This window comes from Xenopus laevis, chromosome 9_10S, assembly GCF_017654675.1.
Source record: "Xenopus laevis strain J_2021 chromosome 9_10S, Xenopus_laevis_v10.1, whole genome shotgun sequence".
Taxonomy (NCBI): domain Eukaryota; kingdom Metazoa; phylum Chordata; class Amphibia; order Anura; family Pipidae; genus Xenopus; species Xenopus laevis.
The window spans coordinates 3,595,965-3,668,053 of record NC_054388.1 but is presented as its reverse complement, the minus strand read 5'-3'; the positions used below and the strand labels follow the sequence as shown (position 1 = coordinate 3,668,053).

Sequence of the window (72,089 nt, the reverse complement as noted above, 5' to 3'; positions counted from 1 at the left end):
TGGGTCCCTGTTTGTATAATAGAGACCATCATAGTGTCCCCAAGGGTGATTGCTGGTCTTTCTAAGCAGATGCCAAACAACTAGGTGGCTTATTGCTAAGCTTCATAAATGAAGTATATAGCAGAAAATAGCCTTAAGTATATGTTGTAAAGCCGTATATATAGTGAAAAATGTTTATTAGGAACTTGAACCCTCTCAGTGGCAGAAAGTCTCCAGCCAGAAAAAGGTCATCTATTCCAGGGTCATTTATGATTTTTTCCCAAAATGCAGCATTTCCCTCTCTGCAATTTCACTAAATTGTGTCCACCACATTTGCACTCAATGCATCAAATCGAATACATGTAGCATTCTCAGACAGGGGTATGTGTCACTTATGGCGCACATGTTCAAATTTATGCGCCTATTGATACAACCCACTGTGGGAGCCCTGAAACTACGAAGGGTCCAAGGTGGCAGTTGCTCCAGGGTTCACAGCTGGGCATGTCCATGCAGAAGAAGAGGTATCATGAGCGAATCGGTGGCCATGTTGCCAATGTGCTCATGCAGGAGCATAACTAGATGCAAGTACCTTAATGAATAATATGCACTTTCCATTAAAGCTCCAGCGTTTGCAGGTGTATTTGTTGTTGGAGAAGTGTTGGGGATACTCTAGGTGCCCATGTACTTTACCAAGAACTCTTGTCTTGTTTCAGCCCAAATTCACTATGTTACTGATTTTTTTTTGTGTGTGTGTTTTGGATCGTTGCAGATTTGGAATGGCTTTGTTTCCCTGGATGTGCGCACTGGAGAAACACATGCTGTTCCCAGTAAGTGTTAAATCATGGATAAACTGTTCTCGGAGAACAAGAAAGGCTTAGGTGGCAGTCACACGTTGATCTCAAATATTACATGCAATATTTATTTGAAACTTTTAAATCATTTTGAACTAAAAGCCATAAGGTAGCAAAACATAAGGGCATTCTGATTGGCTGGCTTTAACGATACACCCCCTTCAACATTGCCAGATGAAGATGATCCATCTACAAACTAATGGGTTGCCAAAAGGTTGATCACATAATATTTTTTAAAGAAGTAGCCATTGAGTTGATACTTGCTTGTGAAACCCACCGCTGACTGGAGTGGCCCCAACTCTTCAGCATAGCTAGATGAAGATGACCCACCTACAAACTAATGGGTTGCCAAGAGGTTGATCACATTATATTTTTTAAAGAAGTAGCCATTGAGTTGATACTTGCTTGTGAAACCCACCTCTGACTGGAGTGGCCCCAACTCTTCAGCATAGCTAGATGAAGATGACCCATCTAGAAACGAATGGGTTGCCAAGAGGTTGATCACATAATATTTTTTAAAGAAGTAGCCATTGAGTTGATACTTGCTTGTGAAACCCACCTCTGACTGGAGTGGCCCCAACTCTTCAGCATAGCTAGATGAAGATGACCCACCTACAAACTAATGGGTTGCCAAGAGGTTGATCACATAATATTTTTTAAAGAAGTAGCCATTGAGTTGATACTTGCTTGTGAAACCCACCTCTGACTGGAGTGGCCCCAACTCTTCAGCATAGCTAGATGAAGATGACCCACCTACAAACTAATGGGTTGCCAAGAGGTTGATCACATTATATTTTTTAAAGAAGTAGCCATTGAGTTGATACTTGCTTGTGAAACCCACCTCTGACTGGAGTGGCCCCAACTCTTCAGCATAGCTAGATGGAGATGACCCACCTACAAACTAATGGGTTGCCAAGAGGTTGATCACATTATATTTTTTAAAGAAGTAGCCATTGAGTTGATACTTGTGACTGGAGTGGCCCCAACTCTTCTGAACACAATACTGGTTTGGCCCCATTGGCTTCTACCTCAATGACCTTAATATAATGCACATTCCGCTTCCTTGAGTCTACACTGGCAAGGAGGTACAAGATCTATACATTGTACTGCATATAGGTTGGGTTCTACCCAATAAAGATAATCCAGACCTGCTCTGTAGAATCCAAGCTCCGCTGGGTGTTTATAGTGTTAGAGGCCTTTAAGAAAATAATATTTATTACTTTTTATATCTTATTGCACCATCATCCATTTTCTCTGTATTGGTTTAATTTGGCCAATCTGACCTTTCCAATATTTTCTTTTCTTTCTTTCTTTCTTTTTTTTAATTTTTTTTTATTTTGATTTTGTAAAACAACAAAAGAGCCTTTCAGATAGAACGAGTGAAAGCTTGCTTTCATCTGGGAGAAATGTCAGGCAAGTGCCAGTGAATTCCTGGAAGAAATTCATCCCCGTTCTCGGGAAAGGAAAGCTCCGGTGGAAATGTTGGTTCTGTCACAGATATACTTGTCTAAGCCCCAGTCAGGCTGCTCACTTCACAATTGCTTCGTTTACTTACGTCATGAATCTGCCCTATTATTCCATTTCTATTTTGACTCATGCCATTCTCCCTATAGTTTTTTCCCCCCCTCAGTCAATAAGGGCAGTTGTTGCTGAGTGTATTTTATAGCCAGGGATTTACCCGAATGTTTGCTTTTTAGACCAAATTCCCAGATGACTACAAATGTTTGGAATCGTGTCAGAAAGTGCTACCAAAGACATTTGCAGAGCGGGGAATGCCAAGTATCACAGTCCTGCCTTCATTGACTGTGTTGTTTGCTGAGAAGGGCAATGTAGGGGCTTAGTTATTCTGAAATCTATCCCATCCAGTGCCACTCATACAATTTGCTCTCAGAAAGAATCACATTTCTTTTATCCGATTAACGTTCTGTATATCGACATAGAATTACCACCTGGGGTCCAATTTATCGACCTCTTGAGGTATTATATTCTTGAGAAGGAATAATGTAGGGGGTTACCATTTTTGTCTCATGGAGCACTAGGCTAGCTTTGGTATCTATGATTTGGTTTAGTAGTAGTGGGGTATCTCCTTTAATCATTGTTGTGTAGGCGGACTGTCACGTATGGCTCCCCTAAATTCAGAACAGGTGCTAGGCTCCCTGGTCACGGCTCAATCTTCCACCTATAGCAGCTGCCTTTGGCCTCTGGAGGAACACTCAGCTACTCGGATGCCACCAGATCTTACCTTGAGAGGAGCAAAGCAGATGTTCTGAACCAGCATAGAGGCACATGCGTTTCCAAAGTTTTGGACTGAAAGCAACAGTTTAGGGAATAGCTGAAAATCGTAGTCAGGCAGGCCAGGGGCCGGTACAGGCGGAGTTCAAGCAAGGTCAATCAGGCCAGGGTTGGTACAGGCATCATTCGAGTAATAGTCAGGCAGGCAAGGGTCAATACCGGTAGAGTTCAGAATAGTCAGGCAGGCAAGGGTCAGAACTGGAACCAAACAAGACTGAAATCGCACCCAGGATACTAACAAGTTAGACCTAACAACAGGCAATGAGTTTGGATTCTAATCACCTTTAAATTAGGGATGCACCGAATCCAGGATTCGGTTCGGGGTTCGGACAGGATTCATAAAACCTGGAAGTGCTTGCAGCGCGTGCCCTAGGATGAACCGGCACAAACCAAAGAAGAAGCACCATAGGACATATTGCTGTATTAAAAGAGAATCTGGTGACACACCTAAATGAAGCATAAAGATCCTTCCTGGCTCACCACCCATAGGTGACAAAATTCCCGGATTAATAGATATATTTGTAATCATGTCAGAAACTGTAGACTGTCTTTATTTACTGTGTTGTCTCCTAAGAAGTGCAATGTAGGAGCTTAGTTATTCTGAAATTTAGCCCAACCAAGGCCACTTAAACTCTAGGGCCTCTAACCTAGATGCTCCACCACCCCCAAGTGGTGAAGAGAAGATGAAGATGCTTATACTTGTAGTTGCCTGTCCATGGATCTATCCTTATCACCTGCACTGAAGCATCTACATTTCTTAAAGAGCTACTCAAAGCTCTTCTGCCACTTTCCTGCCAAGAGGTTCTACCCAGCATCTCTTAATCAGCAAAGTACAGAAGAAAATCTCCAGGAACTTCTTTAGTTTATTAGAACAGCTTTATATATCTCCCATAAAATACACCGAGCCTGCTGTTTTTAATTTGCTTTGGATTGGTCACAACGAAATCAATGTCTTTCGGCGAGTAGAATGAAGAACTTTGCAGAGCTCGACACTTTCACCAACGTGCCTCAATCTGTGAGCAGCAGACAGAAAAGAACCAGAGGAATTTTCCTTAACTGAATGCTTGTTGCTTTAGAGAATCTAAACATATTAGTGTTTTATTTAATGAGGAATGTTAAATATGGAAAACTGCACTAATAATAAATGATGGATGGCACAAGGTTTTGGCAGGAAAAACGTGAAGAAAGTATTAATTAATGATACAGTATTCAAGCCTTAAATTTAGCTCCCTGCACCATTGAAGCTCTACACTGTACATGACAAAACTGCTGGAAATACTGTTGGAGCTGGCATCATCTATATCAGTGATCCCCAACCACGAGTAACATGTTGTTCACCAACCCCTTGGATGTTGCTACTAGTGGCCCCAAAGCAGGTGCTTATTTCTATATTCCTGGCTTGGAGGCAAGTTTTAATTGCCAGGTTTATGGCCAAACAGAGCCTCTTGCAGGCTCCCAGTCCACATAAGGTCTACCTCGTGGCCAATTACAGCAATTATTTGCACCACCTAGGAACATTTTTCATGCTTGAGTTGCTCCCCAATTCTTTTTACATCATGTTGCTCACTGGTAACAACGGTGGAGGACCCCTGATCTATACGATATACCAGATATCACAATGAGCTCCTATATAAGTTGTAAAAGCTGCCCAAGAGAAGGTTTTCTACATGTGGCTACTGAGGGAAGACGAGAACATTGCCCTTTAAGAGCTAAGTAATACCAATCACCATAGTTGCTGGCTTTCTTGAAGGAACACTGTGTCTTAGATGGATCGTATGTCCTCCTTACCACACCTCTATGTTATTTCTTTGCCCTCTTGTCAGTATATCATTTGACATGCCAGAGGAAGTGTTCCAGGTAGCTACTGAGGCTAGACCTACATGATGAAGGCCTTTTTAATGTAGTGAATTGTGTTTACCAGTTAACATTATGTGGAATGTTGAGTCAAAATGTCCTGTCAACCTGTGATCCACCTGTAAGTCAACTCCCAGTTGGAGAAGAGATGATCCTGCTTATATTGGAAAATGCAGAAGAGTATAGCTTCTTGGAGATGTCTAGAAAGAAGGTATTGTGATCTTGTATCTTTGTAAACTGCTTGAAGTCCATTGTAAAGTACCGTATATACTCGAGTATAAACCGTCCCGAGTATAAGCCGAGGTACCTAATTTTACCTCCAAAAACCGGGAAAGCTTATTGACTCAAGTATAAGCCTAGGGTGAGAAATGCAGCAGCTTCTGGTAAGTTTCAATCAAAAAATTGAGAGTTTCTGCTCCCATTGGAGGTGCCGGCGTCTCGTTTTTGGATGCCGGCGACCGTTTTTGCGCTTGACCCGAGTATAAGCCGAGGTAGAGTTTTTCAGCATATTTTGGGGGCTGAAAAACTCGGCTTATACTCAACTATATACGGTAATTATATTTTAAAGAACTTCTAGAGTATCTAGTGAAGGCTACACTAACAAACAAGGAGTGTGTGTGGGTGATGGTGTTGCCGTGGAATGGACTGAGAATGTTCGGAGAAATAGTGAGCTACTAAAAGCCTTGTTTCTGTGGTTTGGGGAATTGAAGAGGTGTGCTAATGTGCTGCCAGGCCAATATGTATGTGTGTGATACTGTGTTGACTTGCTCAATACTGCACAACATAGAAATCCAGAAACACTTTTTTGTCCATGTCCGTTGCCCTATTTAGTGCTGACTCGGTTCGCCTCGACAAAGACTCACTTATAAGGAAATATCTGAATCAAACAACATCCACATCATTAGATGAACATGTCCAGCACTTGATACATATTTTTCCCTTTTGAGAGAACGTCAATTAGTAGCTCATTCTGTAATGGATATCATAAGTCCAATAGAAATGTGGGAAAATAATATTTAGTGCAAAAGAACCTTGTATCAAACAGTACTTATGGACCAATGAATGAAAAAAAAAGTTGCGGTACAATGGGAGGTTAAAATTACCACTAACCCCATGTTGAACAATACGTTTTGGGGCCACCTTAAACCCATGGGAAAATACACGGTGTTAGCAGAAACCGATTTAGACATGGGCATGAATTGATTGGTATTTATGAATAGAATAATTATGGATACATGCACAGGCAGATAAAGTCTGCCAATCTGAATTATTTTTTAAATTAAACGGGTCAAAATCTTAACGTTTCAACTCCTTGTAAAATGAATTCCTCTTTATCTGTAAATCTGAGCCATAGGCGAATATTGTTCCTTCAAGAAGAAAGTATAATATGTTTACTTTCTTGTAAAAGTAAAAAACCCAAATCATTTAGAGCTTTGTGAATTTGTAAATTTCCTGTTGTAGAAATCTTCAGGTGACTCTAGACATTTACACATACCTCCCATTGATCATGATTGCCATGGGACAATCCTGAATTGTGGCCCCCAAAAGAGTCAGGAAAGGTGGTTGGGTTTTGGGTAGATTGTGGGCATGCTTGAGGTGGATCAGGATTGGGGTCTAGACTGTCCCATTTTAATCAAGCCCAAATGTAGGGAGGTATGTTTTCCCAGAAGGGAGCTTGCCTATATTGTAAAGTATCCATCATGGAGGAACTCTTATGGAATGAGGTCAAAATGCATTTTTATTACATTTGATTTGATATCAACCTTGATGTGTTCCAAAAATATCTAGACAGCAAAGATAGATACCCCAAGGTGCTGTTCCATTCTGGGAGGTCAGACTTGCTTCTGAGACCTGAGTGGACACCAGTCTCATCTTCTGGAAATGATTTCTGAACCATGACCATTTGCTTAGAATGAGCTATACTCTATCTCATAACAACCAATCACATTTTTGCTTTCATCAGAAGACAAATACATTTTACTTGAAGATTGGTTGTTATGACTTACTTGATCTTGATCAGAACATGTATATTCGTCATTTCTCAATGAAACAAAGATTTGCTCATGGCTACCACCATTTAGTTTTCGAGGAACCAGCCTTTGATATTTCTTCATTCATTCCAGTTATTAAACAATGTAGTCTGGAAGAACACCCTGTTGTTATTTTGACAGTGTGCAGATTGGAGATGTCTGGAAAGAATGTACAAGGCTTGGCTCAGGTTACAGAAGGAGTTACAAATAGGTGAGGGCAGTAGGTAACTGTCAGATCAGCATCACTAGTCAAGCAGGAAGAATGAAACCAGAAGAACCCAGAAGAAAGAACCAAGTGTAAGTGTAAGGACAAGCTAAAGATAATGAACAATGAACAAGTATCTAGGCTGAGAATGGGCAGCACAGGTAACAAATGCAGATTGCAGAGTGTTAGATTCAACAGGTAAATATAAACCAGGGATTCTTATACGTATACAAAAGAAGGACCACTGGGCAAATTCTGGCACCAGTTCTGTCCAATTGCCTTTCTATTTAGGTGGACTTACAGGCCATTAGAGGAGCTCTTAACTAGGAAGGGCAAAGTGGTAGAAACTGTAGTAAATCACCATCTGTTTTTCCCCATAATGCATTGGTGGGGGTAGTGAATAGCTTTCTTTAGGGCACAAGTTGCACCAGGACATGGGGATCCTCTTATGCACCCCTCACTTGATTGCTATTCCTTAGGGTAAGTATGAGCACATATAGGTGCAACGCACTGTGGGAGTTCTACCCTTGAACATGAACACAATGCCTTGTTCCTGATGGATAAAATATCCTAGCTAAAAGAAATGCACTTCTCTAAGGGTTGTCTATGACCCCAACATCACCTGTTGTGACTCCAAATGAGGCCAGAAGATGTGATCTGTATGGAGCTGTATATATATATATATATATATATATATATATATATATATATATATATATATATATATATATATGTAAAGCCCCATTATTACTCTACAGCAGGGATCCCCAACCTTTTGAACCCGTGAGCAACATTCAGAAGTAAAAGGAGTTGGGGAGCAACACAAGCATGAAAAATGTTCTTGGGGTGCTAAATAAGGGCTCTGATTGGCCATTTAGTAGCTCCTATATGGATTATCAACCTACATTGAAGCTTTATTTGGCAGTGCACCTGGTTGTTATACAACTAAAACTTGCCTCCAAGCCTGGAATTCAAAAATAAACTCGTGCTTTGAGGCCACTGGGAGCAACATCCAAGGGGTTGGAGAGCAACATGTTACTCACGAGTTACTGGTTGGGGATCACTGCTCTACAGCAAAGCACAGGTAATATTGTACATGTATTTTTACTGCTGGATGAAATACGTGTGCCATTACCTTGGGTTATAATTTAAGCCTTCGCTCCATAATAATCAAATTGTACATTTTGATTTAAAGCAATACACTTCCATTCCACTTCCATTAAAAGAGTAGTTTTTCTCCCCAACTGTACTTGGGCAATTACTTCCCCTTTGATCTGTAAAGAAAATGCAAAACATCCCACCAGTGACCATTTTACTCATTTACAAGTTAATGAAGCCAAGAAGCCGCCATGAGTTCTCCGTTTCAGCGCAGCCTTTCCTCTTCCACGGGCTTCCTTATATACAATTTGCATTGCTCTGCGTTTAATCACAACTAATTGGATAAATATTATTCAATCGCTCCAGAGACGGCCTTGCTCTACATTAAACAGGGGCTTATGTCAATACACAACCTCCATACTGTACATTAGACTACAAATCCCAAGTGGAGTTCAACGGATTCATTAAGTCAAGCTGTTTTTTTACATATACAGTAAATTCAGATATTCCTTATGGTCCCTCTTTGTGCGTTTGATGGTCTAGACATGGGACCTGTTACCCAGAATGCTATGGAAAATGGACTTTCTATAATTTGGATCTCCATACATTAAGCCTACTAGAAAATCACGTAAACATTAATAAAACCTAACTTTGCCTCCAATAAGGATTAATTATACGAGGGAACAAGCACAGCAACCAAATATACAGTTCAACGCAGCAGAAGGTTACGTTCCCTAAATGAATCAAATGGAAGCCTAGGTCTCCTCGTGTGACAAATATAATAAGGACCTGTGACATGTGGGATCCATTTATCTATATTTCATCTCAAAGACACGGGCTGTCTGGATAAACTCCAATAAATGAAAATAGGATTGGTCCGTTAGGGAAATAACACAGAAGAAATAAACCCAAGAAATGAATTGAAACCACATTCCCCACAAGTAAATGTTTTACATAGCTGCGCTGGATTTGCTTGAGCTTACGGTAATATGAGAGCGGCGGGGATTTGCTCTGCCTTAATGGAATCATTAAAGGGGAAGGTCAACTTAAAGTGGCCATACACTCTAAGGTTCGCTCGTTTGGCAAAGTTGCCAAACTAGTTAATCTTTCCCCCCAACAGGCCCACCTTGGGTGGGGATAGTGTGATAATGAAGGGGATATGAAAAGAGTCAATGCTGTCCTCGATCCGGCAAAAAAATTCTGCCCCATGGAGATCTACCCAATTTTTGGCCCAATATCGGTCGGGGAGGCCAGTCCGATGGCCCCATACATGGGCAGATAAGCTGTCAAATTGGTCTAAAGGACCCGAATCGGCAGCGTAAATCTGCCCCAGTATAGCCACCTTTAGAATTGAATGTAGGCAGCGGCAACCCATTGTATTGTGCCATCGATCTTCTGTGGCTTTGTCATCTAGCTTGTAGGATCCCTGGCCTGAACATCCAGGCAATGCTTTCAGTTAATGGTCAACTGCCTGTTTGGCTCATATGTACAAGTTCTGAAATTATCAAGTTCCTCTTCACTCTACCTCTCTCAGCAATATGGGATCTATAGAAAAGTGACAGTGGACTAATGCAGCAGCAAAGTCATTATTCCGTACGTATAAAAATGAATATCAAACAATTACTAATTACTCAGAATTACGCCAAAGCCAATTCTATTCACAGTATTTTGGATATCGTTTGTTGAAACAGATTCTGGAATTTATGGAAAATTGACTTTGCTTAATAGATATTTACCATGTGGTACAAACATTCGTTGGCCACGAGACAGAGAGATGTTTATAAACCGCTGGATATTTCTGAGGCTGGATAACGCCCAAAGACTGTGGGTGGGCTCATTTCACATGGATGTTATGTGTTACCAACTCTAAACCAAGACTGAGCCCCTCACACATCAACGTTATGCTGCCACCATTAGCGCTTATTCTGTCACTGCTAGAAGTGGTAACACTGGGCATCAGTCTGTGGTACAGTCTATTGTATGGGTTCTGCTGGGGATGTACATATTAGGGAGCAGTGCTATGGGGTTAGGAAGTGAAAGAACACCAAAGAGAACCAAGACAACCACAGCCCTGGCTAAGTAGTAGCAGATGCCACCATGTAGCAGTAAGGCTTAGACTACATTAAGATTTGTGAGGACTACAAAAACCTGGTATGTGATAGCCGCAACAAGAGAAATATCATTCCAACAGGTTGTATTAGAAACCATCATCTGGGTATTCAGTTTTCAGTGGAGGCCTATAGCCAGCAATGCAGCAGTAGTGGACATTTCTCCACTCAACTCTAGTGTTGAGAAGGTGTTGGTGGAGAAATGTTCATAGCAATGTTCATAGCAGAGTTCGTGCAAATATCATCCTCAACCCTAGCAGGACTGAGGTCTCTTTACCATCCCTTCCTGTTCCATTCGGGGGTTTGAGAATAGGGGTGTTGCCTAGACACCAATTGTGTAGCAGATAGCAGGAACTTGGGGGTCACCATGGAGAAGGGAGAGGGGAAGTGGTGATGATAGCTACCAGTTAGATGCATAAATATATACCCGATATACCCAATATTTCAGACTGTTGAGACCAACCGTATTTCTTCCTGGGTGCTTGACCACCAGCCATACTGGCAACTTTCCATCCAGCGATGGACAGTATCATTGTTCCCATATAATTGTATTGCTAGACACAGGCATCTTAATCTTTACCTCCAGAAAAACATTCAGTAGTAAAGAGCCAACAGTTGGACTTTGTCTTATGTTGTTCTTAATGAATTCTTCTGGCATTCCATTAATTGTCTCCTAAAGACAATAACTTGTATTTCAAGATGGATGGATGGATGAATTACATAGTCCACTTGCTCTTTTACTCAAGTTGTCTTGCTGTGTCCAAGAATTCTCCATTGTCCTTCAAAGCAGAAACTCCTAGATCATCCCCAAATTCCCCAAATTCCTGCTGCCATAATTCACTGATGTGTCAGCAACTCCTGCTAGCTAGCATGGATATGCTATAAACAATACCTTCAGCCACAATCTACAAGTGTCTCACAAAAGTCAAGAATTGGGAGAAAGAGATCTTTCAAACCCTTCAAGATATAGCTTCTACTACTCACAGTAAGTCCATTTAAATATGGAACATACACTGAAAATCCCTGTCACATTCCTCACTGCCCAGTGTTTTAAGATCTGTATTTGTTTGTAAACACCAGCATCTTCATAGTATACTATAGTAAAGCCAAGATCAAAAAGGAACTGCAATTCTGTATTGGGAATCCACCCACACTGGAGTTACTACAGCTACCTTGCTTGGCCAGATATTGGCACCATTGGAAAGTTTTATGGGCCAGGGGTTCTGTTAGTCATTTATTTACCAATCACCAGCTTGCATGATTCACATAATTCCATCCTAACTGTGTCTGCAACAAGACACTTGAGGTCACACAAAATAGCAGAAGTCAAATGACTGGTTGTTCTTTTGTTCAAACAGCCAAGGGAAACCGTGGAGCTATCTCCACCACTGAAGGCCCTCACAGTTGTGTTTCCCTGATTTTACATTTTCCTGGATTTTACATAATTTTTTCCTGCTCCCCTGAAAAATGTAAAATGGGGGTTCTACTGTATATCCTTTTACTTACTACTCCTACTGAGGCCTCCTACCTCAGACTTTCCAGTAGGGTTGCCCCCTGTCCAGGGCTGTCTGGGTGAAAAGTGCCGTTCCGGAGTTCCAAATGAAAAGGTTGCAACCCTACTTTCCAGCACCCTCTCCAGCAAATGGGGCATTACGACGCCAAAAGATAAAGAAGCAGGGCTAACCGGCACTCAAACGGATCCACAAGACCAAAGATGCTCAGTTAAAAGATAAATTTATTGGTAGAAAAATTAAAAATAAAGCTTCATCTCCATCCACCCTACGCGTTTCACACCCTTCAGGGTGCTTAGTCATGGGCTCCTTATGACGCCAAACACATGGAGACATCTCCATTTAAAGATCTGGGTTACCGGACAACCGTGGACAATAAGGAGCTAACTTTATCCTTGAAAGGGAAACATCTGCCTCCTCCAAGATCTGTTCATACCCACCCCTTGGTGACTACTCAAAGTATAGGTGGGCACATTTATATTTGTAATTTCAAAAATATAGCATCCTCTATATTTCCAGTATAGGCAGTTCAAGGTCAATGGGTTTCAGCTTATGATTCAATCCATGGTATTTTGTATTGCCTTTGCACCTGCTTAATGATGTATATAAATGCCCTTAACTTTGTTAACTAAATTTCATTTTAAAAGTTCATTAAAAAATGTCATCAGGTTGACAGCTTCCATTTAAAACACATATAACTTGTAGTCTCTAAATCTTTTTACCAGAGTACCCTCTCTAAATAAACAGGGCATTTCTTCCAAACCAGTATATGAAGCAGTTACTGTTCCAGATGCCAAGGTCTTGAGAAACCAGGACCTTGGCTTCCCTCGCAAGGTATTAAGATTAAATGCACCTTAGGTGTAAATAGTTTGCTCAGAAGGAAGTCTCGAGAAATCTCCAGATTTTTTTTCTGTCCCTGTATATCTATATTATCCATATGCAAAAAAACAACAACTGTTATTTCCTAAACCAGGGGTCCCTAATCTTTTTTACCCACGAGCTACATTCAATTGTATAAAAAAAGTTGGGAGACCGACATAAGCATGCAAAAAGTTCCTGGGGGTGCCAAATATGGGCTCTTGGTAGCCCCTAATGGACTGGCTGCCTACAGGATGCTCTGTTTGGCAGTAAACCTGTTTTTTATGCAACTAAAATTTTTTTAAAATAAGCATCTGCTTTGAGGCCACTGAGAGCAACATCCAAGGAGTTGGAGAGCAACATGTTACTCATGAGCTACTGGTTGGGGATCATTGTCCTAAACTGTTCCCATTTTAAAGTTTATCCAGCACAATCAAAGGGGTTTACTGTCATTTCACTGACTGTGGTTTGTATCTCTAGCCATAGAGTTCAGCATGTGGTCAACCAAGTGAACAGATTCTTGGAGAGGGGCAAGGAATACTCATTGGTCATGGAGATGATGGCTAGAAGGTTGGGAGGAGATTTTAAATGAGATACTCTAGTAGATATATTAGATAGAAACCTGGGTTACTAGAGGGATATAGGAAAGGTGAAGTGGAAGAGGTTATCCCAAAGAACTAAACGTGCAGCCATCTTATAGGTTTGCAGCTGGGTCTTTTCCAGTGAGGAGAAACTTGTGGTCTCAGCATTTATAACACATTTATCATCAACAAATATCTACTCAAAACCAACTGGCAAGGCAACTGATAATATCAAGACTGATGATGATGATGACATTGGGCAATAAACGAGTCAATAATTAATTCAAGTGGTTTGAACATAGAGTTATTTTTTAGAAAATTCATGATCAGTTACAATAGGAATAAAGGAATTTCTGTTAAAAATCATACTTGACTGACAAATCATTTTTTTTGTATTCTCTGGGGGACTCGAAGTTTAACTTTGTAATATTTAAACACTCATGGCTTTTGGAAAGTAGAATATTAGGTTAAGGTTGAGTTCACTTGTCACATTTCATTGACTCAAGAAAGATTCCGTATATTTCCCGTGAGCCAACAAAGAAAGCTCCGACTGGCAGTATAGAGAGAACACTTGTTTCTTTATTGCTCAGGAAAGCTGATCTGAAAGTACGAGGAACAGAAAATATAATTATGCATTCAGCAGGATGTATAGTACAAATCCCACGACAGATCATTATTACAGATATGAATAGTGAGCGTTTTGTTTGCGTACGGGGCAATTAAATAATGTTGTACTACTAAAAAATAAATGAAAGGTGAAGATAGGGCTGCGTATTAGACTGGCTTAAATGGTATATCAATGTCAAGTCAAATTAACTCAAACGACATGTTTTGTCTTTGTCAACTGGAATGATGCCGATCTTCAAAATTCTGTGATTCGAAATATGAGCGAATCCACAGGAGAACAAAGATGTCCCTATTCTCTCTCTCTCTCTCGGTTTTGCATTCTTCTAAGGAAAATCGTGTGATGTTTAGGCTTAAAAAAAATGTTATACTATAAAAAATATGTATTGGAAGGATTTCTGTGCATGGAAATTGCTCAGAATAAGGGTTGGACTTGGCCAAAGGCTCCTGGAAAAAACCCAAATGGCCCCACTGACTCAATACCTGCCTAAGACCTGCTGGCCTCCTGACCTCCTCCCTGGACCAAGGAGAGAAGGTATGTGACAATCAGAGGGGGGTTGTGACAAGGGCCCCTGATACAGAAGCAGTCAGACACTGCTCAGAATATATTTTGGGGCCCATTTTTTGCCCCAAATAATTTGGGGAGAAAAATGTATAATTGGCCACATATAGGACATGCTGAATGTCAACTCAGAGATCCTGTTTAAAAATGGCAACTCATTTTAGATAATGAACCTTATTTCCTGGTATCCCAACATATTTAGGGCACCCAAAGAAGCATTGCTTGATTCCAGCTTCACAGTTCTGCCCAAATTTTGCCCCAAATAATTTGGAGAGAAAAATGTATAATTGGCCACATATAGGACATGCTGAATGTCAACTCAGAGACCCTGTTTAAAAATGGCAACTCAATTTAGATAATGAACCTCATTTGCTATTATCCCAACATATTTAGGGCACCCAAAGAAGCATTGCTTGATTCCAGCTTCACAGTTCCCCCGTATAAAGAATCAATTTAAATATTTCATAAGGATTAAGAACCATGTCATCAAGCACACAGCAAATATTATCCACATGGACCTTATAATTAGGCTGTTGAGGACTTTCAGCTCCAACAGAATGTTTAAGTGTGTGTTAAATCCTTAAAAGGAAGATAATCCTAGCATACACTCATCTGGTGTACGTGTTAATTTACACAATAGCTAGAAAGGTCCTTCGTGACATAGACAATATTTAAACTGATGCTACTTTCTAGTCAATCAATGTCAGCAGAATGACCAGGATGGAATTTTGCACAAGCAATCCAAAGAATGTGATGCCAGAGTCCGTATTTAGGGCACATTATTGTACTAAGTCAGGAAGTTTAAGGAACTCCCAGTATTTCTGTGAAGGAACAGCCTTTCATACCAAAGAATTTCAGTCTTTATTGTATGTTTAATCATTTTATCTGTATACCGTATATACTCGAGTATAAGCCGAGTTTTTCGGCCCCCAAAATATGCTTAAAAACTCTACCTCGGCTTATACTCGGGTCAAGCGCAAAAACATCAAGAATAGTCGCCGGCGTCCAAGAATAGTCTCCAAGATTATTCGCCGGCGTCCAAGAATGGTTGCCGGCATCCAAAAACGAGACGCCGGCACCTCCAATGGGTGCACAAACCCTCAATTTTTTGATTGAAACTTACCAGAAGCTGCTGCATTTCTCATCCTAGGCTTATACTCGAGTGAATAAGCTTTCCCGGTTTTTGTAGGTAAAATTAGGTACCTCGGCTTATACTCTGGACGGCTTATACTCGAGTATATACGGTACTCATTATATCTATACTCACTAACAAGGAAAGGCATTTGTAGTAAGAAGAACTTTGAATTAAACTCTATAACAATTGATCCGGAGAGTTATCCAGTTGACAGTCTGTCGTTGAGGAGAAAATGTTTCCCCTGTGATGTTAAATTAGCAACTGTCACGCTGAGTGGATTGTTTTCCTTCTTGGTTGTAACAGCCCAGAGAAGGTTTAGCAGTATTTGAACTTGAAGGGCTTATGTCTTCTTCAAACAGTACTGATTCGACAGTGTTACATAATTTTTACTCATAGCTACTCTTCACAGTCTGACTTTGGCCTATGACATCATAAGAAAAACATTCATTTGTCAAATTCTTGCCCTAGAATGTAATATTTGCGGTCACATATGCCATACTATGACTTGATTTATTGATCTGATGACATCTCATCAAGGAATGATCAGAAAATCTGTGGAAGTTCTTGACCGCTAGACCAAAGCTCTGGAAAGTATAGTCAAATAAAATAAAATGTTCTTATAATGGTGCTTCAAGGTTCCCTATAATGTCAATACTGTGAAGAGCGGTTTACATGTACCATGATATTTTTAAGAGTGTAGATATTCAACATTTATCTGTACTTTTTAACCTGCCATACTGTCCCATAAGAATGTGTTGGCTTTAGCAAATTTCTTTCCATAATTTATTACTTATAGCTTTTCAGCTTGTGCAGTTTTAAGCTTAAAGGGATACTGTCATAGGAAAAAAAAAATTTTTCAAAATGAATCAGTTAATAGTGCTGCTCCAGCAGAATTCTGCACGGAAATCCATTTCTCAAAAGAGCAAACAGATTTTTTTATATTCAATTTTGAAATCTGACATGGGGCTAGACATATTGTCAATTTCCCAGCTGCCCCAAGTCATGTGACTTGTGCTCTGATAAACTTCAGTCACTCTTTACTGCTGTACTGCAAGTTGGAGTGATATCACCCCCTCCCTTTTCCCCCCAGCAGCCTAAAAACAGAACAATGGGAAGGTAACCAGATAACAGCTCCCTAACACAAGATAACAGCTGCCTGGTAGATCTAAGAACAACACTCAATAGTAAAAACCCATGTCTCACTGAGACACATTCAGTTACATTGAGAAGGAAAAACAGCAGCCTGCCAGAAAGCATTTCTCTCCTAAAGTGCAGGCACAAGTCACATGACCAGGGGCAGCTGGGAAATTGACAAAATGTCTAGCCCCATGTCAGATTTCAAAATTGAATATAAAAAAATCTGTTTGCTCTTTTGAGAAATGGATTTCAGTGCAGAATTCTGCTGGAGCAGCACTATTAACTGATTCATTTAAAAAAAAAAAAAAAAATTCCCATGACAGTATCCCTTTAATTTCATTGAAACCTTAGAAATCACGAGTCAGGCATAACAGACTAGTGTGGGCACATTAGTCTGGACCAATTTTCACAAGTCTCAGGTTTTCTTGCAAGTTTGATCTCTGATTCGTCTTCATAGAACCTGTATAAAACAATAAAATCTTCCATTCCAACCATTCTATGTTTGATATATAATAGATTGATGAGACAGGCCTGGCCTCTAGACATAATAAATACAATAAATGTGCAGAAACTTAGGGCCATGTGGAAAGAGAGACAGTAGGGAGGAGGCCCCTGCCCAGTTGAGCTTACAGTCTAAGTGGGTGGATAACATACAAGCTCAAATTGGAGAGCAAAAGGAGGGATTGAATGGATTTGTTAGCAAAAATAACAGACAAGTATCAGTTAGAAAGGCAGAAGAGAACCAAAATGTAGCTTGATCACGGATACCAGTTCATAGAGATTTTGCAATGGAACAAAATGGTCAACAGTATCAAAAACAGAAGATAAGTCTAGTAGTATGAGAATAGAATGCTTTGGCCTTAGCAGTCTGGAGATCATTTGCAACTCTACACAAGGCAGTCTCAGTGGGTGCAAAGAAAGTTACCTATAACTATACAATGGAGACAATAAAATTACCTCCACTCATTTCCTATTTTGCTCAAATAGAATAACTGCAAGGGTTGGACCATTAAAATGTGTCTTTCCATATTTTCATGGGTCTGCTGTGTCATACTCACAGTGTATTTAATTTAATGCACATCATCTGAGTTGTATTAGGAAAAGGTTTGGTTGGTCAGTACAATCATCTTCTCATATTTCACCACAGAAGAACAGGAGGAAAACCAAGTAGCACTATCCATCTTCGCTAATTTGAGGGTATCACAAAAGCCTTCTCCCTTGGTGGTCCAGGAGGACAAACATTAGGAATCAAAGCTTGGAGAAGACATAACAATATTTCCTACTCTCTAGACAACTTCTTTGTCTTTGTCAGTTATCTGGACATATTTGTTTGGGCCAACCACATACATGAGACAAAGTCCATTGAGTAGTATAAAATAGGCTTCAAAGCAAAAGTTCATCTCTCCTCTTGATAGAGATACAACTGCATGGAAAGAATCCTTGGAATGATCTTTCCATTGTGGCCACAAAAATGTAGGCAGATAAGGAGACAATGAGAGTTCAGCAGCTGTGTTTAGAAGGTAAACAACCCATTGTGCCCAGCTTCTAAAATCATCTGTATGAATTATCTGCATATAGTTTCCCCGGCATTGCCTCCTAGAAATCAACCTTGTTGGGTCAGTTAAGCAAGTTCCGTTCATTCGGTGGATAACAAAACTTCCATCGTTGGGTACAAGAAGTTGCTCATTCCCCTGAGCTAAATGGCAGAATAAAATTCCAGCATTGAAGAATTAATTGTAGACTTCAAAGATTTCTGTTTACACAGAGATCATCCACTTTAATGAAAAAAAAACATTTAACATAGTTTCTTTTAATGTTTTATTGTTACTGCATTGCTTATTAAATTCACATATTATTCATTTCTACCATGGAAAAAATCACATTCAGTTTTTTACATGGAGCACAAGGAGCAAAAACAGACTAGGATTTACAGGAAACAAAAGAAAATAGTTTGTGCCCAAGAGCTTCCCTTCTAATTACAGGTATCCATAATGCTCGGGACCTGGATTTTGGAATTATTCTGAAATTTGGATTTCGTTTATTTAAACAATAATTAAACTCAACACGATTGTTCTTCCTTCAATACGGATGAATTATATTTTAGTTGGGATCAAGTACTGATTTATTATTATAGAGAAAGGAAATCATTTTTTAAAATGATTTGCTTAAAATGGGGTCTATCGGGAGACGGCCTTCCCATAATTCAGAATTTAATGGATAACGGGTTTCTGGATAATTGATTCCATACCTGTAATATGTTAGAAAAAGCTCAGGGCCATATTCCTGCCCTTATAGACCAGGGTCAGAAAATGATAAATTACATATTTATAAGGATGATATTTTGGGGCTGGGCAGCAAAGGAACCTAGTAGACTGGAGATGAGACTGCTGATATTTATTATAATTCATATAGTGATTATCTGGAATCTTCATCCCATGGTAGACTTTTAATTCCACTGGTTCCTGGAAATTCTCAAGTCTTTTTTTGGCCAAAAAGAACAATTGCAAATTATAACTGTTAGCAGCCTCTGGTCTTAACTTCTAAAGCTTGAATAATCAGTAACAATTTCCCCCCTACTAATATGCTTTTACATTGTCTGAAAAATGGGAGAATTCCTGCCAAGACAATGGAACATATTTCAGTAATTACAAGCTCATCCTGTCTTCTCCTTTTTAGAAATATGCCTACAATATAAACCTATTTATAAAAGGCTGTGACTCAATTGGTAAATCTATTTAGGGGGTGGGGGTTATTGGCTATTTATAGAGCACAGAAATTAAAAAGAGATAACTGAATTGAAATCAAACATATGGGTAACATCTAAATTGTGTGCTAATGAAATTTTATCTCAGCCTATTCCCATAAATAGGCTTCAAAAAGCCTACAGTGATGAAAATAATAAAAAATTAAGTGTAGGAGGGTAAAGGTTTCCTCATCTTTACGTTTAGCAGTCCCCATAATCGTTGGGACGGGGAACTGGTTCCCTTTCTACGTTAAAATGTTCTGCGGCAGTTCTACAATGGGCCAGGGGTGTCAGGTGTCCCCAGTGTGTTCGGTCTGTCTGGACTCCACTGCTGGATGAGGTGGTTGGTACTGGAGAGCCTGAGGTGGAGGTAGGCCTCAGTAGGTATAGATAGATAGGTCTAGGAGTGAGAGTTAGGCTAAGGGCAGTTAGTAAAGCAGCCTGAGGCTCCAGTGAAGAGGCAAGGAGGGTTAGTATCCCGAGGCATCACCCACCAGCATGTGCTGGAAATCTTTTGCCAATTTCTGTTCTGGGCCACCAATAATTCTGGGGCAACAAGAGTATGGTGGTGCAGTGCTGAGTAGAAAAGCACCCTGTATCTTGCAGCTTTGGAAGAAGAGACACTAGTGATGGGCGAATAAATTTGCCAGGCTTAAATTCACGCCGAATACATTTGCGAAACTGCTGTGAAAATTCGCCAGTGTCAAAAAAAAATCGTATGCGCGTCAAAATTGACGTATGTCAACATTTTTCAGAAGCCCATTGACTTTAATGCACCCATCAATACAGACGCAGGCCTCGAAATTCGTGTTTCTCGAATTTTTGACCGTTTCGCGAATTTCGCCGGAAACGTGACAAATTTACCCATCACTGAGAGACATTGGCCTGGGATCTTAAGTAATCGAGTAAAATCACTGTGGGGTGCCTAACAACTTCCACCGCCCTCTCTCGTGATTCTACCTTTCCTTGTCTCCTTGTCTTTTAAGGTACTTTGCCAGAGATTCATGAAAAACTAAAACCGATGATGTGTAAAGGGTGAATAACTGAGAAGCAGCATGGGGAATACAAAGAAAAGTATTGAAATAGGAACTCTAACAGTGTATAAGGGCAGAATATTTTGTGCAAAAAGGGTCTTTGCCAGTATCAGAACATAAAGACTGGTTTCTTCAGCGTTCCAGCTTGTCTTAGTCTCACCTTACCAAAAAATTACATTCATCTGCAGTTTATTTAAGAACACAAACTACAGCTAATGGGAACTGTTAGATAATCCTAGCAATGCCATGCAATGCCTGCTCCTCACACGTAAGTTGTTGCTGCTGGCCCACATCTCCATTCCAGCCTGCCATCGGGTCAGTCCAGTGGTAGAGCAATCCAATGAATTCAGTTGGGTTAAGAACTTGAGCCAAAAGTTGCAGGAGTACAAGTAGTTTTTATCATAAGTGGTTCATTTTTCAGAGGAAAGACGCAGTGTAATGTAAAGACTTAATGCTGCGTTATTGTTCAGTGATAGGTAATTGTGCGTCAGTCATACCTCATTAGAAGTCAAGTTACTCTACAAAAACAACAGCAGTCATTTAAATAAGTGTGTTAAGGACCATAAAATTGCATTTTAATGGAAGAAAGAAATACAGCACTTAGAACATTAAACCTAACACAATGTGCTGACTTCAAGATGACATTGGAGTAAAAAGTTTACAGATGTTAAGAATAATCCCAAGAATTAAACTTTGCATGTGCAAATCATGGACCAAGAGCTGAAGGCTGAACCAAGAATTAAGCTTTGCATGTGCCAACCATGGACCAAGAGCTCAAGGTTGAACCAAGAATTGAGCTTTGCATGTGCCAACCATGGACCAAGAGCTGAAGGCTGAACCAAGAATTAAGCTTTGCATGTGCCAACCATGGACCCAGAGCTGAAGGCTGAACCAAGAATTACGTTTTGCGTGGGCCAACCATAGACTAAGAACTGAAGGCTGAAACAGGTCATGGCTGGGGCACCACCAAGAGGCAGGAGTAGGCAAAGATTCTGATCATCCTACCAAGCAACCACAAAATCCCCTTCAAGTCAACAGCTTTGATTAATAGACACATCTCAACATGCTTCACAAATGTGCCAACCACACACAATGTATGGGCAACCTGTCATGACTACCTAACCTAAACAATCAGGAGAGTAAGTGAAAACAGGAAACCGATTGTTACCACCTCAAACATATATCACAAACCAGTCTGCTACATAGGCCGGTCATTAAACCAGTTGACCCAAACATTTCCCATGTTCCTATGTTCTTTTTAGAGGACAGTTGGAGGGATCCTTTGTGTAGCAGGTTTATAAAATGGTGCTAGACTACTTCACTTACAGCCAAACTTCTACTGTGGGTAATCCCTCCAATAGGTCATGGCCCAACCTCTCCATCCAAACTGCTTTCCTTCAAATATGTCGCACTATATTCCCAGTGTCCCTAGAAGGAAGAATCAATATCAAAAAGACACACAATCTTAGGTGCTACATCCATCAAGATCCAATATCGTAAAACAAATCTGACATTAGATCACATTGAGGAGTACAGGAACCCAAAGATAAAGTGTATACTGCCCTAGTATAGCCATATTGAAAAGATCATTAGATAGAGAGAAGAAGAAGAGGCAGAAACTTTTTCCTGGTTGCATAGTTTGCTTGAGTCCTACATCAACGGCGGGAACCAGATTGTAATCCAAGGCTTGTCATTGCATATGACTTTATGTCTAATTCATTGTGACATCATTTAGCCAATAAATGTTATTACATTAACGGAAACGTCTTATTTTCCGTTTTGAGCTACAACTACAAGGCGTTTCTATTGGAATGTAGTCCTGCCAAAAAAGGATTCAATAAGCAAAGGTACTAGAGCGGGAGAGTATGGCATAAGACCAAAAGTCAGGTGGTGACTTCCAAAAAGTTGCACAAACTTTGTGCCATAGCAAGACTGAGCCGTGGTCTTCAGGGGTGACTGTTATGATGAGTTCTGCTAGACCTTTAGAGTTTAGGGTCTCATTATCTACGTCATGAGCTCCACGATGTACGCCATTGCTTTATGGTGTTAATTCACCAGCGTTATTCCCCGTTACAACCGTATGGGGAACATAACCGCACAAAGACTTTACTCCATCAAAACGTCAGCACAATAGGCTCACAATAGCGTAATATGGGATGTTCCTGCCACTTATGAAACTTTGAGTTAGACAAAGAGAACATTTTTGGCTTGAAATATTTTCCACAGCTTTATAAATATGGCCCTAAGTATTTCCCTTTAATATTTCCATACATTTTATTTCTAGTTTTTTTTAACAAGGTCTCTTTAGACATCTGTCTTCAATACGTCATATATATATATATATATATATAAATATCATTTTTTTAAATCCTTCTCTTGATCTGATCAGTGTCAGGGGGTCGTTTCCCTTTATTAGGCTGCTTTAAACAATCAGCCACACACTCCCAGTTAACTTGCACAGAGTAAGCTTTGTAAACACGGCCTGGCAGGAGCTGCTTGCATGAATGGTAGAACAACGACCATGTACTTTACATGTGGGGGGGGAGGATGAATTTAGTTGGAAACCTATTGGAACTTTAGAAACGGGTCTTTGTTACAGATAGATATAGTCATATGTATATTATATATTTACATATATAAATGAGTGAAATTAAGGAAATCACAAAGCTCCATTATTGCAAAATTTTACCATCTCTTGAATTTTTCTGTGCGTTTGACAATTTTTAGAGAATGAGACAGTTTTGCTCATCACTACTATTAGAATACAGTGAGAAGTTTCATGAATATGGAACTGGACCATAAAAATGAGTAGGACAGAGAGTGCAGCTCCGTGTACTTGTAGTCCCCCACCCCTCCGCATACCTTCATTAGAAATCTATACATGATATAATAGATAAGGGAAGCAGCTTCAAGAGTATTTTCAAGAAGGGCAGAGGAGGAGAGTGAATTTTGTTTGGGTTCCAATAGAAGACTTTTTTGGTGTAGCAGTTGGTCTGTTTTTTGAAGAAACGAAGCCCGCTGGTTCTAAAGGAACTGCCCTACCCAACCTGGCTTCTATCTTCTCATTCTGCCCCATGAGGGACTAATTCTAGGTTTATGCAAGCATGGCCATACAACCATAACCTGGTACCCTCACCTTGACCTGATGCATTTTTGGAATTTAACCTAAACACCATCTTTGTCCCCATTGTTAATTGGACTTTATTTCTTTTTAATTAAAGGCTGAACTAAGAATAAGCTTTGCATGTGCAAATCATTGAAAGCTGAAGGCTAAACCAAGAATTAAGCATTACACATCACATAATATATTAATATTGGTGGTTTTTCTCATATCTATGGAATCAATTTATTGATACAACCTTTTTTTTATGTATTGATGCTAGATATTGTTCTTTCCAACGTGGTGGTGCAATACAAGCATTTTGTATGCTGTGTGCCATATCCTGGGGACCTGTTTCTTCTTGATATGGCAGTTTGATTCTGTTTTGCTGCTGGGCACACATCACAAGTGGGGGTTCCATAAAACTTGGTGCTAAGGTGAGAATTGGATTAGGTTTGACGTAGGAGGTGGCAAAGGTGCAGAAGAGCTGGCAGGCTAGAAGATGCTTTGGACTAGAAAGGGGGAGAGCTAGGGCAAAAGGCAATGTGGGTGCTTTGTCAGCTGACTTAATAATGGTGGTAAAGACTCATCTAAGGCTGCTTCCTTACCATAGTTTTGTGAAGATTAAACCTTCCTTTCACTCTTGCTACTTCCCCTCAACAGGAACCTCACCTTGAATCTTCTATTGTAAGCTTCTATTCTATATACATTGTAATAACCATGGCCACCATCAGGATGAGTCACAGTTGAGGTCCTGGATAAAGAGGACAACCTGATTTGTGTACCACAAAAAGGTCAGGGCTTGGAGAGGTGATGGGAAATGGGAAATTTTGGGCATAATTCGGCATTCTTGGAGCAGATCGAGGGCATGTTTAGACATGTCCTAGTTATTATGACTTATTCATTGTTCACAGAGTTATAGCTGCACCCTATATAAACCTGTAGAGTGTTTGACTTGAATGGTTCTTCTGCTAACCTACTAGCCGTTCTACAAAAATAAGTGAGTCTGTGCACTGGATGAAAATTTGGCCTCAGAGAAGTTCTGCAACTTCTGGGGAATGAACCAGTTTATTTGTAAATAATTATGGCCACGTCTGTCAACAAAATATGGAAATTCATTTTCACCTGAAAAAAAGCCCACATTGACCGATGATAGTCACTTCATTTATTAACAAAAATATCACTTTGAAAAGATAAATGGAAAAATTCACGTCCAGTTTATACAGCCATAAAATATATATTTGCTGTTCTCTGGAACATTGGTCAACTGGTGTGTCATCAATGAAACGTTATACCACTAGAAACAACACGGTGCCAACCTGGTGTCTGGATATTTCTAAAGAAGATGCTGAGGAGCAAATATGTCTGTCTAACAGGAAGCAGGGTACAACATGTTATCCGTGTAAGAAAAATGAGGTATTATAGTATAGTAAGGAGCAGCCACTCAACAGGCAGAATTTAACCTTAACTAGACACTTTGCATCATGAAAAAGTCATGGGTTACAACACTAGACATAATGGAGGTGTGAAGAAGCTGGTGGTTCGCTTGCCAGTAAGACAGTAGCTGCTTAGGCTAAAACTACAAGCTAAGCTAGTGACTTTTGAGTAAATAAGGTAACAATAAATATACTTCCACTTCTAAATGTTTCCATCAGAAGTAGAAGACCATCTGAGGAGAGGGTTTCCTTTTGTTTTTTGCTTTCTACCTTTACCAACTTTCAGGACAAGGAAATATTGTTACTTTGACTAACCTGAAATGCTCTCAGGTTGAAGACAAAGGCATACATTGTATTCTGTTTTACAAGGGAGAGAAAGAAGAAAATTATCCTATGTGACGCCATCTGGCCACCCAGCTGTCAGTACAGATTCTTATCCCACCTGGACAGTTTTCTAGCTGAAATGTCTGTCCTTACACAATTTCCAAGAGTAGCAAGAGCTCCAAAATGACTTTTCGTCTTCATCAAAAACCGGCCACAAACAGTCTCATTTTAACAGTTAACTCTGCCCCTCTAAACATAGTCTGAAGGTTCTTGTCCCATGAATGTGGACAAGGTTTGAAAATCCCATTGAACACATAGGTCAATCTATGCAGTCCTCTCCAAGCTAACTGGTCTTTATAGGCCCCTGTTATGATATGATTTTTGGACAAGGGGCCAAATGATCAGATCAGCCCTATTAGGTAGGGTTTTATGAGGTCATGCATGGCATGATGCAATGTTTGGATCAAGGGCCAAAGGACTGGATCAGCCATATTAGGCCGTGTTGGGTGAGTTTGTGTGTGTGTATGGCCTATATCCTAAAGCATTGCATATTAGTAGATGACACGGTCAATATCCTTTATTTAAAGCTGGTAAATAGCAAAGGAACATGAAGGCAGCGAGAAAGGAAAGAATGAAATCCAGGTGGAACTGATTATCTGTGGGTATAAGTTTAGAAAAACATTTCCTCACATGGGCTGTCTGCACACTAGATCTATGGAGATTTTCCAACCAAATCAAAATCTGCCGATTGAGCAGATTAATATAAATTCACCTTGTGTCTCAGTCTTTAATATTACATATATGCAAGGGAAAAGCCATATATCTAGGTTATGCGTATAAATAGAGAAATGGTTGTCAATGGTTGAACATCTATAGCTGCATATTATGTGTCAACCCAACAAAACAGTCATAAATTAATGTCAAATATTACTATATCTAAACTCATACAAGCATTTCTATTATTCGTATGCCCTTCTTCATTGTAGCATATAATGTACTACTGTATATTATTCAGTTGTAACATAGGGTGTCCCAAAACCCAGAACTAACACCAAGGTACTGGTCACGGCTCACACTTCTGCCTATAACAGCCGCCTTTGGCCCTCGGCTACTCGGATGCCACCAGGTCTTAAAGTGAGAGGACCAGGGGGAGAGTTTTGGGTAGACAAGGGGAAGGACGGGAAAAACAGGACTCGTAGGAACAGACTGAGGTCAATGCCAAACAGACAATATCAGGAACCAGAAATTTAGTCAGGATGAACAGGCCTTGGTCAAACCAATCAGTAACATGCTACAGAATCGAGATCCAGAAGAGTGGTCAATAACAGGCTAGGGTCAATACAGGCGATACATCAAGAGTCAGGGACAACCAGGCAAGGGTCAAGGACAAAGATGAGACTTGTGCAAACGCACCCAGGAACTATGAAAATAGACCTATATTGGGCAATGAGTGCTTGGTTGAGGCCTCTTTAAATATTTGAATTCCGTGACACCCGTCCGGTTTTCAGAAAGGCTGCACGGGTCTAAATAAGGAAAACCAGGCAGGATTACCATTGATTGACATGGTGATCAGCCAAACACTGATCACCACGTCATAGCCCGTCCCCATGACAACGTCACTGTAACGTCAATGTCCAGCCCCCTGCCTGGATCGTGGGCCACTGAAAGGTGGTAACCTTAACACTCGATGACATCACATCCAGCGGCAAGTTTATAAATGACGCACGTGTCAAAACCAAAGGAGGAAACTACGACTGCGGCCTCCCCACTAGACCTCCAGGTACCCCAACAGCAGTGCTGAAATCTGCCCATTAGATATATATCCTTTATTATTGTGTGTCTGTCTCTGATACAACTGCATTTTATAAATCCTCCATGTAAAATATATCTTTTACTGATCCTGCTCATCTCACAGCGACTGCCCTTATGTGCGCTGCTGACAGATATACACGGAGCTGCTGGCACGGCTCTGCCTTCGAGGAACATCATTTATTTTGGTAACATTTCATGCGTTGGCAGCGGAACATGTCCTTACTCTGTTTTACTTTCTTAAAATGATCCCATTATACCTGGTTTCGATTTATGTTAAAGGGAAAAGAACATAAGAAAATAAAGTTCTGCACAATACACGGCATGATATTGATATTTCATTGTTACTTTTATTTTATAGGTTTTTCCCATTTTGTTGAAGGGATTTCTTGGAGAAGAGAAAAGTACTGACACATTTACACAGAGCTTTATCAGTCCCTGCCCTGTGGAACTTACAATCTAAGGTCCCTATTAGAGTCAACACAACACACTAGTGTTAGATAAATGATAAAAGCTTCAAACTCTACCCTCCAGATTGATCCATGTATGGTGACTGCCAATGGGCCTGCAACTTCCACCCCCCTACACACACCTAAATGATGTTGTAGTTGGCCTGGGGGCCAAACAATTATATTAGTTGGATTTGGTGGATGGACAAATCAGGCAAAGATCCGCTTGCTGACCTTGCCAAATGAGTGAATCAGTCTAAAGGTGGCCATACTTGGTCGGATCATCTCAGCATGTAAGGCCAGTCATGGAGCCCCACATACCGATAATCCTGGTATTCTGGCGGACTGCTGTTTATGGGCATTAGTGAAAAAATTTCCATTGGCCAGGGGAAAAGAAGCGAGGGGGAGCCTCATCTCTGTGGTTCTTCTCACTTTTTGCTGTTAGCAGTTGATCCCATTGGATTGAACAATGGAGAGGTGGCCATGCACCTGTATAACCCAACATAGGGCAATAGGACCATGTGGATTGGGCCATTCATTTTAACTGTCTACAAATCTTGCTATGGCTCCAACATCTCCATTGTTGTCATTCCACCCTACGCCTACGTTCTGTCCAATGTTGTTTTTTCCTCACTGATGTCTATGGCCCCCTGTTGGTCTCTATCTGCCCCAGTCACTTCTTCAACTGCTCCCTCTTGTTTCTGTCATTTCTCTCTTCACCTTCCTCTATGTGCCCCTTACTCATGGTGTAAAAATGGAATTGAGTCACTGAAAACTCAAAACATCAACAGCCAGTAACCAAATCCAATCACACTTGCGTCATCAGTCAACCATGAGCACGAGTCATATACAGTATCTCTATTTCATTTTATGGTTCATTTTTATGTCGTTTTTAATTGTCCCCTTTATTATCTTGCTTTTAGCTTCCACCATAACTGGATTTCCATGGCCATTGAATACAATATAAACAAGAGAGATTCTATCATGAAGAATACATCAATACAGTAACAGATAATGTTTTTGTGTCTATCCTCATTAACACACAACAAATAACAGAGAATATTGCCTTTGAACCAAATACATTTGCAAAGGGATCTGCGTTGAATCTGTAGGCCACATGAAGCAAGACGCAAGTTTCTGTTGGATTTTGAACTGGTCATTTAATTGCATTAACCATGTTTATTTTGGATTTTCACGCTTTCAGGAAACCACATCAAACATGTTTAACATTCAGATGTGAAGTCCTCAAAAACCACATAGAGGAGCAAGACGAGTAGCTCAGTAGTCTCTTAGTGACAAGTACAGTAGATGGTTTAAAGGGAGATTGCAAAATATGATAGAGAAGTTGATTGCTGAACAAAATTCTCCCGGATTGAACTCTGTCATGCCGTGATGTTTAAGTGCAACCCTAGAGGCAACTGTCCAAAACACTGCAAATGCCTGAGGAAGTCAGGATACAATCAAATCCACTATTTACCAGGAACGTTGCAAAATCCTTGATTTTCATAGCACAAAGAAAGCTTTAAGCTGGTTCTGGCACATTCTTCTGAAACATATGGGGTCATGCAATAAAGGACACCACGTTTGCCCAGGCCTAGTAACCTGAAGCATCAGATGTTTGTTTTAAAGCAGATGACTAGTGGCTACCTGCATGCTATTGGTTATTAATCCAGAAGAACACTTATATCTTCCATAGGTCTATATGAAAACTGTTACTTTTAGTATTAGTGTTAGTAGGTCCTCAATGTCAGTTGGACTGGTGGGGCCTAGGAGGTCCAGTCCAAAACTTTCTATAGGGGCCTCTTCATGAGCACAGGGGCAGTTATATGGGCAATTCTCAGCAAGTGGAATTGTTATCTAAATGTACCAGATTTTCATAATTTGTTAGTTTTACACTGAGGAGGTCCCAAATTTGAGCAGAACAGGGCAATTGTTATAAGAGGCACATGGGAGCAGTGGTTAAGACTGGAACAATGAGTGGGAGAAGTCAAAAGTGCAGGAGGGAAACATTTTTTTGTTGAGGTGGGGTTGGCGATGAAAACCTATGATGGGCAGAAAAGTGTCCAAAGAATAAAATCCAATACATGGTTATAACGATACAGGTTTCAAGTAAGCTTGAGGAAAAGAACAAAAGTGAAAACGCCAAGCAGAACCATCACTGGTCTATCACATGTCCAGTCCTATTCAAGATGCCTCATCCTGAGGAAGTATCTCACCATCCAACATCCTTGAGTGGGTCCATTATCAAATCGTCCAAGCTAGATCTTCTCTATGTTCTCCTAAATAATCTGACCCTTCTTCTTTTTGGTCTCTCACATGTTTAACTTAGAGAGTCTGTGGAATCATTCCAACGCAATCCAATCCTGGTTGAACATCGCTCTTCATTTGACTGAGATATTCCCCTATTTACCTTGCAAATCTCCCTTACAAAGCAAATACAAGCTGTTTTTGACAGGTGCCTCATGAAGCCTCCAGGGAACTCGGAGGAGATTATATTTATACAAAAAAAATGTCATATAAACAGTAGTGATTGGCAGGTGTTTCTAATGAGACCAGTCTTGCTGCTTGACTTTTTTTCAAATGTACAGAGTCTATATTTATCCAGTTCCCTTCTGCATTTCTGTTTTTCTAGTATTTAAGCGAATTTAAAGTTTTTTTTGACTGTGAAGTTGAATCTGCATTCAGGGTTGCAAATTTACTGGGAAGCCTGAGGAGAAACAGAACTAAAAGTCAATATCAGTGTCAAATAAACACTGCACAACCACAGGCACGTGGCACGGAGGGTCATTATAAGCATGAAGACCTCAAAAAAATATATGCATTGGCCTTTAGTGTTTTATTTATTCCTATGGCTATGGACACCTTTATCTAGGATAGCTTCATCTGGCCCCAGTAAATGCTAGTATCACCATTTGTAGAAGAAAATCCCACAACTTTACCATTTTTACTGAGGCTTTAAAGTGGAAACCAAATCCAATCTCAAGGCATGCCTTGGAATAGTCTACCTAAACCTGATGTTCTGCATCTCTAGCCAAGCCCCATCATCCTTCAACCCCTTTCCATCCTCCTCTCACCCCATGGGGTTTTCATCAATGTGATCAATCTACTGCAAGAGCTGGAGCAGGCGACGTGACATAACACATGTGCAGTTTTCATTTTGCACCACCATATGTGACAAGTAAATAAAGCAGACATCATGGTCATTGTTTGGTTCATCAGAGTCTATAGTGCTATTAGCTATTCAGGGTCCAAGAGTCCTCTTATCCAGGCTGGCTATAAATTCTTATTTCAAGGTTGGGGACAGATATATTATTGCCCCAAAACAGTTCTTTCATTGAGATTTGTTGCGCCATCCTTTTTATTTGTGTCACATTCCAACTAGTGTTGGGTTGCAGATGGTCTCCAAGTCTCCAGTGGCTGTAAATCTTCTATAGGTCACTACACATTGTAGGAGTCTTGACCCTTTCTTCCTGAGGTCTATGTTGTCACATAAATCGAGGTGACCAGATGATCTGACACATCAGGAGACTATAAAATTGCCGTTTTGCTGGGCTCTGGGGATTCCACAATGATCTGTCACCTTATGTAAAAATAGCTGTCAACATTCAGGGCCATTGTTTGGGATGCTCAGTCTGGGTGGTTCTACAGGGAGCCATCTGGGAAAAATGGACAGACTGGTCATTATCTTTTTTTTTATAGAATACTTAAACTGCACAAATCATAGCAGCAATTATGTTTTTAATATAAACCTTTGTTTTGTTTTAGTAGAAAAGGAGAGTGTTGAGAGGTATCGGCTGCACTGATTTTCATATGGAATTATTTACCCAAAAACCAATCCTGGCAAGGCAAACTAGACCAATCCACATGTGTGGCCCCACTAAAACAAGGATATAACTCCCTTAACTACTAATTACTATTGTTTCAAATTCCACATTTTTGAAGATAGCAGATGAGGCATCTAAAACATTTTCAAAAGAAGAAAAGCCTAGCCCAAAGAATCAGAGGGTGAGGGACGTTTGCACAAATTTGCCTTTGAGCAAAATACCTTCATATATAGAGGAGACATTTCAGTCTTCCTCGTGGAGACAAAGACCTAATGAGCTGAGATGTTTTCAGTTGGGCTCCTTAATAAATGCACAACACAATCAGACATTAAAAAAACCACAATGAAGATGGAATAAAACCATGGACATGAGACACCAGTGTCCAACCAGAATAAATTCAATGGAAAATAGCCCCAAAGTGCAGCACAGTGTGATTGGCATTGTTTGCTGCATGCACCTAGAATGGAATGGGAATCCTAGAGCCAGAGCCTGGACCTACCAGGGCTGCCAAATTAGGGCCTGAACCCCGTCCCACCACCTCCATTGCCCCATGCTCCCAGGGAAGATCCTGGAGCGCAGTTGCCTTGAGGTGTAGGTCTGGGCTGGTGGCCCAGACTGACCCTGTCTAGAGCTGCAACCTCCGAATGTGGGGGTGGTGCCAGGATCCCCAGTGCCTAAAGAATCAGCGCACAAGTCATTGTGAGAACAAGAGCTGAAACTGATGCCAACTTCAACATTCTGTTCAATGACAATGGAATTAAAAACATGGCGACTGCATCCAAAATTGCACTTATTTCCCAACTAGTGGTGGAAAATAACCCCTAAAATCCTGGCGTCTCACAAAATCGACTAACAAATGAATGCAGGTTGTTGGAACTCTTCCAATTCTTCAAAGTGCAGGGAAGAGCTCAAAGTGCAAAAACATGGCGGGTTGCACCTCATTTTTCCTCACTTTGCACCTTGTCCTGCACTCCATAAATAAACGTGGATTATATAGCACCCTGTGAAAACGACTCCATTTTTACACCGACCATTTCATTGTCCAATTGGAAGAAATGTAACGTAAAAAACTCATCAAAACCAGCCTGAAATGATTAGATACATCTTAGCAATGAACGATATACTCTGTAATGTGGTTTGTACTTGTAATTATATATATATATATATATACACTTGTTACACACACACCACCACATGGCACATCTACTTAATTAGAACCATATTGCATTGGATAAATGTTATCAATGTTAGATTTTCGGATCCATTTCCCTCTGGTGTTTTTGTAACATTCCTATTCGAGGACTGTAGAAAGACGATCCCTCATTCATAGCTCGTGTTGACTGGGCCCATATGGTCTCCACAGTAGCCTGTAACCACCGCCAGCCACAAATGCAAATGGTTTACATATACTTACCCTAGGGAAAGAGAAAAACCAATGCACAGGTTAGACAAGGCTTTTCAAAAACACAGAAAAATATTTTGGTGGAGATTCCATTAAAAGCCATGTTCATATTCTTGTAGCACGGGATTTTATTAGTCTGGTTTTCTGCTTAATGTCTTATAAGTAGAAAGCCCCTCTCTCCTACCCAACCCTTGATATTGAGCAGGGATGTCTCACATCCTGAACAAACCCATGGATCTCATTGTAAGTCGATGCCTGGAATTTTCCAACTTGAGCCTCTAACTACCCCATATGCTTTATGGCACACTGTGCGGCTTCCGGTGGGAATGTTTTCCTAAGAGAAGACCTCATACATCAATACACCTCTTCCACAAAGTATGAAATAGCCATTCTTTAAAGGGCAGCATTGTGCGCATGTTCTCCAAGCAGGACTTTAATGACAGCAATGCCCACCTCACATTTCCACATTTCTCCTACATTCCTTTCCTTCATATACATCACTTCTCCCAATTAATACAATGATGCTCTGTACTTTATTTCCACTCGTTTTCTTTAACGAGCACAAGAGTTTAAGGCATGGAAATAAATAGATCATATAGTCAGCCTAAACTGACTGGTAGGGCAGCATATTGACTGGAGGTTGAAGGAAGAATTCAGGACTATTGAAGGGGAACTATTCGATGAAGTAAAACTTCAGCATGTGATCGGCTGGGAGCATCTAAAGAACTTCACAGTTGGCCAATATCATGTCATTTTGTAGGTCTGTCTGTTGTTTTATTCAATCATTCAGTTCTAACTGTCACCAGCCTGGCATTTAAGCTTCAATTGATGTTTGCTATGGTTGAGCGTTGTCCTGATCGTGGAGGAGGACCTGGAGGAGGATTGATGTTTGCTTTGGTTGAGCGTTGTCCTGATCATGGAGGAGGACCTGGAGGAGGATTGATGTTTGCTTTAGTTGAGCGTTGTCCTGATCGTGGAGGAGGATCTAGAGGAGGATTGATGTTTGCTTTGGTTGAGCGTTGTCCTGATCGTGAAGGAGGACCTGGAAGAGGGTACCCTCTCATCACCACCACCAGATTTCCCAACTGCCCAGTCATGGGGTACTTTTTTTTTCTTCAAATTTTTTTATTCTTTAGGGTCACCCCCTAAAGCTACCAGGTCCTTGGATGCCTATACAGAAATGTAGCCCTGTTGATTCCATTGGGACCTACTGTTACTATCTTTCCCAATGGACACCATTATTTCTATCTACAGGTGCTTTACTTTTGTACCAACTATGCCCAGCCGCAGCTTCGAAGACAGCCCTGCTTGAGGTCACTATTATTCCTCCACTGCTTGGTTGCTAAGGTAATTTGGACCCTAGCAACCAGATAACTGCCGACATTCCAAACTGGAAAGCTGCTGAACAGAAACAAACAGAAAGAAAATTAAAAAAAACACTCCTTATAACTATGTACAGGGGTCATGGGCGTCCACAGAGGGGGGCAAGAGGGGGCAGTGCCCCTCCCGGGACTGTCCACACAAATCTCTCTGCACGCTTAATTTTACCCACAGCCAGCGCTTCCCAACTGCCTCCCCCAGTCTCCGGGCTGACTCTGATTGACGTCACGGACGCCGCCGCGATGTTGCCGACGCAACGTGACGTCGCCGGCGCGACGTCGCCGACGCAACGCGACGTCACGTCGCCACTCGCCAGGGTGCTTTGTGAGGACGAGTCGAATGCGCGGGAGCTGAGCTGAGCGATGAAAAAGAAATAGGTGAGGACCTGCCCTTTTCTCTCCCCAACCTGATCTCAGCCTGCTCCTTCCTGATTCACGAGGTCCCCCATCCCTGGCCCCTTCATGTCAAGACCCTGCCTCACATCAGTAGTACACTCCATCTACTTCCAAATCTGCCAATAAACTATCCCAACCACTTCCACACTGGGGCACCTAAGCAATTACATTCCATAAATTCATTCCACCCTTTATTATAGTGGTCATTCCCTATATATATATATATATATATATATATATATATATATATATATATATATATATATATATAATTTGTCTGTTGGGGGATGCTACCCTAAACTAAATTACTTGCCCCCCCCTGGAAAAATTTCTGCGGACACCCATGACAGGGGTCTCTTAAGTTCAGCATATTGTGGGTGCCCCATATAGTAGAGCCGGTGGGAAGGTGAACAAAGGAGCTAGTGTGAGATTTGGCATGTCTATTTCATGCAATTCCACCAAATTTCCTGGATTCCCCCTTCACCCCATGTTTGGCAAAAATGAATCTGAAAATGGAAGAGAACCACCAAACGATAGGCACATGTTGCATAGCCAACCCTAGTGCCACACAACTGTACCTAGTTGCACACACCCCAAAAAACGTGATTTCATCCATGTTTTAGATATCAAATTGAACAATAACACAACTTAGATATTCTGGTTGGCCAACTGAATGCTAAGAAAGGTCCATCAGACTCTACGAGCGACAATGAGCTGAGAAAGTCTCGGAGCCAAGGAGCTTCCTCTGTAAGTTGATTTTGTCCAGCAGGAAGGCTTGGAGTTCATGCTCCCAAAAAGAAAATAAACAGAAGGTGCGGCGTCAGGACAAGCCTGGAATGTATGGGATCAGTGAAGAGGAGGAATTGGAAAGCCAAGGAGTGTGTGTGGTGACTCTGGGTAATGTAAAGATCAAAGGGCAGTGTTTGGGTGGTGGGTCTGAGACGCTTACGACTAAAATGATTCAACACTTTTATGCCTTTTGCAGTTCTCATGTAGAGAGTTGCACGTGTTTTATGTCTGGAGGCTCCATCAAGCACCAACCCAATGAAGAATCAGCCCAATGACACCGGTACCAATGACCGGCAAGATCTTTCCCATGTCCCAACACTTTCAACAAGTTCAGCAATCGAAACAGTTTTGGTTGGGAATGTTGAGAATGGGGAGATGCAGTGGAAGGCAGTGATGGGAAAATGGGGACGAAAAATGGACAATTTAAATTGTGTGAAACTGTTTTTATTAACAGTACTCATGTCAATAGGGCTCCTTGCACTTCTGGATATATAGTTGTGCTCCTTCCTTACTTTTTCACTTGTGCCTATTGATACAGGGCAGCCCTGGAGCTTTCGGGGGGTCATTTACAACCGCTGGCCAAGATGCAGTTGCGCAAAAAAAAATCCCATCCATTAATGGTACTTGTGTTATGTACTCGGCACCACTTGGTCTTTCCCAACTTCTGTTCCAAATCAAAACCAGAAGCCCTGGAGCTGACACCATCTTTGAACTACATATCAGCATGGACTGCAGGGGGCCCAAGTTATTAGGAGGACCCAGATGGTCCAGTATCTTCTTGAACCTTCCTGCCTGCACCCATTTCATCGGATCTATTCACTCATTAGTAGGGGAGGGAAGGGGTTGTGGCAGGGGCGGAACTACCAGGGTTGCAGTTGCACCAGGGCCTGCACCCCCTTGTGGCCCTTCAGGGGATGGGTTGCCCTTCTGCTCTGCCTGCACTCGGGCCCTGGTGGTGATAGTGCCGTTACTGGGTTGTGGCAACACTCCTTGTGTTTTTGAGTGTTTCAACACAATTGTGTCCGATTGGCTTAGAAGTGCGAGTGGATTGCACTCTTTTTATTATATTAAATTATTTATAATTGGTCGCAATTGTGTCAGAAGTGACTCCCCCTGGTGACCACAATGATTCTGGAATTCTGGTAAAAAAATAAAACATGGCGATTGCCCTTAAAATTGCATTTTGCTCTCTGCACGAAAAATTCCCCATGATATTTGCACCCAAATCAGGCAGCGCTTTTAATAATGTCTATAAATGCAAAACCCTAATGAAGAATAGGACACTGCCAATGTTCTTATTTATGCAACTTTCTTCTCCCATTTACAACTTTTATTGCAATGCCAGCCTAGTTCTCCCATCCTGACTTCTTTGAGCTTTCCAGGGGATGTCCAAAAACCAGTTGTTTCGCACGTATCTGTTGGCCGCGGGGAGGGCTTCTGCCGAAACCGAAATCTAGCCCTGGAGTGCGACACAGCAAAGCTTCACACTGCCCTCTCTGTGCTCAGACTGGGAGAATCGTTTCTGAAACCTGAACTGACTCATGGAGTGAAATTCTGAGGCTGAAATGAACCCGAATGAAAACTTGGCATGGGCAGGAGAGACCGTTACTGGGTCGGCATTGTGTGGGTGGCTTTTTTTCCCCCCTTTCATGGAGGAGAGGGGGGCACTGACTAGTGGCACAGCAGCTGTCTCACATTCAAACAACACCTACTTCAGCATAAACGTTTGGCTTTATGTGACTCGACATGGAGCTGAACCACAGGTTGGCCACTAGAGAAAGGCCACCGACATTTGCTTATTTGGTATCTAGCAAAATAAATAATAGGATAGAAGGATACGGCTCCTCCAACTTAATGCACAAGCTCCATCTGAATGTAAGGGAGGATCTTAATGTAACCTGTGGCCTGAGTCTCCTAGTAGACAAGTCCTACAGAAGGTTTGGTTCCAGCCATTGAAATGTGGACCATGTATTGGACACTGCCGTCTGTCTTGGAAGAAAGGTTTTTACACTTAAAATCCATTTTACTGTCCATTCTTAAGGTTAATCTTGAAGCAATGTGTTTACAAAGATGGATAAAGAAGCCTTCAAAGAAGGAAGAAAAAGTCATCAAAGCAAGAAGAGGAAGCCATCAAAGCAGGAAGAGGAAGCCATCAAAGCAGGAAGAGGAAGCCATCAAAGCAGGAAGAGGAAGCTGTCAAATAAGGAAGAGGAAACCATTGAAGCAGGAAGAGGAAACCATCAAAGCAGGAAGGGGAAACCATCAACGCAGGAAGAGGAAGCCATCAAAGAAGGAAGACGAAGTCATCAAAGCAGGAAGAGGAAGCTGTCAAATAAGGAAGAGGAAACCATTGAATCAGGAAGAGGAAACCATCAAAGCAGGAAGGGGAAACCATCAAAGCAGGAAGAGGAAGCCATCAAAGAAGGAAGACGAAGTCATCAAAGCAGGAAGAGGAAACCATCAAAGCTGAAAGTGGAAGCCATCAAAGCAGGAAGATGAAGCCTTCAAAGAAGGAAGAGGAAGCCATCAAAGCAGGAAGATAATGTCATCAAAGCAGGAAGAGGAAACCATCAAAGCAGAAAGTGGAAGCCATCAAAGCAGGAAGAGGAAACCATCAAAGCAGGAAGAGGAAACCATCAAAGTAGGAAGACAAAGCCATAAGAGCAATAAGAGGAAACCATCAAAGCAGGAAGAGGAAGCCGTCAAAGAAGGAAGAGAAAGCCATCAAACCAGGAAGAGGAAACCATCAAAGCAGAAATTGGAAGCCATCAAAGCAAAAAGAGGAATCCATCAAAGCAGGAAGAGGAAGACATCAAAAAGCAGGAAGAGGAAGCCATCAAAGCAGGAAGAGGAAGCCATCAAAGCAGAAAGTGGAAGCCGTCTAGTGCTAATTAGTACTAATTATCTGGTACTAATTATCGCGTTCTAATTGTCTGGTGCTAATTGTCTGGTACTAATTGTGCTCTTTGCAGAAATTCCTCAAATAACCCCCCACCATGTGCTCGAAGGGAAAGTGTTGCTTGTAGTTCAGCTCCATCCTGTGCCTGAAATATTCATCTGCCCTGTTATCCGGGTTGCAAACAAGGATGTGTTAAGAAAACTTGCAGTTGGTCTTTGTTTTTTCTTGTGCTTTTATCACTTTTCCGTTCCGCTGCACTCTAGTTAAGCATTTGAACTGCTATCTGGTCGCTAGGAGGGTCTTACCCTAGAAACGAGCAGTGTTAGCGTGGAATATGAGTTTGACCTCATACAACTTGCAACGTAAACATTTCTTACATATTTCTATTGGTCGCGGCAGTTATTTGTGATTAGCAACTGTCATTTTGCTACTGTGAAGCTGCCGCAGTATCTGTCGTCCCGTTTCTATTTTCTGCACGGCTGGTTCTGACTTATGAACATACAAAGTGCAATTTTAGAAGCAAATCACCATGGTTTTTTTTTTTACTCATAAATTTCCCCCTAAAATTCCAGACGTGCTCTGAGCTGCATCTGCCGGAATTTCACACATGTACTTTAATTGGGGGGCAAATTGGTGCAAATTTCAGAGTTGGGGGTTTCCGTGTCATTAACGTAACCTGCTGTTGGAGCCCTGGTCTAGGGCGGCGGCAGCTCCCCGAGGTCAATAGGCTGCGATTTGTACCTTTAATGAGAAGAGGCTGCTACATTAAATCAGGAGTCAGAACCAGCAGTGCATAAAGGGACTTATTTCAGTAGCAATAACAAGTACTTAATCATTGAACATTGATGGAATAAAACCGTCAAGCTGAGGGGGTTAAACCTTTGTCCTGTAGGCGGGGCCACTCCCTGGGAGGCGGGTCAATAAAATGGTTTAAAGGGGAACTGCGGTGCCAATAAAAAATGAATCCAAACAGCAGCGTCGGCTTCATAAAACTGAGGCTCCTCAGGGGTTTAAAGGAAATGTTGAATTGTGCACTTGTTCCCCCGCTGCAAAAACCTAGTTTCCGACTCATGATCAACTTCTGCTACAAGTGCAGTTTGTAACCCCAAGAGCTTACAGTCTGCAGAGCCGGCTCAGTGTTAACAAGGTTGATTGGTTGCTATGGGTTACTAGATTTAGACTTTTTGGTATTTATTTGTTTACCCCCCCCCCGAAATGTGTCCCTTTAATTACACTTTCCCCAATATCTGCCCCAATCAGCCCTGAGTATGGGACGTTGCATCAGTATGGCAGCTCCGCTAGGAACAAAGTGCTGTCAATGTAAATGCTCCTGAAAGTAGTATATGTAGGCTTGTTTCTTATTCTCTGCACTGCCTGTTGTGACTTCTGAAACAATGTAGCAGAAGCCAGCTGGAGAACTGGAGTATGTATAGATTCTGGGTTTCATTTGGAGGGATTGATCTTGATGGACTTTAGTCTTTTTTTTCAACCCGATTTAATTATGTAACTGATTTCTATAACATTGTTTCAGGAGTCAGAACCAGAGATCAGAAAGGGACAGACTCACTCTGCTTTCAGTACCAATTACTAACAACCTTAAATTGAAAGCAGTAAATGTCAAGCTTGTTAATATTCTCTGCACTGCCGTTTCTGACTTCTGAAACAATGTAGCAGAAGCCGACTGGAGAAATGACTTCTACAGAATTGTTTCAGGAGTCAGAACCAGAGACCAGAAATGGACAGACTGACTCTGCTTTCTGCAGCAATTACTCTTAACTTTCAAGGCCCCTGAGGTTTGTATCTTAATTTCTGCATTGCCGGTTGTGACTTCTGAAGCAATGTAGCAGAATCCGGCTGGAGAAATGACTTCTACAGCATTGTTTCAGGAGTCAGAACCAGAGATCAGAAAGGGACAGACTGGCTCTATGTTCTTTAGCAATTACTAATAACTTTAATGGTCCCATGAAAACAGTATTTGTCAGGCTTTTTCTTATTCTCTGCATTGCTGGTTGTGACTTCTGAAACAATGTAGCAGAAGCCGGCTGGAGAACTGGAGTACAGTATGTATGGATGCTGGGTTTCATTTGGAGGGATTGAACTTGATGGACTTTGGTCTATTTTTAATCCGATTTAATTATGTAACTGATTTCTATAACATTGTTTCAGGAGTCAGAACCAGAGATCAGAAAGGGACAGACTTGACTCTGCTTTCAGTACCAATTACTAACAACCTTAAATTGAAAGCAGTATATGTCAAGCTTGTTTCTATTCTCTGCACTGCCGGTTCTGACTTCTGAAACAACGCAGCAGAAGCCGAATGGAGAAATGACTTCTACAGAATTGTTTCAGGAGTCAGAACCAGAGACCAGAAATGGACAGACTGACTCTGCTTTCTGCAGCAATTACTCATAACTTTAAAGGCCCCTGAGGTTTGTATCTTAATTTCTGCATTGCCGGTTATGACTTCTGAAGCAATGTAGCAGAATCCATCTGGAGAAATGACTTCTACAGCATTGTTTCAGGAGTCAGAACCAGAGATCAGAAAGGGACAGACTGGCTCTATGGTCTGTAGCAATTACTAATAACTTTAATGGTCCCATGAAACCAGTATTTGTCAGGCTTTTTCTTATTTTCTGCATTGCTGGTTGTGACTTCTGAAACAATGTAGCAGAATCCGGCTGGAGAACTGACTGCTACGGCATTGTTTCAGGAGTCAGAACCAGAAAGGGACAGACTTGAGTGGATTATAGTGAAGTCTAATTCTTGGGTTGATTTAATGGGAGAAGTTGGCCCATGAGAGACAATGGACAGACACAAGGAGGCTCATGTGAGTGACAGACACACGTCTCCAGGGCTAATGAATGTGGTGCCTCAGACTCCAGTTCCAATTTCAGTGTGGGAGGGGCCAGCATTTACCTCCCAGAATTAAAACCTGCCGGGCACCGCTCTATTCTGCATGTAAAGCTGGGGGAGAGGGGGACAGGACTCAAAGCTTCTCTCTCTCTGTCTGTGACTCTCGGGTCAGGGTTACCGGTGTGTCTTCACCAGCACTGGGCTCAACTGGACTCAACTGGACTCAGGTACCTTCACATTCCTACATTTCATTTGTCTTTATCATTAGAGACAGGAGCTGTGATTGCTGCACCAAGCCTGGCATCTGGGGGGTTAATGCAGTGACTGCCGCCTGCTGAGGTGACAGTTTTGCAGACACCATTGAAATAGATAGAATTTGGTATTTATAGGCTGATGTCTTTCTTAAAGGGGTTGTTCCCCTTTAAATTAACTGTTAGTATGATGTAGAGAGGAATATTCTGAGACAATTTGCAATTGGTTTTCATTTTTTATTATTTGTGCGTTTTGAGCTATTTAGCTTTTTATTCAGCTGATCTCCAGTTTGTAATTTCAGCCGTCTGGTTGCTAAGGTCCAAATTCCCCTAGCAACCAAGCACTGATTGGAATATGAGACTGGAATATGAATAGGAGAAGCCTGAATAGAAAGACAAGTAATAAAAAGTAACAATATATTTGTAGCCTTACAGAGCATTTGGTTTTTTTTAAATGGGGTCAGTGACCCCCATTGGGAAGCTGGTAAGAGTCATAAGATGAAGGCAAATAATTCAAAAACTGTAAAATGAAGGCCAATTGAAACATTGCTTAGAATTAGCCATTCTCTAACATACTAAAAGTTGATGTTTAACCTTAGGAGATGTTAAAAGCAGGGTTTCTGGTTTACCTGTGCAGAAGAGCTGACACTCTAAATATAATTAAGCAGTGTCTTATTTGGGCAGGTGGGTTCCCCCAGCTCTTTGCATTACAATTAGCCCTTTTTTTGTTTCGGGCACATTTATTGGACAGTGGAATGAGTTTCCCTCTGCACTGGTGGCCCTCCAGCTGGAGGCTGTCAGGGGATGCTGGGAGTTGTATAATTGTTATGCATGCACTGTGCCTTTATTATATTGGAGTGTATGTATCAGTAATAACTGTATAACTGTATGGAGTGCATGTTGCCAGGCAACGGGGAAATAGACTGTATTTATGTGCCCAGTTGCCCAAGTGTTTGTGTAAATAGATCATTTGCATCTTCATAACTGGGAGCTGCCATGTTGCTTCCTACTGCCAATAGAAAGGAGAATGTTTTACATGGCCACTAGGGATGTTTTTGCTATTGCATGCTTCCATTGATGAACTAATATGGCAGCTCTCTCCCTCATGTGATCAATATGTAAGTGCAAATATAAGTTATCCTGACATTGTGAAGAGCCCAACCAGCACCCGATATCCTGAAGATTCCAGTTTTTTTGCATTCTAAACACTATTTTAAGGGTTGCAGTAGATCCAAAAAAACGAACCCAACAGCCTAAAGTCATATTCAGTCAGTGGGGCTGCTGGGTGAACCCCACAGATTTCTAGGGGGGAAACACCGGATTACAGTGGCTGTCACAAGTCTCAGGGTACCATTAGCCTTTCTCTACATTACATAGAACTGCTGTGCTGCTTCTCTCAGCCAGGAGACCAAAGCCACCTGAGATATGGCCACCTACCCAACAAGCTGAAAGAAGCCTTCTGGGGTAGCTGTGCTGAGTGGGTGCAAAGGGTATTTCATGTTCATGCTCAAAAGGCAGTTGAGTGCTGGCAGATGTTTCCAGATGATCGGTGTCCCCCCACTTGCCCATCCCTTCTCCTGACAGTGGACAAGTTGTAACCCAAAGCCCAGGCCAGTAATAGTTTCTTTGTGTTGTTGAGCGATTACGTTACATTGTGTTGCATTGTGTGCACTGGTTTCTGGTTGGCTGGTGGGCTCACACACAAGCTGTTTGTTCATTTTGACTGTGATTGAATAAGAAAGTAAACAATCTTTATGAGGAGAACAATCACACAAAGGACACCGGAATAACCCCCCCCCCCGGCGTGAAACGTACACAACTGTCACTTTCATAGACATTTCACTAGTAGGTTGTGCTATAGGTTGGCCCCCCACACACACACATTCGTGGAGTTGGATTCCAGATTCATTCCAGACACAGCAGTGCAGGTGGTCCAAGCCCCCTCACCCACCCAAAAAAAACCATCAAATGAACAAAACTGGTTGGCCAAAATTGCCTCCATAATTAATGCAAACTATTTTTTTGGTTCAAGCTCCACCTGAAGGTCCAGCCTTTCACCTTGAATGTCCCTGTTAGCTCATGAAATGGGTTCAGATATATATATATAAAAAGGCAATTGGCTTTCTCAAACAGGAGGTCCATTCCTGGTGGTACCATCGGTGCTCTAGGACCTGCCTTTAGTCAACCAACCTTGGCCTCCAGTAGAAGAGTCTTTCTGTGAGTTTCCAAAGACTGTTATGGGAAAACCCGAGATGTAAAAGGATACAGCTGTTCTCGTACGTGAGAAGAGAAGCTTGTTTTCCATGTGGGTGGTAAATGTTTATGTTCTGGTTGACCCTACATGACCTGGTTCCTCTATAATAGTGGCAGTGACAATTCAACTGTTGACAATTCAGCTGTTAATTGACGGTAATAAGGACAAAAAGGAGCTGGGCAGAAACCAGACAAACAGGTGAAGATATTGGGAGCCATTTACGAGCAAGGTTGGACATTTCTCCATTTGAGGAGCCCATAGCAACCAGATAATTGCCATCATTATTCTAACTGTAGTCAATTACTGAATGGTTTCTATGGGTAATCAGAATGGGGAAAATGTTCAACTATTAAGTGAGTCCAACTGATTGTCATCGCCCCTTCTCAATGTACCCTACGGGTCATTCCTCCTCTCCATTTGCCCATTATAAAGTAGGTAGAAAATGAGCCAAAAACCATCCTTAAAAAAAGTCTATAGACCTGATGAAAGGTGTATGGTGGGCCATACCCATAACCCATAGCGGTTTCAGTTAGGGATGCACCGAATCCACTATTTTAGATTCGGCTGAACCCCCGAATCCTTCATGAAAGATTCCCGAACCGAATCCTGGATTGGGTGCATCTCTAGTTTTCGTACCTGCTTAGTACTTCCAATCTTGCTTTCATCTCAAGGGCTGACTTCATTGGCTTTCTCTTTCCTTGCTCCACCCCTTGACCCTTGGGTATGTGCCACGACTGATATCCCCCCTGGCCCCTCCCAAACTTTATAAAACATAACCGGGGCCCATTACGTTGTCCACCCACCTCACTCCCTTCCTGTATGACATCATTATGACAAAGAAAATCTTAGTCTAGCCTTCAATTATTGGCAGGGGTTGCAGTGATTGGCATCTTCTGGAAATGCCTTGGCCAAGATGGTGATCATGACTAAGGCTGTCAAAAACCTGTCTTTAAGTCATGATTAATTCAAATTACTTAGATTAGAAACGTATGAAACGCTGGAGAAAATTGGGGGTCCGGTATATAATTAAGCCTTTCCTTGTCCAAATAATTATGAAAACTATGGTGGTGAAAGTCCATCTGACAGAAGAAAAGAATCAGTAACCTCTGCTTTCAATTTCATCAGGGATTAGCGATTCAGAGGGGTGTTAGAGCTCAGCATTGGCTGTAGGTAACTTTCCTTCCTCTGTTTTGTGTTTGCATTTCTTCAAGTAGGGTGCTGGTCCCATGCACCTAAAATAAGACCATTCCTTGACCAATATAAAGGCACAGGGGAGCAGATCTCTACTTCTTGGTTTCCCTCTTCTATCTTCAAAGTCATATTTTATAAATACCGGCATAAAATAGTTTACAGGTCCAGAGCTTCCGCAGATGAGATGACCTAGAATATTTGTTTTAGTAAAGCCAAAAGTCTGTCGCATTTATTTGTTCAGGTGTTTCTTAAAGTGTCATGGGATTTACAGAACAGTCTGAGTTTTATTGGGTGGGTTAAAAATAGCCAGGCGAGTTAGAGTGGGTAGAAAGGGTGATTGTTCGATAACAGTGGAATGTCGGTGCTGGAGATCTATTTTACTCCCAGAGAAGACGTATTGAATGCAGGTATTCAAGACATGTCTGTGTCTTAGCAATCCTGTGACAGAGGACCCTCTGTTAAAGGTCTTACCGGGCTTTTTCACCTTTTTATTAAGATTCCAAAGCTTGTGTTTCACCATAGATAAAGATGTCCTTCTGCTGAATGATATATTATTTCATGCGTCACATGATGAGTAAAATCCATATACATTTTATTTCTGGATTGTCCATGAATGTGATTAATGATCCAGTAAATAAATTCTTTAAGTTTTACGTAGCTAGCTCATATACATGGACCACTGGTGGGTTTAGTGGAGTGAAGACCGGCATTTTATTGTTCAATGAGAAAAGTTTGGATGCTGGTCTATAGGGTATCTTCAGGTATCTGCAGGAAAGCTAGGAGGCCAAGTGTAAGTCAACTTTTTGGTTGACTGGAGAAGTTCTCCCACACCCTAGCATGGAAATTGGATACCAACCTAATCATTGACTCGATGGTTGACTTATGTAACCCATTTTGATCCCCTCAGAAGACTTTCTTGGTAGGATTGGCCTCATTCTTGGTAGGATTTAATTTGTGCTCCTTAAGGTAGAGAAACCCTAAATATGCTGATAGTGAAACCCCCACTTCTGAACTTCTACCAGTTCAATTGGAGATTGTTATAACCGGAGCTGAATTAAGAAACAGAAGAGTGCACACATTCATATAGGGGCAAAATGACTCTGGAGACCAACATGGCACGTGACAATTATTTTTAAAACAAATATGAAGGTAGACTAGGGAGCTATATTTTTTGAAGCAACACAGGAATCTATTCATAGGACTTTTTCTTCCTCTCAATCAAAAGAATTAATAGTTTGACAGTGAATGAACATAAATCGTTTTCCACCTCAGTAACTAAATATGTCTGAGTAACTGAGGGAGTCGTGTGTCCTTCTCAGTAGAGGTTCCAAGGTCAATGGGTTAAAGGAACAGATTCCCAAGTGTATGTATTGGGTATGTAAGCATTACTAGAGACATATATTTGTTTAACAAGAAAAATGTATCCTTTCTAACCATGAATACATCACCTGAATGCTTCTGTTAACAATCAATCAAACATTCTAAGCTTGTTTTGTTGGCCTGGCCACTGCTTCCAATGGGCTCTCCAATGGAAATGATGTCTACTCTCTCTAGATCTTGACTACTGAGTAAATGTATAGCTCTTATAAGATATATATTATATGTATAAGATAAGATACACTTAAAGGGGATTTGCTAACATACTGTAGGTGCAACCTCAACCCTGATAAGAGGACATATGAAGCATGGTCAGTAGTAGTCAAGTCAAGCCTAAGAGGCTCATAGGCCTTCCAGATGAAGGTTGATCCAAGGCTTAAAACTTTATATATAAGATCTGAACCACATTGATAGTATAGATACATGTAAGGTACTCTAAGCTTGATGGGTCCCATGATCTCTTCATTTACAACTCCATACTGTGACTTAAATAAGACAGCAGATAATAAAATAAAGGGCTATAGCTCCGATTTACTATGAGCAGTGCTGCAAATTCATTGAGCATTAAGGGGCACATTTGCATCCCTAAAGGCCCCCATACACAGGCTGATAAAAGCTGCCGACAGGCCAAGTAGGCAGTTTATTGGCCCCTGCGTGGGGCCTTCCGACCGATATCTGGCCAAAAGTCGGGCAGATGCCGATCTGGGAGGTTAAAAAATCCCGTCGGATTGAGACCACATATTTTCGTTGATGTGGTCCCACAATCCGACCACCTGTTTGGCCTCCATTCTGATCCAATCTTTTGGCCTTAGGGCCCCCGATTGGATCTGCCCGATATCATCCAATTCAATTGTGGGCATATCGGGGAGATATCCTCTCGTTCCATCTTTGGAGCCCCTACATTTAGACCTTGTGTTCTTGCCCCTTGTTTTGTGCTGCTGTGGAGCACATGGAGCACATTGTCTGCAATCATAAAGGGGTCACACTTGCACCCTTGCACCTCTGTATTTTGAATCCCTCTGTATTCTGCTTTGCATGCCCTTAATGATGTGCAAGGTAAGGAATTCATTGGATATTCGGACTGGCACAAACTGCCTTCACTCCAAAGCTTGATGCAGTTAGAAATTTACTTTATTTAACAAAAACCAGGCCTGGATTTACAAGGCCAGCTCTTCTCTTTGCCCCCACTGCCAGGTGCTGTCCTCTTCCCTCCCCTTCCCCTTGCCAGTGCCATACCCGTCCTCTGCGCAAGTCTTCTTAGTTGGGCACAGCACTGACGTGCATCTCCAGTACTAATAGCTAATTTTGAAGTGCCTGAACAGCCCTCAAATTCTGCCGTCCTAGGCCCGGGCCTTTGTGGCCTCGCCACAAATCCAGGCTTGCAGTGTAAAGCCTGAATAAACATATCACAGCATAAATTGCTATCTATGAGTGCTCTCCTCATTCTTGGAAATTTTGGAGTTTAGTGCCATGTTGGCACTTAATCAAAGGCTGGACTATGGCCAAGAGGTGCAAATTCCGGGTGCCATTGGTGCACCATCCATGGGAACCAACCAAGGTGCAACTGTGAGACTTGCACACCCTGTTGTAAAGGAGAGGCTATGTATTTTAGTTTTAAACCATCACTAACACTAGAAATAAGCTCACGGTACACATTAGCATTCCCTTTGTAGGCCAATTCTGATGATACAAGAATCGAGCCATTGTGGTGTTGGGATTAACACGCATTCCTCTCAAGTGTCAAGTGACAGTCTCAGCAGCACATCTACCTAATGAGAGTTGGCTTTTCCCTCCTCACGGTGCCCCTGGGGTTGAGTTTATCACACCTCAATGCATGACATTCACAGAGGCCGAGGTTCTACAAAACCATGGCATTGTACTGTACAGACGGGAAATGAAATACATAGACCGGTACATGACTGGAAACCAGCGAAGCTTCAAGGATTTGTCTTTCTTTGGGCTCAATTAAATACAACTGTGCCTACAGTCAGCACTCAGCAACAATTTGCTATGCCACTTGCCAGGAGACTAAACATTGCCTTTACAGTAGGGGTAGAACAGTACAGATATTATACGTATACAAATAGATGTACCATTGATTGCACACTTCTAATGTTTCTGCATTTGGGGGACAACAATGATAACTTTGTGCCTAGGAGTTTCCTTGGTTTAATAGACAAAAGTTTAGAAGATATAGGAGAAAGCAAAGAGCATTTACTGAGATCTATTTTTTTTACAAAGAGAAGAACCAGTTCCATCTTGTCTGTTTTCATTTCACAAAAACACTTCTAAAGTTTAATTTGCTCCCTTAACACTTCTCTAGAGAACATCCAATGATCAAAGATACAGTAGAAGTGATATCTGACCTTGATTCCAAGTGTTTTCTTTGCATCATATCCTGAAGACCAGTATCTAGATCATCTCATGTGAAATCTCTTTCCACTTTGCTGTAAAACACTTAACAGAACCAAGAGACCCATAGACAGCAAATTCCACATTCCCATGGCCAGACGCTGACAGTTAAATAAATCCAGGTATGTTGCTATATAAGGTGAAAAGACACAAAGCTCCATCTGGTTCAACCTTTGAATCGTGCAGTAGACATCATAAACAACCCTATAAAATGCTTACAAGGTTTCACGAGGCTGGTACAATATTCCCTGAGAAAACCAGTTCGGGATTTCTTAAAGGGTATGCAAACCACAAAAAATAGGTTCCCTGCCTTCAAGGAGAACCCTTTGGAGATCAATCATAATAAGGTAACAACGTCTACCAGTGAAGTTGTCCAGACCAGCCACCTTGACCTTGGCTTTAATGTTCTTACTTGTAGTTGACGGGTCAAAAGTACTGTTGAGTGGTTGCTATTGGCAACTACACTGGGACAGTTTAGAGTATTTGTTAGAACCATTCTAAGGAGATGTTTATGAATTTTTACCAGCCAAGGAATGTGGTCTACTGGCTAAAACACAGGTAATGTAATAAATGGTGCAATGTTTGCCCAGGCTGAGTAACCCATAGAAATCAATTAGCTGACCATTTACTTCTACCTGTTGATTGGCTAGCTATTTGCTACTTTTCAGAACTTGTTACATTTCTCCATGGTTGGAAAAGCACCTGTAGTCTGTATCTGCAGCCTCAGGTTTATAGGTACAAGTGTCTTGGTGTTGAAGTAAGTCAGGTTCATATATGGACTTTGATGGACTTTCTGCCTAGTGTGAGAAGTGAGGCTTGGTGTAATTCATTGCTTTTTGTGATCTGGTATATATTATATATAAGTCTGGTGCCACCCTAGTCACTGGACTGCAGGATCATGCACTGATTATTGGGGTACCAACCTCTACTTAGCTGCAAGTGTCTAGTGGTGGGCTGGGGACAATTTTTTTCAAAGCCTTTTCTATTTATAGGCACCCATGGGCCATTCTTATGAGCTGTCCTATGCACAGGTGCCTATAGAGTATATCTTGAACCCACACTTACAAAAATGTCCACTCTATGGGCGAGGAGCCCCAAAGGGATACAACAATATAACATACAAAAACCAGCCCATGAAGGAGAGGATGGAACCTCTTATGTAGGTTATTTTTTGTATTTTATATCAAGGTCCATGGTCCTGATGAAAAATGTTGACTTTATAGCCTCCAGCCACCTTTGCACCCGCTGCAATGTCTTAATACTACCTACTCCAACCTCAGATACTCAGAGTATAGGATGATGGTTTGGTCCCCATGTGAGCTGACAATCCTCTACACCACCATAGCTTTGCTCCTGAGGGACCAATGTGTTATAACCCTAGTGCACTCAAAGCAACCGCTTTACTGTGTGGTTTTATTCAAAGTATAACATGTAAAAATAGGGAGGAACCTAAACAAATGATTAATGGAACCAAAGAAACATGGTCAACTGATGACTTTGGTTTGGGGTCCTGTAATCTCTAGTGACAGCTCGGAGGAACTAATTTCTATATGAAGCTCTAATTCAGGGCAAGGTGGTTCTTTATATAATACAAAACCATCACATATAACCTATAGTATATCCTTATAGTGATGGTGCCGTGTGACTAAATGAAAGTGGTGTTTTTATAAGTAATAATGTCCTGTCAGTTATAGGTGGGGTTTTAATTCCAGTATGAGGAACGTACCAAATATGACACAGTTCTCAGTCTAGTAGCACAAAACTTATGACACAGATGATAATTACAGCTCCGTAATTCAAGGTTAACTCTTACAAAGAAAGCCATTGTGAGAACATGATTCTGATGGCAATATCCCTTTTCCGGTTAATGGAACAGACCAGGTGCTTTCAAACTACTCCACAAAACTCATGCAGAAGGTTTTTTTTTTTAGTTTTTTGCACATTCAGTTCTAGTGTCCAAAGGATCAACATGAATCTTAGTTTGATATTATTTATTAGTATGGCCTTACACCACGTCCAATGAATAGACCTCTGTCACGTTACACTACCACCTGAATATGCGTGTGTAATATGAGTGTAATGTTGTGCATGAGCTGCTTACAGAGGGCCTCATTGAATCGTTATTGTCCTTGGTGCACAACTGGCTCATTAAGTCTGAATAGTTTCTGTCTTGGAAACATAGGGCCGCTACAGAGGCTGAATTGTGTTTGGGTTGGTTACATGGGGCCTCACTCATGCTGAATAAATGGGGTCTCAATGAAGCTGAAATGTCTTGTTTGGCTAGAGACCACTAAGGATTCTAAATTATATCTTAGATGGTTCCATGGGGGCTTTTTATGGCAGCCTATTCTTGGTTCAATTACAAGGGGCCCTATTTATACTGAGCCTTGTAAAACATTCCTCAGGATTGTTCATTTGGGCATAGAGACCACTTTTGTGTTTAAGAAAACTGAAATCCCCATTGTATACGGATTTATGGGCTACATAATTAATAGGAAGAAACATATACAGTGTGTGTGTACATGATCGATAGATTATTTGAGTCAGCAAGAAATCGTTGATAGCTACTCCTTATGTGGTCATGCTTCCATTGATGGTTCCTCGTCAACTGCAGAGCGATGTGCTGCCAATAGTTCATAAGTAAGAGTTTTAATGAGCAATACATGTAACGTGAGTGCACAAGAGGATTGCCAGTTAATTAGGCAACCCATATACCCGGCTTGTTCTTTCTGTTCCTTCACCTTAGGAAACAATTAAAATCCAGTTGGTAAATTCAGTTCCAAACACTCTGAAGTGTGGGTGTGTCATCTGTATTCATAAGTAACATGTTACAATGAGGACCTATTACGGTTGAAGGGTTAGGATTTAACCCAGTTGGCCTTCGTGGTTTCATTTAATGGTGGCAAACAGAGCTGCGTGACCTAGGCTGCGGTATTAATGAAAACATGCAGATATGTCGATGGATTTTGAATTTTTAAGAAATCTACCCAAGAAGCTCAAAAGACCTCCTTTGCTGAGAGGTCATCCAACCCCAAAATATTAGGAGATCATTGTCTTCCTCTTATAGAACAGTTTTCAATTCCCAACCGGTGTCTGTATCCTGGAAGTTATAGTAAGATTCCCATTCTCTTCACCAACTACATTCACAGTGTTATGGGGAATAAAGGTTAGGTCTTGACCACCATCCACCCTTTGCTAGATATCGTTGCATTACACCCACTGAACTGAATCAAGAGAGAAACCCTGAACGACTGTGACCTGGATAAATCCAGGTGCAAATGTCCAAACAATATAGAGGAGAAACCAAGGAACATACATTGGTTACACAGTGACACTTATTCAACTGACCACATCATTGAGGACATTAGAGTCACCTTTAGTAAAGTCAGGTTCAATCATTGCATTTTACCATCCACAAAGGACCGAATAAAGCAAACGTCCATGCCACGAAACAATGCCTCGGCAATAGCCATGCCCTTGCCACCAAAATTACTGACCATGTAAGGTCTATTTAGAATAGAGATAATCATAGCCATGGATGATAGGCAAGATGTGGCTAAACTACTGTGTTACAGACCCCATTGACCAAAGCCTAGTCCTCTTCTGAGGTCCACTCAACCGGCCATTACACTGAATGGCAGGATTTGTCTGTGTGTGTGTGTGGCCAGGGAGGTCTGGAATGAGTTTAGGACAGGTTATAATGCTCCACCTCATATACAATTGACAGTGGTGTATGTGGTTGGCAAATTCTGAGTAATTATGCAGATGAGGGTCTTCTACACCAAACAGAGACCCCAGTGTTGAGGCACTTGGTGAATCGTGCGCTATAATGTACTGTACATATGCTGTACGTTTAATCGATCCGAGCCAGTCTAAACAGAAACCTGTACCCCCACAGAATTCCGGAAGCGTATTACTGAGATTATTTATATTATAAGCATGATAGTCATTTGTATAATAGAGGTGGTATCTCCTGTAGACTCCAGATGAACGTGTAGCCAGAACATACAAGAATTTAAACCCTTAAGAATTAAACCTGTAAAAAACTATGAAATCTGTTCATTCTCAACGTTTTTTTTTTTTTTAAATTCATAGAAATGAATTCAGTGTATTCATACTAATCGGAACCAGGCGCCATTTTTTTTTTTTCCAATCTTTCAACCCAGAATACAGTAACTGGACTGTGCGCTTGTATCAATGCATAAGGGCTTGTGGTTTTGTATCTAATGCATAACTTGTGCTGGTCCCAAGCCAACCTGTCAAGTGTGTGTGTGTGTGTGTGTGTGTGTGTGTGTGTGTGTGTGTGTGTGTGTGTGTGTGTGTGTGTGTGTGTGTGTGTGTGTGTGTGTGTGTGTGTGTGTGTGTGTGGTGTGTGTGTGTGTGTGTGTGTGTGTGTGTGTGTGTGTGTGTGTGTGTGTGTGTGTGTGTGTGTGTGTGTGTGTGTGTGTGTGTGTGTGTGTGTGTGTGTGTGTGTGTGTGTGTGTGTGTGTGTGTGTTAATGGACACACAAAATCTGCTGGACGACTCGAGAGCCTGAGCTGCTTGTGATTAGGGAATGTTCAGTTGTCCAAGTATTGAATAAAAGTTCTACAGTAAATGAGCAAATCCTGGAACACAAAAGTTCCTTTTTTTAAAAAATTTTATCAGACTTTTTTTAAACCTTTCCATGCGACAAAGGTGCTTTCTAATATCAGAAGGGATTGTTTATCCTGTAGGGCCCCTGAGAGCAAGCCGCTATGATTGGCCCACACGAATGCCTCATATTGACTTCAATACGAGATTTATTCCACCCACTGCAATATCTGAAATTCACAGTCTCCTAAAACAGGAGATATACAAAGCCCTGGCCCTCCATGCCACAAATTTGAAAATTGAATAAAATCATTTTATTTTTCATATGGAGATAATTTTCGTTCAATAAGAGTTCCAAAAACCTAACCTTTTTTGTTGTGTTCTCATTCCTCGCAGTAGACTGGTTTAGAACAAAGCTCCGGATTGAAGATGAAGATGTTCTACATATCGACGCTGCTTCTGATTTCTTTTGCAACCCTGGATGCCCGGCCGCAGACGTCAGGCTTAGGTGAGGAACTGATGATACCATATCTGGCTCCTGTAGGCTCCAAAATCTTGTATTTTTTCTTCTTAATACATTTCTCTGAATTGAAAACAAGTCTGCATTCAACGTCATACAGAAAACTCTTAGGGGGTTATTTACTAAACTCCAAATGCAAAAATCTAATTTTTCGGAACGTAATGTTTCGGAACGAATTTTTCGGAATTTATTATACCCCGAGGATGGAAAATTCCAAATCAGACAATCCGGCATCTCAGACCTGTTGAGGTTGCATTAGGAGAAGTCCCAATGATTTTTTGATCATTTCGGGAAAAAAGCATATGAAATCAGAGTCTTCTATAAAAAAAAATCCAAAAAAATTGTGAAATTCTGATTTTTTTTCCCCACAAATCCATTTTTGGGAAAATCTAATAATAAATACACAATGAACTTGGGTTCTAGGGTAGTTCAACTTTAAGTAAAATTTTAGTATGTTAAAGAATGGCCAATTCTAGGCTACTTTTCCATTGGTTTTCATTATTTATTTATTTTTATATAGTTTTATATTTATTTGCCTTTATTTGACTCTTTCCAGCTTTCAAATTTTTCAAATCAATGCATGGTTGCTAGGGGAATTTGGACCCTGGATTTGTTTATGATGCAAATTGAAGAGCTGCTGAATAAAAAGCCAAATCACTCAAAAACCACGAATAATAAAAAATGAAAACCAATTGCAAATTGTCTCAGAACATTACTCTCTACGTCATACTAAAAGTTAACTGAAAGGTGAACAACCCCTTTAAATAATGGGGGTAACGTTGATATAAGTTTATCTCCTCTTGGCAGTAGCATCTGCTGTAGCCAAGACCAATAACATATGAAAGCAACACTATGGGTGGTCTTGGCACAGCGGTGGAGCCGAGTGAGTGCTTTACAAGGACAAAGACTTTTCAGTGTTAATGGGTTGGATTTCATGTACAGAATGGAGCCACTATGGTAAAATCACTGGCTCCTTCAATAAAGATCGGGTCACTTTACATTTACAGCTATGCCCGTATAATCCAGAAGCAAACATAGTCATCTCAAAATCACAGCCACCTACAACCTTTACCCTTTTTTTCCCCCAGATGTGGTTAAATAATGATGTTTGGCCACTGCCAAAATATTTACGAGCCTTCCATTAGTATAAAACGTCAACTAATTATAGTAGGAATGGAATTCATACATTGCAATAAAGGGCAATCTGTCCTGGGTCTTTTAAAACACCATCCAGTGAATGGAGCTCAGTGACTTACCCCGCAGTGGAAAAAGCTTTATGGGTCAGTAGTTAGCAGGAACTACTTCTGAATCAAGACTTTTCATTGGAGAAAGAATTTAGAAATGTATAAACAAACTGCAATCAGGCACTCGGGTTGAGGGCTATGCCTGAAATTGGGTAGATTCAAGGTGCATGTGGTCGACAAATATAAGTTTATTAGTCGACAGCTATTAATGAGCACGTCTAATAACATATTATGCATCTGCATGTTCTTCTTTTCTTTTCACAGTACAAAAATGTAAATCTGGTCCCATGGATCTGGTCTTCATAATCGATAGCTCAAGAAGTGTCCGACCATTTGAGTTTGAAACCATGAGAAAGTTTATGATTGACATAATTAATCCGCTAGAAGTTGGCCTCAGCAATACCAGAGTCGGGGTGGTTCAGTATTCCAGCCAAGTGCAAAATGTCTTCTCTCTCAAAACTTTCTCCAACAAGTCCGACATGGAAAAGGCCATCAATGAAATCATCCCCCTGGCTCAAGGAACAATGACCGGACTGGCAATACAATATGCCATGAATGTCGCTTTCACCGAAGAGGAAGGAGCCCGACCTTTGTCGAAAAATATCCCAAGAGTCGCCATCATTGTGACCGACGGGAGACCTCAGGATCGGGTTACGGAAGTGGCTGCTCAGGCTCGGGACACTGGCATTGAAATCTACGCTGTTGGAGTACAGAGAGCTGATGTATCTTCTCTGAGAACGATGGCCTCACATCCCCTTGATGACCATGTCTTCCATGTAGAATCATTTGATCTTATACAACACTTATCCATCCAGTTCCAAGACAAATTATCATGTGAGTGTTTTATATGTACAGGAACCTCTGTCTACACCCACCCTAGTAATTCTTGCTTGTTTATTGATGGAGAGCCATAACATGGGTCCTTTTCTTATAAATGACATCAAAGATGTTTTTGTTTTGTTTTTTAAATCAAGTTTGCTTTATAATGTAGACACTACTTTTTACAGGCGTTGACATGTGCACTGAAATGGACCATGGATGTCAGCATAAATGTGTTAATATCCCCAGCTCCTATTACTGTGAATGTAACGAGGGCTACAAACTCAATGCAGATGGGAAGACCTGTTCTTGTAAGTACAAATATATGTTCCTTTTTCTTGCCGCTCGGATTGGCTTTCTTGCCCAATGACAAGGTAAAATGAAAGCATTTTTGAAGCCCCAACATTGTTTTGTTAGCATTTCAATGAATTTCTAATGCAGAAAGCAGATGATCCTCAACTGGTTCCAGAAGTTTAACTAATGGCCAATCTACCTAAATGCCTCTCCTTCTGGATTCCATCACATTCAGAAACTTCACCTGAAACAAAAAAACTTAAGCTAGTTAGTTTAGGAACTACCATTTTCTTTAGTTTAGGGACTGCCAGATTGAAACACGTTCTTTTTTCAGTGATCGACCTCTGCGCTCAAGGAAATCATGGCTGTGAACAGATCTGTGTCAGCTCCCCAGGATCCTACTCTTGTGCATGTCGGGCAGGGTACCAACTCAACGAGGATAAAAAGACTTGCTCACGTAAGTTCTCAATGGCTTCCTAAATCCATTGTCAGATGATAGCTTGAGCTATTTGCTCTCTGTACTCCCAGATTGCAATGCACAGCATTTAGAGTGGTGTGGAAAAGAACTAGCAATCTAAGGATTTATCGTGAAAACTTCTTCCATTAACACAAAAAAACAACCTACATTGGAAGAGGAAGTTGTCCTAGTTTGGACATAGTCTGGTCCTGAGCTCCATGCTTCTTTTATCAACCACTCCTTGTCAACACATTTAGAATTACTTTAAAAACCGAATCTCCTGTCTTACACCTTTTTAGTGATAGATCTCTGCTCTCAAGGAGATCATGGCTGTGAACAGATCTGTGTCAGCTCCCCGGGATCCTACTCTTGTGCATGTCGGGCAGGGTACCAACTCAACGAGGATAAAAAGACTTGCTCAAGTATGTTCTCTATGTCTTTATAACTGTACTATGAGATTTGCATGCCTTGCTATCCCTAGCATATTGAACCAGATCTATCTATCTGTAGCCATTCATCATGGATGGGGTTAGGGAGAAGTCCTCATTACCCAACCTGCCCATGGAGCCAGAACAGCAATACTAAATGAGACACTCAGCACTATTTCTCCAGTGTAAAATGATCATGTTCTGATTTTTTTGTTTTTTACCAGTGATAGACCTTTGCTCGCAAGGAAATCATGGCTGTGAGCAATTGTGTATCAGCTCCCTTGGTTCCTATTCTTGTGCTTGCCGTACAGGGTACCAGCTTAACAATGATAAAAAAACCTGCTCAAGTAAGTTGTTATTGTTTTCTACCAGGGGTAGGGTATTATAGCCAGGTTATCCCCCAAGAGTTGAGGAGATTTACTGCATCGTACTTTTTAATTTTTCCCAGCCTTTTCTAAAAGCATTCTAAAAACACAACATATTGGCCCATTGCTTATCGACATGCATGTTTTTATTTTGTCATCACAAGCCCAAGACATAAGACTTATGACCCTGCAGCTTGTATTAATAATAAATTAATTGTATCTTATATGGAAATAATGAATGATGGAAGTTCCTATCAACCATATCATTAGAATCCAGCTGATTAATACAAACACAAATATGAAGGCCTCTCTTGCCTTGACATGCTAAATTTCTGCTAAGGGCTAGAACAATGACCAAAAAGTCCAGTGCCGAACATATCTGTGCCTAGGTTTTTTTGTGTGGAGGTGGGCAGGGAATGGCATAAGAAGCCTAGGAGGCTACAAGGGTGAGGATCAAGGGATCAACCCAACTACTGCCTACTAAAGACTTCTGTCTCTCTTGGGTTGAGGAAGGGAGGATAAATTACAAATAGCACTCAGGACCATAACCTATTATTTCAGGCTTGCACAGGACCTTTTTTTGGCCAAAAAATCGTCCATTTATTGATCAGACTGGTTTAAAAATCATGTCAGACAATGACCGTAGTGGCTTGGGATGTGGTCCTCATCCCAATAGTCTGTATCCTCATAATTGTGATCCTCACCTCAATAGTCCGTATCCTCATAATTGTGATCCTCACCTCATTAGTCTGTATCCTCATAATTGTGATCCTCACCTCAATAGTCCGTATCCTCATAATTGTGATCCTCACCCCAATAGCCTGTATCCTCATAATTGTAGTTCTCACCTCAATAGTCTGTATCCTTATAATTGTGATCCAATTGTTGGCCAAATGAGCAGATCAGCCCAATATCACCCACCTCAAGGTGGGCATTTTAGGGGAAGATTCTCTTGTTTGGAGACCTCGACCAAATGAGCAGATCTTTCAGTGTACGGCCAGCTTAACATCCAGTACAGGTTTCTTGCCACCCACATCTTATATACACTGCCTTTAACAAAATATTGCTGCCAAGATACTAGCCACCCTTCCATACTAGGAAATAAATCCACAGTTTTGGGCTAAATTGTCCATTTCGCATGAGAGATACATAATGATATCACACACATCATGGCAAACAGTTAAGTGTAGAAAGTCCGGGCAGGACAATGTTGCTCTGAGGTCTAGGATAGTTGGCTGGGATACCTATTGCTTAGTCAATGCAGACATTCTTCCCAGTCGGAATCTTTCAAGACCACAGAGCATCTTCAGTCAATTTCTGGGCACAAGAGCATTAAAATCCCCAAGCACCTTTCATTCCTGTCCAACATGAAATATTTGTCTGAACAAGATACCATTGTGTCTTTGATTAAATGCTATCAAAAAAACAGAATGAACTTTTATGTTGGTCCAATTCGGATAGTCTAACTTTTTTTATCAGTACCAGTGTCTTATGGGAAATTGACAAAGATCTGGTTAAAAAAACAGGGGACAATCTATGAGAAGTAACTGAGTGAAATGAAAGTTTTATATAATTTAACATTAATTAATACATGCTCTGCGAGGTGAACAATTTTGTGCCCCTTAGTTCTTCTGCACCCCTCAAGTCTGGTGAAAAGTGGTCCAGCAACAAATATATATTCCCATCATCCAAAAAACCCAGAATCACTTTGGTGGCAATTGTCCAAGTTGGATGATGATGATGACAATGACCACCCGACTGTCCACGGCAAATTGAAATGACCCCTATTGTCTATACATTTTAGGGAATAAAAATAATAATTGCATTACCATTTGGCACCAGATCCGGACACAGAGCTGCCCGTTATATATAGGATGTTGGAATTTATAGGCAAAAGACTTGGAGATGGGGGCATGGCCCAAATGTTCATTTAAGACATTTATTTACTGTCATTGTTGGTAAGACATCTTGGGGCAGATTTACTAAAGGGCGAAGTGGCCGTCGCTAGAGAAAATTTGCCAGAAATCCAATCCTCAGGGACATTGTCAATTCACTAACAGGTGCAGATGACAATTCGCTAGCGAAAGAGACTGTCGCTAACATTCATTTGCGCTCTATCGCCAGGCAACTTTTCATTCAGGCTACTGGTCGTAGCTCCGCAATTGTTACCTCTTTCACCAGAGTTGACTTTACCACCTCAGATCAGGCGATGTGCCAAAATGAAGCTAGACCTTCCTCAATCTTAAGGTGGCCATACATGGAGAGATCAGCTCATTTGGCGATGTCACCAAACGAGCGGATCTCTCTCCGATATGCCCACCCTAGGGCCCAACGATCGGATCCTAACGATGCCTTAACGGGCGGTCAGATCGCGGGACCGCATCAACGAACAGATGCGGCCGCGATCTGACGGGATTTTTAGTCCCATCCGAACGATATCTGGCCGACTTTCGGCCAGATCTCGATCGGGGAAGCCCGTCGGGGGCCCCCATACACGGGCCAATAAGCTGCCGACTCAGTCTGTCAGCAGCTTTTATCGGCTTGTGTATGGCCACCTTTATGTCCTGCCTGCCGAAAATGCATTGAAAAAACGATGGTGACTTTTCCTTCTTTTAAGCGGGATTGCCTGCGAAAGTCCTAACAAAATTTTTCCCCAGACATTTGAGGGCCATGGAATGTTCATTTTACAGTGGGCTCATGTCTAGGGCATTATATGATCTCTTTTGTCTTTATTAAGGTTCCTTGGACATTTGTAATAAAAAGTGGCCACTTCAAACATTTGCGCCAACGTCTCTAATAAAGACGTCCATATGACTTTAATGTACCCGCCCTATTCAAGACTAGCGACTTTTCACTAGGCATAAACAAATCTTCACTATGAAATGCTCATACTGGAGAAGTATCGCTAGCGAAGCAGTCGCTGGCGACAATTCGCCCTTTAGTAAATCGGCTCCCATGTTGGGTAGAGCTCCATTGATCTTCTCTCCAATCACTAACCATGGTTTATTGTGACTTCTAGTGATTGACTACTGTTCATACGGCAATCACAGCTGCCAGCACGAATGTGTGAGTATACTGAACGGATATTATTGTCGCTGCAACGAGGGTTACACTCTACAAGCTGACGGCAAAACTTGCTTAGGTGAGTAACAGTCACGCGCCTCGAGCAGAGAAAATATCCAATAAATACAGAGGTGCCCAATTATAAAGAGGGTGCGTGTTTATTATTAGGATTCAATAACTGGACTAGGTACTTCGCAGCGTTGGCTTCATATTCTTAGAGATTGATATTCATATTTTGTATACATCCGGTTAAGAGAAGGTAGGATTTGGATGTCAATAATATATTGCTTTTATTGTCTATTTTCCACTATACCTTTATTTAATCATGGCTTGTTTAATATTCATGAATAAATTGTTATCTTCTCGTAACCACCAGCTGATGACATGTGCAACGTCGTGGACCATGGATGTGAATTTAAGTGCGTCAGCACCCCTGGATCTTACTACTGTATTTGTCCAGAGGGCCAGGAACTTCAGGCGGATGGAAAGACTTGCAACAGTAAGTTCTGCCAAAATGCAATAGAGCAGGGGATTTTAACACAACCCCTAAGCAGTTTGTACAAATGTTTTTTATAATTTGTATAAATTCCCCTTGCTGACCACAATTAACCACCATCAATGTGCTTGGGTAAAGGTGGCCATACATAGAGAGATCCGCTCGTTTGGCGATGGATCTCCCTCCGATATGCCCACCTTGAGGTGGGCAATATTGGGCTGATCCGATCGTGGGCCCTAGGGCCCAACGATCGGATCCTAGCGAACGCGAACAGTCGGTCGGATCGCGGGACCGCATCAACGAACAGATGCTGCCGCGATCCGACGGGATTTTTAGTCCCATCCGATCGAGATCTGGCCGACTTTCGGCCAGATCTCGATCGGGGAAGCGGGTCGGGGGGCCCCATACACGGGCCAATAAACTGCCGACTCGGTCTGTCGGCAGCTTTTATCGGCCCGTGTATGGCCACCTTAAGAGCTCAATGAGTTTGTTTCTCTACTAGGATCACAATTGTTTATAGATAGTGATGGGTGAATTTGTCCCGCATTGAAGTCAATGGGCATCAAAATTATTTTGAGTCAATTTTGAAGCCCGCGGCATATTCTCTGCCAGTGAATTTTCGCTGCAGTTTCGCGAGTGTATTCGCTGGCAGCGAAATGTGGAAGTTCACCACGACTTTGCGCCTGGCGAATTTATTCGCTCATCACTATTTATAGAGCTAGTCTACAAGTGGCCTCTGAGACCCTGGAGACCTAATGTTAAAAAGCAGCAACTGGGGGCATAGGCTGAAAAACAACATTCCCACCACCATGATTTGGTCAATTACAATTATTGTTTCTTTTAAGATATGGAACAGTGTCAGTGAAGGTTTTCATTCATCCAGGCCATGCCATCCATTGCCTAGTAGTGATAAGTCTAGAAGAGACTGAAGTTGAACTCAAAAGCCACCTGGATGAACAATAGAACTTTTTCAAAGACTTTTTCAAGACTGATCAAAATCTCCAGTTGCTTTAGGCTGATCACTACTAGATAGTGTGGACCTTTGTTTGTGCCCTAACTATAATTCCCAAGAAAGCTCTACTGATTCTGTTCATATTACCGATTTATAAAGTGACACTTCATTGTAATTGTAGACCTGGACAATGAAAGGTTTGTGAATTACAAATATTGACCCTGAAGTTGTGAGTCCAGACTCTCTTTTCTTTCTACTGCCAAAATAGCATCATTTCTTGTGCCTGTTCTTACCATCATCAACCTAGATGGTTTAGTTAAAACTATGTCCAGCAATATGCCAATCCCTGGCCTGAAATCTAAACAGTGTATCTCATACTTTATGGCCAACCTCAGTTTTTCCAGTGTTCAAACTAGAAGACAACCTCAGTTTTTCCAATCTTCAAACTAGAAGGTGAACATCATATGGTGCTACTGTCAGCAAACTTGGTAGGGCATCTCAGTTGTGAATCCAGGCTCTCTTTTCTTTCTCCTGCCAGATAATCATATGTTCTGTACACAGAACCTTAATTAATGTGCTATTTGTCTTTCTACAGAATGCTCCACTGGTTACGTTGATTTGGTACTTGTGATTGATGGTTCCAAGAGTGTTCGACCTCAGAACTTTGAGCTGGTAAAGGAGTTTGTAATAAACATTGTGGATTCGCTGGCCATCTCTGCACAAGGAACACACATTGGTCTGGTCCAGTACTCCAGTCGTGTTCGAACAGAATTTTCCCTCGATCAGTATAAAAACGCCCAAGATATTAAGACAGCTGTGAAAAATGTCCAGTATATGGAGAAAGGCACCATGACCGGCCTAGCACTGAAACACATGGTGGAGCAAAGTTTCTCTGAGGCAGAAGGAGCAAGAAAAAACGTACCCAAAATTGGCCTGGTATTCACTGATGGACGTTCTCAAGATGATATCTCTGAATGGGCTAAAAAAGCAAAGGAGGCTGGTAAGAAAATAGTATCTACAGATCACTAGTTTGGATAAACATGGCAAACCATGATTTGAACCTGAGGCAAAGAATTTCACACATTGTTGGTTTCTACCCCAACCCTATCTCTCTGTATTTATTGGCCTATATCTCCCTAGTTAGTGGAGTCAGCAGCACAACTGATACTGGTGTCTGGATATCTAGCTCTGCATTATGGAACCTAAGCTTGGGTTTTTGTTGTAGGCATCACCATGTACGCTGTGGGTGTCGGGAAGGCCGTCGAAGACGAATTAAACGAAATTGCTTCTGAACCCGTCAACAAACACTCCTTTTACACGGCGGATTTTAGCACAATGAATCTTATTGCTGAGGATTTAAAACTTAACATATGTCCAGGTATGAGCCGTCATCTGCCCTATGCAAAAGTCGTTTGTTACCCTGATTGTTTTGTTTAGAATTACAGAATGCTGATGGAAGCGTATCAAGCAAAGCATTTAGTTCTAGACCATGAAATCTTTGCCTGTCTGAAATAATTTGTTCCTAATTCAAGCGTAAAGGCTGTAAACAGCTTTCAAATGTTTAGAAGAAGGCTTCCATGTTTGTGCAAGGCATCAGACCATGGGCAGCAGTTAGGAAGCAAAGAATCGTCAGGGGACAAGTCAAGGCTGGTAATGAGGAAGTGACTGGAAAAGCTCCAGATGGTTTAGATCCCTCAAAGACTGCCGAGCCTTAAAAAATACGCTGGATTAGAGCCGGGTGCCTGAACCTGCATGCTGAAAGGGAAAATACACAACTGCACTCAACAAACAGAGATTTTTATTGACAATTTTCAATAGACTTTTGATTGCCACAATGTAAATCCGGTTTCTGAATGACTGACCATGTAGAAATAATACCTGCGGCTTCAAAAGCCAATGAGTTCTGGAAATGATTTCCATTTTCCTTTTATCTGTAAATATAATTGTGACTTGTCAAATTGTCTTTCATATTTCAGAGGAGATTAAAGGTACGACAGAGACGAAGAACCCCTGTGACTGCGAGCACCTCGTCAGTTTCCAGACAAGCACCATTACAAAGCTTGAGAGCCTTTCGGAACAACATATCCTTTCTGCCTCGGTATTTTCTTTCAAAGCGTGAAAAGACAATCCTCAGAAAGATACTAACAGGTCCACCAATTTTGCTTTTGTTTTTTAAGGTATTTCATGGGAAAACTTGATAAGAATTGTCTTTCGCATGGTATTCCTGATGGGTACATCATTCTGTTCCCATGCCACCAGACATTTCCCTTTGGGCTATGAGTTCTCATTCATAATGCTACTTGTGCCTGCCCACATATCAATATTGTCTTACCTACAGAAATGGCTTAGGGTTTGTTGTAGGACCAATGGAGCGTAATTATATGAAATAACCCCATTATTATCCTTCTTTTACTATCTGTTATTTTAAAAATGTTGTTCATAATTCTGTGGAGCTGACAATCCAAGAAACCTGCTACTCACAAACACTAGTGTCAATTTAATCAGAAGCCAATTAAGTATGTTACTGGGGTGGAGGAGAAAGCCAAAAAGAATGGACTAAACCAGCTCAGGAACGTAGGAAAAATACAAACTCTGTGTAGTTAGTGCCAAACTCAGAAAGAAACCCAAGACTACAAGGCTACAACGTTGTCTAACAAGTCCTGTGTGTCTTATTCATGTTTCTGTAATAACATAACTTCTACCTACTTCCCACCACTTTCATGCAAATGCTCCATTGTTTCCGCTAACAATATTTTTTTATTCATTCATAACTGCTAGACACCTTCCTTTTCTCTCTTGATATTCTCCCACTCTTTCTCACTCATTACTCATCATTGGTCAACATAACAATGGTACCTGTTGCTTTTAATGTCCAAGGATCTGCTACTCCCAATGAGCACTGATATGTGCATTCTGGAGGCTCTCTAGGGAGCAGAGACGAACAGTATCAAGGGTTACAGAAATGGGTGAAAGGCACAGAGGCTTCTATTTTCCTACTAAATGTATTGGGCAACATAATGACGGCTAATGGCACCTTGGTCGTCCTGCCTCCATTTGGTTTTCTTGTTTCCGTTGAGAACCTGCTTTAAGGCAGCTAATTACTCTTCACTAAAGACTGGAGAGGCAGAAAGGCACTACATGTACACCATCCTCTTAAGGCAGTGATCCCCAACCAGTAGCCCAACATGTTGCTCTTCAACCCCTTGGATGTTGCTCCCAGTGGCTTCAAAGCAGGAGCTTATTTTTCAATTCCAGGCTTAAAGGCAAGTGCACTGCCAAACAGAGCCTCAATGTAGGTTGACAATCCACATAGGGGCTACCAAATGGCCAATCACAGCACTAATTTGGAACCCCAAGAAAAATTTTCATGCTAGTGTTGCTCCCCAACTCCTTTTACTTCTGAATGTTGCTCATGGGTTCAAAAGGTTGGGGATCCCTGTCTTAAGGGGACCATTTGCTTTGGTGGTAGTGATACCTTAATAAGGTACCACTTTGCCACTATTATTATACTACCCCATCTCTGTATGAGGAAGACTATATTTTTAACCAAAAGAAGACCCTGGTAAAACAAAGCATCTCACACAGCAATTAAATACAGACAGCTACTTATTGAATCCTTAATGTGCCTTGTCCTTTAAAAAAATACTTATCCCACCATAAGTATTTACATTTGGTATATTTATTAATTTCTCTGCTTGATATTATCTTCTTTAACAACCGTCACTGGCTCAGCTGAATGCACGGCTCGATGATCTGGAAAACGAGCTGGTCAGCAAAAAATGAAACAACGAAGGCGAAGACGTCCATGTGACTTTCCCGAGGTTGAGCAACATCCCATAGTAGCCTTCAGAAGAAGACAACCAAGTACAAGCCAGGTCCGAGCTGTAAAACTATCCATATTATAAATAAATGTGAATAGATTGTTTATTATTAATATTATTATTGTTACTACTTGTTATTAGAGGCTTTGGCCGGAAGGTGGTGAATTTATAGTAGTATATAGTGTTAGGGTATTTTTTTTCTATTTTGAAACTGACTTTTTTTTATATATATAAATACATTTGTGGAATAAATAAGCTACATTTTTTTTAAAAAAAAAACATCTGAATTTTGAGTTTTAAATATAAATTTCATTTGGGCAATGAATGTCTTCTTCTGGAAAATGGACTTTATTTGCTAAATGGCGAGGACAGAATTGAAATTCTAAACCGGAACAACCAAACCCGGTAGTGTTTTTAATGTTCCGTATTAAGGCAAAAGGGACCTTAAAACAAAGCATTAAAATGAAGGTTAACAAAAAGTCTGATGAGCGGCAGTTGATGTCCTACAGAAGGGCATAATGTATAGTTCTGAAAAAAGCAGGCAAATTTACACTTATACATTTTTGTTCAATTATCTACACAGTGTCGGACTGGAGAGCAGGGGCCCACCAAAAAACCTTAGATCAGGGGCCCACCAGTAAAACTTTAGACCGGGACCCACTCTCAGCACTATTTTCTTCCTCTCCTCACTCAACCTCTATTCTCCTAGTCTATTTTCTTTACATACTAATCTATCATTCCATCTATTTAGCCTCTTTGTTCTCATAGAAATAAGGAATGGCCATGAAATAGGCCAAATGTTTAGAAGCATGAGGGCCCCCTGACACCTGGGCTCATCTGGACTTTTCCTGGTATCCCAGTGGGCCAGTCCGACACTGTATCTACAAGATATGCCTTGGAATAATGCTAACAGTGCCTTATGACATTGAGCTACCTTCAAAACAAGTGTTTTTGCTTGGAGCATCATGTCCACATCAACCTCCTACCTGGATGAAATATTGAAAAGCTGAAGAGCCCTCTCTGGAGAGGGTTACTTTGCCATTGCTTGAGTTGTTAGATTAGGACTAAAGGTGGCCATAGACGCACAGATAATATCGTACGAAACAAATTTTTGTACGATATTCGGTGTGTGTATGGTGAGAAAAGAGCCGACCAATATCGGTAGAAGATTTGGATATCGGTCGGCTCGTCAATTGGGCTGGACAGAAAATTTTGGTTGTGTGCCCAAACATCGGCCATTGTTAGTGCTGGTAGAATTCTATTGTTTCTACCGATGATTCAGCTCTACACGTGTTGTATTGAAAAACATCTTTTCCAGGAAATATCGTAATTGTAACGTCTATGGCCACCTTAGTGGTAGAGAGATGACTTTCCATTGTATAAACACAAGGGCTAGATGTAGACCTTGGTGAAAAGCAATGGCTTAGGGTTGGCTGTCTCCTTGTCCACTGTCTAGAGATCATTTTCACAGACATTATAATACAACTAACTTGTCACAACAAGGTTTTTGATGGTTCCAGAGAAACCCAAAGCACAAGCCAGCATTTAAAATGGGACGTTCCTGCACTGTCTGTGCTATGCTGGGAGCATCAATGCATGCTGTGCCTCCAATGTGAGTGCAGAAGCTTCTAGAACAGTGATCCCCAACCAGTAGCTCGTGAGTAACATGTTGCTCTCCAACCCCTTGGATGTTGCTCCCAGTGGCCTCAAAGCAGGTGCTAATTTTTGAATTCCAGGCTTGGAGGCAAGTTTTGGTTGTATAAAAGCCAGGTGTACTGCCAAACAGAGTCTCAATGTAGGTCGACAATCCACATAGGGGCTACCACATGGCCAATCACAGCACTTATTTGGCACCCCAAGAACATTTTTCATGCTTATGTTGCTCCCCAACTCCTTTTTCTGCTGAATGTTGCTCACGGGTTCAAAAGGTTGGGGATCCCTGTTCTAGAAGATGTAAAATAAACACACACATAAAAATGGCACTTTAATGAAACACAAGGCCTGGGACTCCAGACAAACCCTTAAACGGTGACAACTGCCCAAGTTTCCATACAAAACCTTTGTTTGAAACTATCTATGTATATAGAGAATGTTTGAAACTGCCATGAGGGAAGTGGAATTTAAAAAATGGCAGTTTGAAAATGTTGACATTTATCGCTAGGTATAACAAGTCTTGTTTGTCAAAGAATTACTAAACTATAATGGCAATGGCGTCTGTGAGAAACCAATATGTTTTCTTTAATGATCTCTGTAACATTTTGTGTATCTGTCCCAATTAAAAAAAAATAAACGAAATGATTTTTTTTTTAGAAACTTGAACGTGTCTGTGTTTGATATTTTGCACATCTTGCCAAAGTATTCATCTTGGAAGGAATAAAATGCAATTTAAATATGTAAATGTGTAAATTTTATACAAGAAAAACACACATAACCTGCAAAATATAACATCAGGGCATTTACTAAATCCATAAATTTGGTTTAGGTTGAATCTTAATACTTTTTACAGAATTTGAAATGGATTTAGAACCCCTAAACAAGGCCTAAACGGAAAGCCTTACACGTTTCAAGCCTTATGCTTTTTTGGCTCTTAATTGGTATATACATGTATATATTTGTATAAATATTATTAAGTGCCAGAAGGCATGAAATGTGGAAGGCTTCTGGTTATGGGACTTTTTTTATGTAATAAAAGAATTTGGGTTTTTTTTTTACTTATGGCCTCTCATTGAGTTCTAAGATGTGCTTGCCTGCTTCCATGTATACCGGTATTTAATTTCCTAACTGAAGGTTCAGGGCTCAAGTACCTGATTAAGTACCTTGCTGGTATGAAACGCGTAGGGCCTATGGAGATGGATTTATACTTTTAATTATGACCAATAAAGATTGACCTTTTTAACTTATACTATTGGCCCTGTACTATTGGCCAGATAGCCCTGTTCTTTTTCTGTGTGTTAATTATGTGAGCCCAATGGTTCTACTGGTGAATAGTCCTCCAGGAATGTTTAAGCAAAATTCATTATCAAAACCATAATCCAATTGAAAGCATGGTATGAATCACAAAGATCCTAATCCAGACAAGATGGTGCAAAAATACCCCTACTAAGGGGACTCTAAGTAGTAGATGTCAGTGGTCAACCAAGGAGAAAATGGGTTAAGATCTATGGTGAATGCTTATTTGCTGCCCTGGATACCCCGTGATGACAATGTTTTCCTATATTTACAGCCTATGGGGTGGGTGGGAATATTTTACCAAATATTGACCAGGAGAGACAAAAACCCTGACCTGGATGGAGGCCAAATGCAGAGGTGTATTTCTATCAAGTGCCACCACAGGCACTGGACTTCCAACTGCAGATTGGATTGTTTTATATCTATAGAGACCCCTCTAAAGCAACCACCCTGGGCAACCACCATCAGGTGCCCACTCAGATATAAATACAGCCCTGACCAAATGGGCAGTGATGTCAATTAAGCCTGTGTCAGTGATAACCCATTGGGGGCATGATTGAGGCCATATTTCATGCTGCCATTTAAATGAATAGGAATTCGGGTTATTTGGATTATCACCCAAATCACAGTTTAGTTGACAACTGTACATTTTACTGGTTGGCGCTGGTTGGTCCTGGTTGGGTTGGGAACTGGACAGCTGAAGTTGGCAAACCATACAGCAGTCCTATGCAACAAAAGTTAAAGTCCAATCCCTTGCTAGTCTAGAAAAAGTGATGGCAAGGTGCGGCCTATTTTGGCTAAAGATCATAAATATATTAAGCTTTGGAAACATTGCTCAGAAGTTGAGGAAATATCTAAAGGTGCGACTATTTGCCTGGCTAACAGGGTTCCAGACTTTTTCCTAATCTAGCCAGTCTGTACTTATTTCATTGCGGCTTCCCTTGGCTCTGAAACGTTACTGTCACGTAGCACTTTAGAGACATCTAGTGGTAATACTTATGGGTGAATAGTTTCATTTTCCAGCGGTTTGCGCTCATTGTCACATTCACTGCTTTCGGCCTGATTGACAAAAGCCTGGAACATATGCCGCTAAAATATAGGCTGTACACAGTTGAGCGGATTAATCATGGATTATTCTTTAAATCAAATAACCATGAGAGTGGAGCCAGTCTGTAAAATCACCACCATCTGTTTCTGGTTTGAGCCGTCCATAGCTCTGTGGTCAACCAGGACCTAAAAATAAAACCAGTGGAATACTCCATGTAAGGGGTGCACGTTCAGCATAAGGAGGCCACTCTATGTAGGGATCTTATGGTAAAATAATAATCCTCCACTCCATGTCTACACCTTAATACGAGAAGTGGTGCTGCAATCTGGATACTCTGGAGACCATATAAATGTCGCCATAAGGAATGTTAAGGCCTCCATAATAACCACATTATATCTCCTATACAACAAATATTACATTAACAAATATGATTAGATGAGAGAAATCAGGCCTTTAAACAGGGAATTCTACCAGAGAGGGTCACCAACATAGGGCATCATTCACAGCTACTGTGTGGTCTCATAGAAGTTTGCTTATACCCTATGGATAGAGAGACACCATAGAACCATTTTAATGTGTATATTCTACAACACTAGGTACAATAAAGGGAAAAATAACTACAAAGTCGGGCGAGCTGAGCCTCTTCATACTTGGCACATGGTTAGCAGTCAACAGTAACCCAACAGACTCCATTGCTCAATCCCAAGCCTACTTGACTCCATTCACTAAGTTTACTTTAGCTCATGCACGACTGCACTAATGTTCAGCACGGTGTTAAAAATGCATAGCTATTATGTTTATGTAAAACCCTGGCACAGGGATAGTGCAACAGGGGAACATACACCCACCAGCAATCAGAAGTTAATAATTCAAGTTCTAAAGGCTTCAGACTCCACACACAGAACCTGAAATAAGTTTGTGCATTAATAAAGTATGAGTGTGGGTTAGGCCCAATAAACGTGTCCCTTCTTCTAGTGCAGTGATCCCCAACCAGTAGCTTGTGAACAACATGTTGCTCACCAACCCCTTGGATGTTGCTTCTAGTGGCCTCAAAGTAGGTGCTTGTTTTTGTAGGTTGACAATCCATATAGGGGCTACTAAATGTTTAAAATATTATATTTGATTTTCACATAAACAAGAGAAATCAGTATGACAGCAAATACCATGCAGACTCAGAGGATCATGGCTACTAAATGGCCAATCACAGCCCTTATTTGGCACCCAAGGAACATTTTTCATGTTAGTGTTGCTCCCCAACTCCTTTAATTTCTGAATGTTGCTCATAGGTTCAAGAGGTTGGGGATCTCTGTTCTAGTTATATTACAATAGAGAGTACATTATTCACTATATATTGTTTACAGGCTGAACCTTATAACCCACATGGTCTCCTTGCCAACAAGAATAGCTTCTCCTAGAACGGAAAAACTGAACTTGATCAGTCTGATCATACGACTCAATTCTGAAATTTAAAAAAAAATTTAAAATTTTTAAGAAATAGGATTTTTTTTTTTTCAATTTTAAAAATGTGCCGAGTCACTGCTATCCTTTTGGCTTGTATCAGAAGCATGGATTCAGTCCAGGTTACAATGAGTGACAGATGCCGTAACACCATCGCAGTTGACACCGTCCGAGAACCATGCAAAGTTTGCCGAGCAGCTGCGTCCGACCACTCAAGAGGTTAACGGCTTTTACGTGTTCATCTTTACAACCTTAAGAGTTCCTACTGGCAGCTGCCTGGAAATGTGTGTACAGTACATCAATATTTAAGTAACTGGATCTCACTACAAGACCAAGTGTGCTGGAAGGAGCTTCAGACGACATAGGAGGTCTCAGGGCACGCACCATCCTTTCAGAACCCTTTCTTTCTGCAAGAGGTTTTCCATGGTTTCATGCAAAGATGTCCTTCTGAAGACTCTGCCTTAAGTCCCCGTAATTCATTCTCTCCTTCTAAACTGGATTCTCTACACCTCGTCCATAAACCGCACTTGATTTTTGATGTCCCATGAAGATACCAGCATTTTTCTGAATCAGGTACGAATTTTCAGATTTTTTTCACATAAGATAAGATTTTCTTTCTATATGAATATAGGTTGTATCTGTAGAGTCCGAATCATTTCAGGTGGTGGATGGAATCTGCTAATAAATGCAAGTTCTTGGATAACACAATCAATTTGGCCCTTGAGGATGCATTTTTTTTAAAAGTGGCCCCCAATGTTTCTGCTCATTTTTTCTACTCGGTTATCCGCTCCCTCGACTGAAGGTTCAGGGCGGTGCACCTGGACCCCTTCTCCAAACTGGTGAGTCTATACTTTGA

The 72,089-nt window shown here is 41.2% G+C and overlaps 2 protein-coding genes across 4 annotated transcripts in view; both read left to right on the top strand.

Annotated features, from left to right (window-relative positions):
* Positions 1 to 41,255: 41,255 nt before the first annotated feature.
* Positions 41,256 to 66,057, top strand: matn4.S (matrilin 4 S homeolog). Of its 3 annotated transcripts, none has more exons than XM_018238039.2 (13): positions 41,256 to 41,489; positions 53,719 to 53,827; positions 55,348 to 55,917; positions 56,091 to 56,213; positions 56,531 to 56,653; positions 56,953 to 57,075; positions 57,306 to 57,428; positions 60,466 to 60,588; positions 60,886 to 61,008; positions 62,553 to 62,957; positions 63,183 to 63,335; positions 63,934 to 64,038; positions 65,682 to 66,057. In XM_018238039.2, the coding sequence occupies exons 1-13, from the start codon at positions 41,271 to 41,273 to the stop codon at positions 65,738 to 65,740; spliced, it is 2,358 nt and encodes a 785-aa protein (XP_018093528.1). In that variant the 5' UTR covers positions 41,256 to 41,270; the 3' UTR covers positions 65,741 to 66,057. The 3 variants fall into 3 exon arrangements, with proteins under 3 accessions (XP_018093528.1, XP_018093529.1, XP_018093530.1); XM_018238041.2 differs by having other exon boundaries at positions 41,379 to 41,489; positions 53,716 to 53,827; XM_018238040.2 differs by lacking the exon at positions 57,306 to 57,428.
* A 5,529-nt stretch (positions 66,058 to 71,586) lies between these two features.
* Positions 71,587 to 72,089, top strand: part of kcns1.S (potassium voltage-gated channel, modifier subfamily S, member 1 S homeolog) — a 4,939-nt gene continuing 4,436 nt past the window's right edge. Inside the window, exon 1 of the mRNA XM_041578834.1 lies at positions 71,587 to 71,806. The gene's annotated coding sequence lies outside the window, so the exon portion shown is untranslated. The remainder of the gene's footprint in view (positions 71,807 to 72,089) is intronic.

Excerpts from the sequence above, each read along its gene's own strand:
- matn4.S (XM_018238039.2), top strand. The coding sequence starts at position 41,271 with ATGTGGTGCCTCAGACTCCAGTTCCAATTTCAGTGTGGGAGGGGCCAG. Across the intron at positions 41,490-53,718 it reads CTGGACTCAACTGGACTCAG|ACTGGTTTAGAACAAAGCTC; the intron begins GTACCTTCACAT and ends TCCTCGCAGTAG. Across the intron at positions 55,918-56,090 it reads GTTCCAAGACAAATTATCAT|GCGTTGACATGTGCACTGAA; the intron begins GTGAGTGTTTTA and ends TACTTTTTACAG.